The sequence below is a fragment of the Lutra lutra genome, chromosome 14, assembly GCF_902655055.1.
Source record: "Lutra lutra chromosome 14, mLutLut1.2, whole genome shotgun sequence".
Taxonomy (NCBI): Eukaryota; Metazoa; Chordata; class Mammalia; order Carnivora; family Mustelidae; genus Lutra; species Lutra lutra.
Genome location: NC_062291.1, coordinates 31,564,523 through 31,624,751, shown reverse-complemented (window position 1 = coordinate 31,624,751; position 60,229 = coordinate 31,564,523). Strand labels below are relative to the sequence as shown.

General features: G+C 39.0%; 2 protein-coding genes across 3 annotated transcripts in view; both read right to left on the bottom strand.

Moving 5' to 3' along the window:
• Positions 1 to 7,510: 7,510 nt before the first annotated feature.
• On the bottom strand, positions 7,511 to 39,642 carry VPS26A (VPS26 retromer complex component A). 2 transcript variants are annotated; one of them, XM_047702829.1, is made up of 9 exons: positions 39,487 to 39,642; positions 33,122 to 33,271; positions 22,507 to 22,582; positions 21,326 to 21,482; positions 20,582 to 20,746; positions 17,712 to 17,818; positions 14,918 to 14,986; positions 11,210 to 11,352; positions 7,511 to 9,327 (listed from the first exon to the last, which is right to left on the bottom strand). In XM_047702829.1, exons 1-9 carry the CDS (start codon positions 39,487 to 39,489, stop codon positions 9,214 to 9,216), a joined length of 984 nt encoding a protein of 327 aa, XP_047558785.1. In that variant the 5' UTR covers positions 39,490 to 39,642; the 3' UTR covers positions 7,511 to 9,213. The 2 variants fall into 2 exon arrangements, with proteins under 2 accessions (XP_047558785.1, XP_047558786.1); XM_047702830.1 differs by lacking the exon at positions 39,487 to 39,642 and adding an exon at positions 39,134 to 39,473.
• A 17,939-nt stretch (positions 39,643 to 57,581) lies between these two features.
• The window catches only part of SRGN (serglycin), a 12,459-nt gene continuing 9,811 nt past the window's right edge, over positions 57,582 to 60,229 (bottom strand). The window contains exon 3 of the mRNA XM_047702126.1: positions 57,582 to 58,473. Within this exon, the coding sequence (XP_047558082.1) occupies positions 58,233 to 58,473 (241 nt within the window). The 3' untranslated portion in view covers positions 57,582 to 58,232. The remainder of the gene's footprint in view (positions 58,474 to 60,229) is intronic.

Below are 60,229 nucleotides of genomic sequence, written 5' to 3'. Positions count from 1 at the left end.
GAAACTTCGCGGGAGAGTGCCTTTAATAAATCTTGCCTTGCACCTGCTTCGCCTGGCATCGTGTTTATCTCGCCTGTAAAACCTTACATTAGGCTAATGAGAGTTCAAAGAAAGGAGCAATTTCAGATCCTTAAGGAAGTTTCTGCCAGACTTAGGAGCAAACAAACAAGACAAATAGGAACGTTCTAAGGAAATTCCCGTCAGAGGAAAGGATGTAATCAGAGGCTTAACTATGGAAAAGGCATATTGAAATAATTTAAATACCAGAATTAAGACAGGCTTCTTTCTGTATTTGGCAAATAGTTTTTAAATTTTTGAGCAATAAATTAGTAAATGTCTAGGATAGACTGGAACAACCCCCATCAAAAAAAAAAAAAAAACAACGGAGGAAAACCAATTATAACTATAGCAAAATTTCTAGCTGAAAATGGTGAATTAGTGTGTCTGAATTGTGGACACCATGTGTATGGAATGGAGAGACTTAACAAATCCTTAGATAATTTAAAAATGACTGAAAATGCCATCAAACAGGAATGTCTCATCAGACTTGGAAACTGGAAGAATGAATGAGCCAAATATTGAATAGGCAATGAGGCTGAGGCTGATGGTCTTCCTTTTGTTAATATGCCTGACAAACGTTTATAATTATTGGGCCAGAATCAGCAGTTGTTAATCTTATGGATGTAGTAATGTACTCTAATATAGTTTTACAGGAAAAAAAATCTTTTTTTTTAAGATTTTATTTATTTATTTGACAGAGATCACAAGTCAGCAGAGAAAGAGAGAGAGAGAAGGAAGCAGACTCCCTGCCGAGCAGAGAGCCCGATGCGGGACTCTATTCCAAGGACCCTGGGATCATGACCCGAGCCAAAGGCAGAGGCTTTAACCCACTGAGCCACCCAGGAGCCCCAGGGGAAAAAAATATCTTAGAACAATTTTAACTGGCAACGTTGTCTGCACCTACTTGCAGGTAGAAATTGTGGTCTGAATTTTATGATAGTATATATAGGTTTTCATCTTCAGCCATTCATAGAATTCTATAAACATTGAAATGGGAATGTTCAACATAAAATTTTTGCTTCTATGGGATAGAGAGCTGTCATTCCCTTTGGGAGATATTTATCAGCACCTAGTACATTTTAGAGCATGCGCTCTCTCTCTCTCTCTCTCTCTCTCAAATAAATAAATAAATAAAATCTTAAAAAAAAAAAAAAAGTGAAAATAGGCAGCCCATGTTGGACCAGGGAAGACAAGGTACCTCCCCAAAACAAAGGGAGTTTTGGCACTTGTTGGGGAATATTCCTTAAAGTCCCTGTCCCAAGGTGAACCAACCAGATCATTGGTTCCAATTATCATAACCATTAACCTGGGAAACGAATGATGGAGAAAACCCACATACAAGAGTCAGACACTCATCCAGTCCTCTCAAGAGCATATTGCAGATCTGACACACAAAAGCAGCAGCAAAGAGGAGACTAGCGACTTAGGAAAAACAGGCAGGCATGCAAGGACCTTGACAGCACCCTGTTTACAAAAGAGCTGCGCATCTTGGTGGTTGGATTTATTTTATAGTCCAACAGCATGGGGTGCTTTTTCTTTAAATCCAAATTGACTCCAATATACTAGAAGACAGCCCAAGACAGAGTCCTTCAGGATTGAGAAAGCCGATCTCATAGTCCATTCCTATAAAACGAAGAGAGTACATTAACTACCCAAACTCCCCTTCGGCTTCTGAATAGCATCCCAACAGGAATATTGCCACAAGTTCCTGGGGTTCGGGGCGGCGGGAGGCTTCCATGTTCTCGACCACTCTGACACATTTGTACTACGTGAGAACTGATGTCGACCTCCCTTTCCTTCCCCATTGAATCCTAGACTACAACAGGGAGTGGTGAATGGGCTGAAACACCACAGAGACTGGGGCTGCCTCTTTCCATTTTGGGGGAGCCAATGTATTTGGAGACCAATAATAATACCCTTTGAAAGCCTCTGGATCTAGTATTAATGGATGGGGTAAAGGTCCTGGCCTTCGTTAGGAAGGAGAAGCTATTTTATATTATACTAAATGTGTTATATCTAAGCTAGAAGTACTTTCATTCTAAGAGCAGGACTGAGAATGCCAAACAGCCCATGGGTAAGGACGAATGAGAGACATGAAACAATGAAAGTGTGGAACTCCTGTCTAACCCAGGCAACCCTCTCATGAGCTTCATCCATGACCCAGTCCCAAGGGAGTGGTCCCCCATTGGGTGAATGCCCCAACTGGGCAGTAGCTCTGGTCCCTTTCAGGAAGCACACAGTCAGACATGTCTCAGGTGTTATGTTCATCAAGGGATCACACTGGGTTATTTAGGAAGAAACCTTACACAGGTGTCTTAAGATTGGTGGCCATCCTAATGGCATGTATGGCTGTCCCATGCCTGAGAAGAATGCAAGTATTAACAGGTAAAACAGGAAAAGCCTGATTTCTGAGCCCAACACCATTAGGGCCAAGGTACTGGTGTCCAGCCAGGTGGCAGGAGTTTGTCCCTCCCTGTGGTGTTGGCATGGGCAAGAGGTTCTCTCCCGAGCATTCCAGTAAGACTTGTTCCAAAGGGTTGTACTATCCAGGACATCTCTGAAAAGGAACAAATGAAAAAGCAAAGACCAGGGCTAAAGAAGGCTTACCAAGCTGCACCAGGGCTCTTGGAGTCATCCCATAATCCCTGTACAGGCCACCAAAATTGTGGGATCGTTGAGCTCAACAGTCGAGAAGTAATTCATGAGCCATTTTACCATGCAACTTAGTAAGTTTAAGTAGCACAGAGAGGACCCCTGGGCAGAAAGGGCTGCACTTTTGCTGTATGAAGTCGGTGATGGTTATATGCTTAGTGTTCAAGGGGGAGGGGATGTGCAGGGAGTCTATTAGATCATTAAGTGTTTTCTTCAAATTTCTTCTCATAAAACTACTTTCATAATATTTCTCCGCTGCTTATCATTCAGCTCAATATTAACTCAGTGAGATGTAGAGGCAGTCATGAGACTTTTTTAAGATTTATTTTTGGGAGCACCTGGGTGGCCCTCTCCCTCTACTGCTCCCCCTGCTTGTGCTCTCTCACTCTGTCAAATAAATAAATAAAATATTTTAAGAATATAAAAAAAAATTTTTTATCTGAGAGAGAGAGAAAAAGAGAGAGACAGAGTGTGAGCAGGAGGAGGGGCAGAGGGAGAAGCAGACTTCCTGCTGCGCAGGGAGTCCCAACACAGGGCTCAATCCCAGGACCCTGAGATCATGACCTAAGCCGAAATCCAGAGTCGGTTGCTTTATTGACTGAGCCACCCAGGTGCCCCGTCACAAGACCTTTTAAAAATATAGCAACCAGGGGCACCTGGGTGGCTCAGTGGGTTAAAGCCTCTGCCTTCAGCTCAGGTCATGATCCCAGGGTCCTGGTATTGAGCCCTACATTGGGCTCTCTGCCCAGCAGGAAGCCTGCTTCCCCCCACTCCGGCCTGCCTCTCTGCCTACTTGTGATCTTTGTCAAATAAATAAATAAAATCTTTAAAAAATAAAAATATAGCAACCAGTACATATCTGACCCTTATTGAAACTGTGCAGGCTATAGGTCAGCCTTCTGGGCTAATGGTGGACATTTTCTGTTTCTGTCCCTCATCAGACTTTTTTCTAAAGGAGGACACCTAATTTTATAATCACTAGGAAAATAAGGTTCACTCATTTATTCAGATACTCAGTGTATATTATGTCATAAGCACAAAGTACACTAAAACAAGACTGAACCAAGAGGCTTAAAATCCATAAAATTAGAAGTCTTTTATAAGTGTGGTAAGCGCAGTCCTGGAGGTAAGCACAGCACACGTTGGCAGCAAAACAGAAAACATCTAGCTTTTTGACTTAGAGATGGAAATGGTGTCTGTCAAGATTGGCCAGGAGTCTTACAAAAAGCTAGGTAGAGTGCAGGCAGGAGAGCAGGCATTCTCCAAGGAGTCTAGAATAACTGGAGGTCTTTTGTAGCACAGAGTTTAAGCCTTCTCCTGTCCTGGAGTGATATAAGAATTATGCTCATAGAAGGCCCCAAGCCTTAAAAATGATGTTAAAGGGTACACGATTTCCTCATTATGCCTTTGATTTGAAACTTAAAATATGTTATATTCCCATCCAAGCTAGTATAAGCCCCTGGAGAGTGCCTTTAGGTCTGTTCAACAGATTCTGTTGAATATAAAAGGCATGAAAAGAAGACATTACTGACTCACCTAAGTATTTAGAATTGAGTATTCCATTTGCTTGATTCCCAATGTTGAAGGGCTCTAGAATATGTCACTGTGGCATAACAATTTTGAGGAGCGGGCATTTGAGTTCCTGAAATCCTCTGCCTCAAAGCAAAAATTTATTGTCATAAACCCCCTCTCAGGGAGCAACCAGGGAAGATGACATTACCAGGTACAGTGAGAAGTTGGCACCATACCTAAACAGACAGTATTCTATCTACCATCAATTCTCCAAAGGGCCCATTTATCTTTCTTAAGTCATTTGTTTTCCCTTAAGTACCCTTTCTACCCCCAACTTCCCCTATTAAGAAGCCGTGTATAAATGTCCTTCACCCCCTTTCCCCTAACAAGATAAGGCCCCAAATTCTAACTATCCCTGTAAGTGGCCTCCCTCATACTCATTAAGTCAGTCTTTACCCTTGCTTGTCTTTCGTCAGTTTAACCAGCAGGCTCCCAAACACAGAATCTAAGATCTAAAAAAGGAGAAGAAAAGTTTTTCCTCCTCAACAACTCCAAACACACTGCCTGCCGACCACTTATTTCTAATTATGTACTTTCCCCCTTCTAGGATTTCAAAATAAAACTCCTTTGGGAGCTGTTTCTCAAATTTAAGAGCGCTCAAGGTAGAATCGGTTAAGTGTTCTAGTTTTTAATCTGATGATTGCATTTAAAAGGAATCGTGATTCCTTATTTCTGTAATTTGCCACTGTGGTTTCTTTAAAAGCCCAGGGTACTGGATTTACAGAGTGCTTTTTGTTTAGAATTAACAGCTTCTAAATGTTAACCTCCATGTTTATGTGTAACTTAAAAACCTTAAATATGACAAATTAATGCTTTTTGGTCTTTAGAATTGAGTACTGCAAGGTAAAGTAGAGAGGAAATGTGTGAGTAGGGAAAGTACATGATAATTTATCAATCATTCTTTTTTTTTTTTTAAGATTTTATTTATTTATTTGACAGAGAGAGATCACAAGCAGGCAGAGAGGCAGGCAGAGAGAGAGGAGGAAGCAGGCTCCCTGCTGAGCAGAGAGCCCGACTCGGGACTCGATCCCAGGACCCTGAGATCATGACCTGAGCCGAAGGCAGCAGCTTAACCCACTGAGCCACCCAGGCGCCCCTTTATCAATCATTCTTGAAAGAAAACTTATTAATATAAACTGAGCATGACCTGATTGGAAGGGTTAAGAATTGCAAAAATTCTAGTTTTTTAAAAAACTGATTTGATTGTTCATGGTTTGTGTTTTGTTTTGTTTAAGATTTTATTTTAGAGAGAAAGCACAAGTGGGGCAGAGGGAGGCAGGGGCAGAGGGAGAGGCAAACTCCCCACTGAGCAGGGAGCCCAACATGGGACTGGATCCCAGGACCCTAGGATCATGACCCGAACTGAAGGCAAATGCTTAACCAACTGAGCCACCCAGGTGCCTAGAAGATTTACTTTTAGAGAAGAGCATGGGGGAGGGGGTTACCGAGGGACAGAGAGAGATAGCACCCCCCCTTGACTGTTCATTTTATTTCATTAGATTCTTGCTATCAGATCCTGCTAACAGAAATTCAAAATGATTAAAGAGTGTCCCTCTTCTATTTTTCAGTTCTGCTTAAAAAAAATAAAAGTTCTTGGGGCGCCTGGGTGGCTCAGTGGGTTAATTAAGGCTCTGCCTTTGGCTCAGGTCATGGTCTCAGGGTCCTGGGATCAGGACCCCCATCAGGTTCTCTGCTCAGCAGGGAGCCTGCTTCCCCTTCTCTCTGCCTGCCTCACTGCCTACTTGTAATCTGTCAAATAATAAATAAAATCTTTTAAAAAATAAATAAGTTCAGGGGCCACCTGGGTGGCTCAGTTGGTTAAGTGTCTGACCCCTGATTCGGCTCAGGTCACGACCTCAGTATCGTGAGTCCCACATCCAACTCCCCACTCAGCATGGAGTCTCCTTGAGATTCTCTCCCTCACCCCCTCCCCCTGCTTGCATGTTCTCTAAAATAAATAATCTTAAAAAAAAATAAAAGTTCAAAACTACAAAAAAACAAAACAAAACCACAACTCTTCACTAATGATGGAAACAACCATTTATATGGCTTAGACAGTGGTTCCCAACCCTGGATTTTTCTTTTTAAAGACTGACAGAGAGAAAGGGAACACAAGCAGGAAGAATGGGAGAGGGAGAAGCAGGCGGGGATGCGAGACTCAATCCCAGGACACTGGAATCATGACCTGGGGCAAAGGCAGCCGCTTAACAACTTAGACAACCAGGTGCCCCGCCCTGGCTTTTTTTTTTTTTTTTTTTTTTAACACTGTGACCCTGGCCCCTGAAATTCTGATTTTACTGGTCTGGGTAGGACCTGACATGGTTATTTTAAAAAGCTAAAGTGATTTGAACATGCAGCCAGGGTTGAGAACCAATGGAAATTGTATTTTAAAAAATTAATGTAAGTAATCTCTTCAACCCAGGGCTTGAGCTCACGACCCTGAGATTGAGTCGCCATGTTCAGGGTGCCTGGGTGGTTCAGTCAGTTGGGCGGCTTACTCTTGATTTCGGTTCAGGTCATAATCTCAGGGTCCTGGGATCAAGCCCCATGTTGGGCTCCATGGGGAGTCTGAGAGTCTGCTGGAGGATTCTCTTCCCCGCCCTTTTCTCCTACTCTGCTCGCTCACTCTCTTAAATGAGTATTGAAAAAAAAAAAAAAAAGTCACACACTCTACCAACTAAGTCAGCCAGGAGCCCCTGCTCTTTTTATTAAAGACACAAATTTCGGGGCACCTGGGTGGCTCAGTGGGTTAAGCCGCTGCCTTCGGCTCAGGTCATGATCTCAGGGTCCTGGGATCAAGTCCTGCGTCGGGCTCTCTGCTCAGCAGGGATCCTGCTTCCCCCCCTACTCTCTCTCTGCCTGCCTCTCTGTCTACTTGTGATCTCTCTCTGTCAAATAAATAAAATCTTAAAAAAAAAAAAGACACAAATTTCTTTTTTGGTTCATTTCTAGTTTTTTACTCAATTCATCAAATATTAATTTCCAATTTTTATTCTTCAAATTGGTTATGCAACAAAGTCTGAAGCAGACTGATAAACATCTTATTTATGAGTGTTTTAAGCCACCTAATTAAAAGCATTATATAACTATTTGAAATTGAAACACATTTATAAAAATTTGTTACAAAAATAGCTTCCTAAATTTGAGCAATCCTGTCCTCAATGATAAATCTGACAGTGAGAATTGAGAATAGAACTATTTTAATCATTCAAATAGCAAGCTTGGCATCATTTCAAATCCTTTATTATACATCATGGTTGCACAATTTGAGGCTGGTTAAACACAATTGGTTTCCAAAATTTCTTCGAATAGTTCCTAGATTACTACATGCATGTGACCATGAAAATATTTGGCATTTTTAAATTTTGAAACTCTGAACAGGCACTTACACGAAGGAAAACATTACCATTCACAGATAGCCACATTTAAAATAGATGCTCCAGCACATGGTACATGGAACCTTTTGCAGGTAATGAAGTTGGTTACTGACCATTTTATCAAAGTGCCATAGTAGTAAACAGGTTTAAAGAAATGTAATTTGGGTTACTTAGCTTACTCATAAAGTAAGGTTAACGGACAAGACTTGCGCTAAAGTGTATAAAAAAATATTGGTACAAAAACCAGTGAACCCTTAGTGAAAGTAGTTTCACACGGCAGGCTTCATTTTAGTTCCTACACCCCACATTTAGTGTATCTGAGATCAGACCCCATGCATATGAACAGATGACTGAAACCTTCTTTTGGAACTTTGAATGAATGACTTGAATTTAGTGTTAGCAAAATTTAAACAGAGTGGGTGAAATTACATTTCAGTTTGAACTAGCCAAAGTTCCAGTTTAACAAACATGAAATTGTCCAGATCTAGATAACTATGTGCTTCACAGGTCCTCCTGAGTTCCCCATCCTCAAATTTTCTCCTGGAAAGGGAAGAGAGTATTTGTGAAGGCAAGAAAATTATATTTGTATGTATGTGGTAAAAAGATGCCTTAAATTAAAAAAAAATTTTAAGTAGTTATAGAAAAATTATATAGTTGTAACTAAAACACCAACATAGAGTCAACTCTACATTGCAGAAAACATACAGTGGTACCTGCTGGATAGTAGTAGCAAAATAGTTACTTAATATGGCAAAAAAAGAAAGAGAGAGAGAAAGGAAAGAAAGAATGAAAGAAAAAGAACAGAAAAGAGGAAGGGAGGGAGGGAGGAAGAGAGTATCAGGCAAGCAAGCAGGCCACTGTGACATGCCACATAATCTCAGGGAAAAATTTTAACATTCACACCACAGAACTTCAAAGAAGATACAATTCAGGAAGCCACGGAATGGTAGAATCGAAAGCACCTACAGTGAAACACTCCATATGTATTTCTCAAACACATATGTAGAAACATAAATGTATTTCTCAAAAATATTGAGATGCCATGTTTTAAATCTTTGCCAGATATAAGGCCCAGTCAATTTTTCTATTTCTATTTGAACACAAACTATTTAATTTTTTGCATGTAGAGAATAGAGGTAATTGTTAGCATGAAAAAGGAGAAAAGTATAATCAACATTACGAAGAAAAGCAAAATTACAAATACCAGCCTACTCACATGAAAATCTTTAATGTTTATGTTTATGCATATCTGGGTGCTTATCATCAGGTCAAAGTATGCAGTTAAAAAAAAAAAGGAAAGAAAAAAAAGAAAAAACGGCAGCTTAAGAAAGTTCCAGTGTTTCAAAGAAAGCGCTTTTTTTTTTAATGTATATACATGAAGAATATTTAGTTGTATCATAAAATAAATGCAGCACTGTAAGATAAAGGAAGACTATTATAAATGGAGTTTTGGCCTTTCCCCCCCCCACAAGCTGCAGCCATCTTTAACAAGCTGAACTTCATCTCAATGGACATAGGAGTTTTTTGCTTTTCTTTTTTTCTCCTATTCAGTTCACATTTCGGGCTGTTCAGCAGATGCCTGTGATTCTGGTGATTCAAATCGCTGGTGAAAGTTTGTTCTCTGTTTCCTCAACTTTTCAGGAGCTTTTCTCCATAAAATGATCTCCTAGTAAAACATGCAAGACATCAACAAATTAATATTCTCATATTACGCCTTAAATCTTCACCATGGAAATAATGCCACTTCAATTTTAACTAAAACAAAATTAAATTCTTCCCCCCCCAAAAAACCTGTTCTCTTTGCTGCGTGACTTACCTTCTTGCAATTCTCATCTCGGATCACCCCTTCTGCCAACCCTGCCACTCCCCTCTCATCAGCAGCAATGCACACCACCACCACCACCAATCCAATCTGTCACAAAATTCTAGCTATTAAATGCTTTAAAGAATTCCTAAAATCTGTCCTTGGTTTGCTATTTTGCCCTTATCCAAGTTCAAACCTTTATCACTTCAACCTTAGACACCAAAAGAGCTTCCTGGTAGATGCTTCTGCCTCCAGTGCCTGAGGCCCCTTTCTAACCCATCCTTCCAGTCACTACCAGAGTAGTCTAAAACACTGCTTGGATTGCACTTCAGTAGTTCTCGGCACCTCTAGGATAAATCTCAAACCAGGCATTTAAGATCCTTTATAACCTTTATCCATCACTCTGTTCCCCCACCAGCCAAACAGTTAACGCTCTCCTCCAATGTACTCCAAATAAACTTGCCCTGCAATTTCTCCTATATATTCTTCAAATACTTATTCCTCTGCCTATTCAAATCCTGTTCCAATCAATCAATCCTAAAATCTCTTTTAAATTCCTAAAATTAAAAAATCCCTAAATCTGCTTTATAAACTCATGACAGGCTGTTTAGATCGGTCATCAAACACCCAAATGAATGCTTGTGGGAAGCAATGTATTTATTCAATAGGGCTATAATATGTAACTGATTTGGAAACTATAAGGTTTACATAATCTATCTTTTTTTGCAGGGTGGAGGGCAGAAGAAGGAGAAAGAGAAAATCCCAAGCAGGCTCTCCACCAGAGCAGAGCCCAATGAGGGACTTGATCTCACAACCTCAAGATCATGACCATCATGACCTGAGCTAAAATCCACAGTCAGCCACTTAACTGACTGAGGCATGCAGACTCCCCTATTCTATCCTGAGTTACAAATTACCTATGTTTAATTTTATAACATTATGGCAGTATCAGCACAAAAGGTTTTCTCTCTTCTAAATTATTGTCAAACTGTAATTTTTCTGTTAATTAGCTTTTATAATTTTTCTCTTTCCATACATATGCAATGTGAGGACCTTGAGCACAAAGTATGTTTATAAAAGGTAGTTTTTATATTCTTCACAATACTCAGTGCAGAGCAATTTCTAATTTAGTTTTGAGTCCTCAACTGACATTCAAATATTTATTAATCTGATTCATAAAAGAGCACTCCAATCACAATCTTCACTGAAAAAAAAAGAGAAGTAGTTCTATCATAAATATTTCATATAAAAAATATTAGATTTGGGTCATCTCAGGTAAATTTACAACAGAATGGAAAGCCAGAATCCATCAAGTTAATGAAATCATTTAAAGTGATAACTGAAATCTACAAGACACTATTGAATCAAGAAGCGAATTAAAAAACAACACACATATGATCTAAATACACACATACAAGTTTGTCTGGAAACTAATCACAACGTGGTGGAATTTTTGTTGTCTTGTTCTTTACTGCCTAATTTTTTTTTAACAAACAGTAGGTATTGTTTTTATAAAAAAACAAAACTTTCAAAAGAAAAATGAAAGCTCTGCCAAATTACAGCCCATTCTGGAATCCTGTAGAATGACAGGAAGAGATCTATCACAACACTATTCCAGTCACACCTACTTCCTTATCACAGAACCTCCCACTTGCTCAGTACTGTAAAGCTGAGAAAGGTGAGAGCTTTCCAGGTGTTTTCAGAACTGCCACAGAACAAAACATCAGCCTACATGGCACCGTACCTGCTGCTTGAAGTACCTTCTGTCTTCCTCATCAACAAGGACTAGATTCAAAAAGTACCTTACTGAAAATTTTTTGTTCACATCTCGCATTGTAGGGGTTGGATCATATCCTGCTAAAAATAGTCTTATTGGGATTGATTCACCTGAAAGAAAAGCAATTTGCATTTAATTCTAAAGATGATTAAATATGGTCACATAACACCTAGAACTAAGCATTATAGAGAAGACACTAACACTTCATTTTTTCATGAGATGGCAGCCTAACAAAAGCTTTTTTTTTTTTTAATTTTTAAAAAAGATTTTATTTGTTAGAGAATTCGAGAGAGAGAGCACAAGCAAGGGAACAGCAGGCAGAGGCAGAAGTGGGTTCCTTGCTGAGCAGGGAGACCAATGTGGGACTCAATCTCGGGACCCTGGGATCATGAGCTGAGATGAAGGCAGACGCTTAACCCAATGAGCCGCGCAGGCATCTCAACGTAATAAAATCTTTAGACCAGGGACTCGCAGCAGTGGCACTGCCGCCATTTGGGGCCCAATAATTCTTCATTGTGGGTAACGTCCTATTAACTGCAGCATCCTTGGCCTCTGTTCACTAGATACCAGCAGCATTCCCCAAGTGCAGCAACCAAAAATAACTCCAGGCAACAGCAAATGTTCAGGGGGCGGTGGGTGGAACAAAACTGCCCCTAGATGAGAACCACTGCTCTAGAGTCAGAATACCTGGATTCAGATGCCAACTCTATAACTTACTTGCTGTGTGACCCTGCTCAAGTCACTTAACCATTCTGTTACAAGTTCCTTATCTATGAAATGGAGAATAGCAGTAATATCCCTCTTGTAGAGCTCTGTAAGGACTGCATGAGTTAATATATGTAAAATGCTCAGAATAGTGCCAGCAGGTAAGTGCTGTTCTAATAGTTTGGTTATTCTTTCATGAAGTTCACCATAATTTCTAACCATGTGAGTAAGTTTTTCAATACTTATTTAACTAATTCACCCAAAGCAACAAACATGTTCTAAATGAAGATTATTCCTTCGTTATCAAAAAGACTATTCAGATTCTCCCGGCTTCTTCCCTAAGGGTAGCTATTTGCATATTGTTTTGAATCTTTTATATGTAATAATTTTCTTTTTTTTTTTTTTTAAAGATTTATTTATTTATTTATTTGACAGAGAGAAATCACAAGTAGGCAGAGAGGCAGGCAGAGAGAGAGGAGGAAGCAGGCTCCCTGCTGAGCAGAAAGCCCGATGTGGGGCTCGAACCCAGGACCTGGGATCATGACCTGAGCCGAAGGCAGCGGCTTAACCCACTGAGCCACCCAGGCGCCCCATGTAATAATTTTCTTGTGCACATCCATTTCCTGAAAGATACATGACCCATCACCTTACATAAAACTGTGTGGTTTCTCTCTGCCTGCCTCTCTACCTACTTGTGATCTCTCTCTGTCAAATAAATAAATCTTAAAACAAAACAAAACAAAACAAAAAACTATGTGGTTGCCAAAATTTTACAAAGTAATCTTGCATAACAGGAGTATACATATACATACACACACGCGCGTGTGCGCACGCACACACATGCGGGTCTTGAAATTAGAAAGCCCTGGGCTCAAACACCAATTCTGCAATGATTAGTTATTAAAGGAAACCAGATTATGTCACCACAAAATCTGCCTCCTCTTTGACATAAAAATTATTTTGAGCTGAAGGCAATTAAAAAGTAGCAAAGAGCAGAAAAGGCTCCCTAATTTCTGCCTAAAGGCAGGCTATAAATTCTTTTAACAAAGACATATTCTCATTAGCCCAGAGATGGCTGATCAGGAATCAGCAAATAAACCTTACTCCATTTGTTTCCTCCCTTAGATTTATTTACCTTTGCACAGCTTGCCATACCCCTGGAAGCCTGCAACTACCTTCCCTTGTCCAGTTAGATCTCAAAATTTATTGTTCTTTTGAAGATGCTATATATGCTGAAATTCTAAGCCACTGTTTTGGTTATTTTTTGTTGAGGTTTTTCCTGCATGATGTGCATTGCATGCATTGATAAACGTTTTTTCCTTTATTCATCTGTCCTTCTGAGACAGTCCTAGCTGAAATACTAAGATGGGGAGAGGTAAAGGTCTGCCTCCCCTACACTTTAACAAGTTTTTTAACCTCTTTGTAACTCAGTTTAATCTGTAGAGTAAGAGATACCATCACCTAAGTCAAAGGAAACATCGGAGCACCACAGAGTACAATGCCTTACCTACAGTTGATACTCAATAAATGATAGCTACTTTTAAAAAAAAAAAATTTTTTTTAAAGATTTTATTTATTTATTTGACAGAGAGAGATCACAAGTAGGCAGAGAGGCAGGCGGAGTGAGAGGGGGGAAGCAGGCTCGCCACTGAGCAGAGAGCCTGATGTGGGGCTCGATCCCAGGACCCTGGGATCATGACCGGAGCTGAAGGCAAAGGCTTTAACCCACTGAGCCACCCAGGAGCCCCGATAGCTACTTTTTAAAAGAACTACTAACAGAGTGAGAAAAAGCCAAAGATACAAATGTAAAATGATAAATACTGGGGCACCTGCCTGGCTCAGTCAGTAGAGCATGTGACTTTATTATTTTTATTTTATTCATTCATTCATTCATTCATTCATTGGACAGAGAAAGAGAGCACAAGCAGTGAGAGCGACAGGCAGAGGGAGAGGAAGAAGCAGGATCCCCACTGAGCAGAACCCTGGGATCATGACCAAAGCCCGAGGCAGATGCTTGACCCACTGAGCCACCCAGGCACCCTGAGCATGTGACTATTGATATCATGGCTGTAAATTCAAGCCCCATGTTGGGTATAGTGATTACTAAAAAAAAAAAATTTAGAATCTTAAAAAAAGTAAAATTATAAATACTGGCTTTATTATCTTGGATACTGAAGATAATAATGAAAATGCTTGTTTTCTTGGGGGCTATAAGGACTACAGAACCCCATAGAAATTAATGCTCAGCTCTACAGCACCTTGTACTCAGCATGAATAAAAAAGACTTACCAAGATAAACTATTGTAACAGAAGACAAAGTATTATAAATTCAGAACTAGAGAAAAGATAATATATAAATGTCTTTTCTAAATACTAAATTTACATTTTCTTGCCTTTTTTTTTTTTTAAATAGGCTCCACGCCCAGTGTAGAGACCAGTGCCCAGCCTAGTGTCGGCCTTGAACTCACAACCCTGAGATCAAGACCTGAGCTGAGATCAAGAGAAAGAGGCTCAACTAACTGAGCTACCAGGAGTCTCTAAATACTAAAATTTAAACTGAGTAAAAAATTAAACCTTATTTCAGACTTGAAAGTACTATTACAGTCTGTTAGTATCTATACAAAGATGATTTTTAAAACATCATTATAAAAATCATTTAAGAATTCGCAAATACTGGGATGCCTGGGTGGCTCAGTTGGTTAAGCAGCAGACTTCGGCTCAGCGTACTGGGATCGAGTCCCACATCGGGCTCCTTGCTCGGCAGGCAGCCTGCTTCTCCCTCTGCCTCTGCCTGCCATTTTGTCTGCCTGTGCTCGCTCTCTCTGACAAATAAATAAAATCTTAAAGAAAAAAAAAAAAAAGAATTCACAAATACTTTTACACTGCATAAATACTTCCAAACGAAACTTCCATGAACACTGCTATGTGTACCACCTATCACACAAAAGAAGTAAATGGGAAGTCTGTTACCTTTTACTGGTGCGCCATCCATTATTTCATATTTAGCAATTGTTTCTGTTTCTGTGGTGGTACTGGGTCCTAGCACAATAATGTAAATGACATTAAAAAAAATAATGTAAATGACATGAAGTTAAATATTTCCAGAATACAATTTCCAACCTTATATTTTCCAATTACTTCAGTACTAACTTATCTTCCTATTTTGTGAAAATTATTCTTTTCTATTTCTTGATCTACACTTAACATACTTATCACTCGACTGAAGGTTTCACTCTCTTCTTACCAAATACATATAGTTCAGAATCTTCTCCATAGAGTTCCTTCTATCAAAACTAGCAATACACATAAGAAATAACCATTGTCATGCTAGTTTTCTCTGCAATACCCAAACTGTCTGCTTTCAGTCAGTTAACTCTAACATGGAGAAAACATCAAATTGAGAATCTGATTGACATAATTCTTTTAAATTCAGGTGTTCATCTTCTAGGAAATTATCTGACCCACACATCTGTAAAAAGTCTGTAAAAATGAAAAAAGTATACCAAAACATACATTAATGATTCCAATGTTGTAAAATATATAATATGCAGAGACAATTAAACTGTTTTGAATGATGAGTACAGATTATTTTTTATTTAAACTTTTCTAGAATCAGCACAATTTTTAACCAGAAAAAATGTTTAACTAATTTCTTTTTAAACAACAAAAAACCCCCCGACATTTGATTTTAGTATCTTTAAATCACCTCAACTTTTATTAGGTGAAAATAGAGATTAAGAAATCACAGATGTTTCTAATTATGATTCCAATTGTAAATTCTTAAAAAGCGTGGCCTAAAATTATTTTCAGCAAAAAATCCAACAAATGAGACAAATTCAATCTATACACTAATTAAAATTAAAAAGCAGTTACAAATAATTCTGGGGCAACTGGTTAGCCATCTGGAAAAAACTAAAGTTGAATCTGTATCAAGACAAATTCCAAAGAAATTAAAAATTTAAACAAAATCCCCAAACTACATTATTTTAGGAGAATCAAAGCACAGAAAATTACTTTTAGAACCTCTGTGTGAAAAAGGCCTTTCTGTGGCATAAAACCCAGAGTCCATAGAAGTAAAAACTAGTAAATCTAACAACACAAACAAAAAGAACTTCTACATGGCAAAAACCATCCTAAGCAAGACAAACTGGGGAAATTTTTGCTGCATTTTTTGTTTATGTATTCATTTATAAAGATTTTTAAATTTATTTGACAAAGAGAGTGAGCAAGAGAGCACAAGCTGGGAGAGCAGCAGAGGAAGAGGGAGAAGCAGGCTCCCCGCTGAGCAGGGAGCCAGATGCAGGGCTCAATCCCAGGGCCCTGGGATCATGACCTGAGCCAAAGGCAGATCCTTAATCAACTGTCACCCAGATGCCTCTTTTGCTGCTTTAATAGAGAAAAAGGAATTGATTTCCCTAATATATACAGAGTTTCTACATATCAGTAAAAAAGACTAATAATTCAATAGAGATGGCACACAGGATATAGGCAATATATACAGAAAAGAAATAAAAATAGCTTTTATACACATGAAAAGATGCTTACCCTCATTCAGAAGGAGAAAACTAAATTAAAACTACAATGAGGAACTTTCTTCCCCTACCCATCAGATCAGCTAAAAATTTTCTAATGTTGTATTGGTCAGAATAGGAGGAAAAGGGGCACCTGGGTGGCTCAGTCAGTTAAGCATCTGCCTTCAGCTCAGGTCATGACCCCAGCCAGGGTCCTCGTCAGGCTCCCTGCTCAGTGGGGAATCTGCTTCTCCCTCTCCCTCTGCCCTTCCCCCTGCTCATGCTCTCTCTCTCAAATAAATAAAATCATAGAAAAAAAAAAATAAGAAGAAAAAAGAAGCTTCTTCTACATTTCTTGCTGGTAATAATACAAATTGGTACAATCCCTAAAGAGGACAAACTGATATGTACCAAAACTACAAATGAATATACTCCTTGAAAGAACAATTCTACTTTTAAGATTTTTATCTCACACACACACCTGCATATATGCAAAATGACATTAAGTGAAGTGCTGTTTGGAGTAACAAGTGACTGGACACAACCTGCAGCAGACTGGTTAAATTCTAGTATACCCATGGAAAGGAGAACTATAAAACCGATGAGTAAGTACTCCACACATTGATATGGAAAGATCTCTAAGATATAGTAAGCAAAAAAGCAAAATATGTATCGTACATAAACATTTAACTTAAAAGCAGGAGGAAGGGTATAATATAGGGATAGTTACTGTATATGTATAAATATCAAGAAATATTTTAAAACTTATAAACATATGACCTATGAGTAGCTGGCATACACAAATAGGACACTTTTTACTATATAATCTTTTAAACTTTTTGAACCATGAGAATTTATAACCTATTCAAAAATTAATTTTTATTTTTATTTTTATTTATTTATTTTTAAAGATTTTATTTATTTATTCGACAGAGAGAGATCACAAGTAGACGGAGAGGCAGGCAGAGAGAGAGAGAGAGAGAGAGGGAAGCAGGCACCCTGCTGAGCAGAGAGCCCGATGCGGGACTCGATCCCAGGACCCTGAGATCATGACCTGAGCCGAAGGCAGCGGCTTAATCCACTGAGCCACCCAGGCGCCCCAAAAATTAATTTTTAAAAAAGCATACATATTAAGCAATATTAAGTCTCAAAGTTAGTATCGAATATGTATATTTATTGTATATCTAAACAATATTTTAAGATTTAAAAAATTCAAAACAGGAATTTTAATTCAAATACTCTTTTTGACTTACCAATTCCTGTGATCTCTTTTTTGATCAGTTGCAACTCCATATGTTGGATTTTTATTCTTACTAATAAAAAGTAAATTTTTCCAACAATCACATCCTTTAGATGATACCTTTGGGGAAAGAACATACCTCATTTACCAAATCAGTTTAAAAAACAATGAAAAGGAGCGCCTGAATGGTGTAGTCGGTAAGCATCAGACTCTTGGTTTCTACTCACGTTGCAGTCTCAGGGTTGGGAGACTGAGCCCATGTCAAGTTCTAGGCTCAGTGTGGAGTCTGCTTTGGATTCTCTTTCCCTCTCCCTCTCCCTCTGTCCCTTCCACTCTATCTCTAAAGTAAGTAAACAAACCTTAAAAAAAAAAAAAAAAAAGAGTAAAATATGTCCCAAAAGGCTTTAGTAGACATCTTTGTAACATTAACTATTTAAGAATACCATTCTGGGGTGGTTTCACATCTGCCTTCAGCCCAGGTTATGATCTCAGGGTCCTGGGATTGAGCCCTGCGTCCATTTCCCCATTCAGTGGGGAGTCTGCTTGTCCCTCTCCCTCTGTCCCCCCCACTCATGCTCTATCTCTCAAATATATAAAGTCTTTTTTTTTTTTTTTAAAATACCATTTTGACTATCCATATCATTTAATTTTTCTTTTTCCAAAAAATATTCACCATTTTACTATAAAAATAGGAATCAAGCTTTTACTTGCCCATCAACATATCTCAAAGAGAAGAATTTGCCTTATTAACTACGGGTCCTTTATTTAGAGGTTAGTTTCCAAAGAACTTAAGCACAGAAAATTAAGATTGTTATGCTTGCAATATTTATTTGGTGTATAAAGATGTTTCTGAACATTAAAACTCTACACAAGAATTTAGTGTCCTTCTTACTCTAAGTGCTAGAAGAGTGCAGCTAACAAAGCACTTGCCCATAGAGAGAGACACCACAGGTTGAGTCTGTTGCTATGACAGCTAGTCATCAAAGTCCTTTCTCATGTACTCTGAAATGACATGCTAATAAACCTGGAAATTGGGGCACCTGGGTAGCTCAGTGGGTTAAGCCTCTGCCTTCAGCTCAGGTCATGATCCCAGGGTCCTGGGATCAAGCCCCACATCTGGTTCTCTGCTCAGCAAGGAGCCTACCTCCGCCTGCCTCTCTGCCTACTTGTGATCTCTGTCAAATAAATAAATAAAAACTTTAAAAATAAATAAACCTGGAAATTACTACAATCCCCAGAGGGCTTTTTAACCTTCTCCCAGGTTTGAATTTCAAAATATCATCCCAGGATTTGATCAGTGTAATTATGCTGGCTTGAAGGGAGGCTTCCAGTGACAAGTTTTAGGTCCTAGACAATTTGATTAATTTTACTCACAATATAATTTAAGACTGAAGGCATGCTTATATCACATTTTTAGTGATATAAACTGGTGAGTGATAACTAAAAAAGTCATGTAACAGAAGAGTACACAGGAAGGTGATGAAAGAATATACATCTATTTCTTCAACAAATAAACTTTAGTGGAAAAAAAAATAGGAGGGAAACTTATAAATTAAATTGAAAGAAATTTAAGTGTCAAACAACCAAATGCCATGTGTCCGGATGCCCTGGATTTAAACAAATCTTGTCTGGATACTGATGTGAATAAAGCATGTGGGGGGAAAAAATGACATTTTATGAGACAATCAGTAAAACATGAACACTGACTAGATATATACAGATATTAAGAAATTATTAATATTTTTAGATATAACAATATTATGTTTAAAATGATACACAATTCTTATGGATGAAATTCTGTGTCTGGAGTTGGCTTCAATATAATCTATTGAGAGTGTGAGGGCTGGATCCAGATAAAACAGATCTGACAGTGTACTGAGTGGGAGCTGGGCACTGGGTACCTGAGGATTCACTGTACTGTTCATACACTTTGGTCTATGCTTGAATTTTTCCATAATAAAGTTTTAAAAAGGCATTAAACAATGAACAAAACAGGAGCCCATTTCTGTAAAAACACAACACATATAAACATAATACATACCTTTCCCTCTCTATGAAAAGATATGCAAGAGATCTTAATTGTGATTAAGTGGTAAAATTTATAAAAATAATAAAGTTAAATATGGGATCTTTCACAATGCCAAAATTTTTTTTCTTTCTTTTTAAAAGATTTCATTTTTTTATTTCAGAGAGAGAGAGAGAGACAGAGATAGCAAGAGAGAACACGAGAGGAGAGGGAGAAGCAGGCTCCCCACTGAGGGGAGTTGGACACAGGCTCCATCCCAGGACCCTGGGATCATGACCTGAGCCAGAGGTGGACACTTAACCCACTGAGCCACCCAGGTGCCACTAAATTGCCAAAAAAAAATTTTTTTTTAAGATTTCATTTATTCATATAACAGAGGAAGAGAGATCACAAGCAGGCAGAGAGGCAGGCAGAGAGAGGAGGGGGAGCAGGCTCCCCGCTGAGCAGAGAGCCCAATGCGGGGCTTGATCCCACGATCCTGAGATCATGACCTGAGCCGAAGGCAGAGGCTTTAACCCACTGAGTCACCCAGGTGCCCCTTGCCAAAATTTTCAATAATGAAAAGGTACTACTTATGCAGGCAGAAAAAAGTATTTTGTTTAAAAAGATGACTAGGATAAAGTTATACCAACACAGTAAGGAAAATTTTTACAGAGAGATTAGTTGCCTTCTGAGATAGTAAGATCCTCTACAAAAAATATGAAAGACTCCTGCACTGAGTCAAGAAGACAGTCTTTCCACTCCGAGATTTTTAGGCTGTTAACATCAAATTAATGTCAATTCTATCTTTACTTTGACCAATTTACAAAGCCCTGAAAAGCTTATTTCTTAAATTATCTGTTGTTAAAGATACTTACTTTGATTTATTATATTCAAATTCTATGTGTAGACAATCTTCAATGCCTACTTCCATCTTAATCGAGTTGTTAACATCAGGATATGTGGCAAGCTGGTGAACAATAAGATCATATTCTTTTATCAAGTCTGTCAGTCTTCTTACTATTGTCACTTTAAGAAAATACCTACAAAGTCAACCAAGAGGTAAGTTAAATCTCCTATGATAAATTTTAGTATTTTAAACAAACAGACATTAACTGCAACTCAGCTTTCTCCTTGCTGATCCTTTGGGATCAACTTACTTCACAAAAGAATTCTGATCTTTAAATGCTTCCACCCTTAAAAAAAAAATACAAAGTGCAATTTTAAGAAGAGTGTATGTGCTTTTTAAGATGCATCTGAAGTGCTATGGTCATGCCTACCTGAGGAAAACTATTACTTCCTACCATATACCAAATGAGATCTGCTGGGAAACTAATGGATTTTGAGGTAATTCTGTTTACAAGACAAAGGAAGTACCTAGGGGAAGATTCATACAAAGGAAGTATATAACTAAAACTTCTCATGATGGCGGTGTTTAAATCTACGAGAGAAGGCTCTTATTACCTCAGGTGAACATTAGGTAGACAAAATATGTGGCAGAATTCTTAAAAATCTGAAGTCTATCAGTCCAGAATTATAATTAAAGTTCTAATAAGACATTTGATAGTAGCCATTACTTTCTGGTTTTGACACCATCTACGGTTGTTAATACACATTCATACCTCAAGCGGACATTGGCACCGATGTAAGATTCATATGGCTTTTCAACTTGCATAAATTCAAAATCATAACTTCTGCTCTGAGTCAATTCTCCAGGCAAGGCTAGTTCTTTCACTAGGTTTACAAATTCATGAGTATTACTCTTGTCATTGAAAAGTTCTACAAAATTTTAAGCAAAAAAAGAGCAATTATACTTAATATCTATTTCATTAAAACCCAAACTTCTACCTCCAAAGCAAGTAATTTTTACCAAAAGAATTAGTTGGACTTGTCCCTAATATACTAGAGCTATAACATAAATTCCATCATCCTCATTATGGTCCACCTAGGCATAAAAAAATTCGAGCCACACAGCACAACGAAAATTTCTATTATAAAAGATGTATTCATTTAAAAAAAAAAATAAATAAATAAAAGATGTATTCATTCCTTTAATGTAGTTAGGGCTTGCCCAAAATGAAGCTGCTTTAACAGACACATTTCCAGCAATTATTTGAACTTCCTCCATTCAAGGCAAAAAGCATTCGTTGTTTTGCTTTAGTTAGGCAAATATATTATCTTGATACACTATGATATACAAAAGACTTATCAACTATCAGTGAATTACTATAACTTGCCCCTCAAGTATAATCTGATCTGGAATAGATATATAAACAAATATCTACTGATTATAGTCAAGAAAAGTCAAGTCAAGATTATAGTCAAGTCAAGAAAAAAATTACACCTTTCCTTTTCACATGCAATTTTCTGACAGGTGAGTCTGGCTACAGGCTCACATTAGGTTAGGAAGACAAATGGCATGGGTAATTAGAAAGTGAAGGATGAAGGTGACACTGGTAGTTGTAAAGCTGGTGAAAAATGTAGGCAGATGGAAATTTCAGTGAGTCAACTAATTTACTTGAATTATTTTTCAAGGCTGGTAACTTACCTAACTCCTTTCATTTTTAGTAATTAAGTTTAATAACAAATAAAGGCATGATGAGTCAAATATTACTTAATACAATTCAAAGAAATACGATTTAATGTTTATAAAATAAATCCTCTTTTACTAAAATCAATCCCTTCCTTCCATGAAACTAATCTCTAATTCAAAATTTAAGTGCCAAATCCAACTCAAATCCAACTTCAAACTCAGTTATCATTAAAAAAGAAAAAAAAAAAGTAATGCTATTTTAAAACTCACCAATTTGACCTACAAATTCAATTCTAATTCCTTGGTGCTCTAGCCTCTTTCCAGGTTGCTTAAAGGCTAGGTTTACCTGCCAAAACATGAAATTGTAAAAGATGTTAACAATCCTTTGAGTGGGCCTACTAACAGATTCCTTCCAGATGAATGCAACATGTAAGTATTTCAGGGATTCATTTCTGAAGTTTGAGACACCACCACATACCGAGATCATTATGACTTTACAGCACCAGAGAAGGTATAACTTTCTCATATACAATCACTTAAACATACGCTTAAAAGCACCTGATTTGTTAGGAAGGAATCCTTTATAAGTTGGAGAGCTATAAAGACTCAAAAAAAGGAAAAATCCGCAACCACTCAGATGTGTTTTCTGGTCAAAGAGTTAAACAATTCTACACAATAACATTTTAATGTAAGGTAATCACGAATTTCAAGAATTTACCTAAAGATCACTTTCAGCTCTTTGTAACCAAAAATATATTATTATAATTCCTAACCTTAAAAGCAACACTTATTCCCCTGAATCTGCTACTCACTCTAAAAATAGAACGTCTAAAGGTTGAAATTGTATGATTTATCTTACATATTTTTGAAGTGAAATATACAACCCTGAAATCCTAAATTCACATCTGCCAAATGGAAGCCTTAATTTTATAAATTTTGATTTTATAAACTTTTTAATTTGACAAAATATTTATAAAGTATATACATATTTTAAAAATTTCCAAATGTTTAAAGATTAACTAACATACAAAAAAGCACACTTCCAGATTTATTCTTTACTATAAAAAATATTGTTAACATGACTCTTAAAAGCTTTTTTAAATAATGCTTCTCAAAAGAAAATAGTAATCAAGGGCCAATAAAAACAAAGATCCAGTTACTTCTGTTTGTAAATCTATTAAATAAAATACTCAATTTTCTAAATCTTCCATATCTGTAACCAGAATGAGTTAGTTACTTGCCTTCCAAATTAATATCTCAGAGAAAGAACTAAATAGTTAATAAATTATGGTACATCATATGATGGAAAATTATTAAAGTTTAAAAACAATAAGATCAAAGAATTTTTAATGATGTGGGAAAATGTGCATGATATGTTACATGAAGGAAGCATGGTCAAATTGTACACAAGAATAATGCCAATTATATATTTTTTGATTACCCAAAAGAAATTACTATTAAAGCAGTTACTTCTGGAATATATGAGTAATTTTGTTTTCTTTGTAGTATTCAAGGTTTTTTTTTGTTTTTGTTTTTGTTTTTTACAACAGGCAACTAATACTTTCAAACTCAGAAAAATACTTATTTTAAAGAAGAAAGTATAGTTAGAGGCTTCACACACTAACAAGTTGAATTTTCGGTTTGAACCACAAATAATACAAGCCTAACTCGCAACTATTTCATAAGCCAGGCAGTAATTAGAACTATTCCCTAATTTACACTAATAAAGCACATAAATACACAATACTTTTATTAAATGTCTATCTGGCAAGAGATCTGGGGAATGCCTTCACTGAAACATGGCTGTGTCTAATATTTTTAAATTTACAGTTCTTCAAAAAACACTCTGACACCACGCTACTAAGGCAGAAATTCAAAGTCATTCCATTTTTCTACCAAATTGTCTAAACTCTGAAATTGTCCTTAGTCTCCCACTGATGTCAAAACACAGTTGCTTTTAAGCCTAATGCAAGATATTATGGAATCCGAAGGATCCCAGAGCTGGTATGCATAATCAAGCATTTTTATTTAAAAGCTGTTCTGCAATGGAGCATAGAAACATAAATGAAACTAAGATTGTGAACTGAGTTAAAGAACATTAATACTAACTGTTACACTTCCGTAACTTCTATTGTAATTTCAAACATAAAATAGTGCCAAGAATAGTACAAGGAAATCCCACATAACCTGTACACAGATTCACCATGTTTGTATTTTGTCACATATGACGAAATATAATTTTATTATATTTATATATATTATATATATAAATTATACAAAATTTATAAATTATTCTCTCTATATATAGACGTGCATGCATACATATACAACTTTTTTTTTAATCAGTTGAGAATAATTAGAAGATATCATGCTCCTCTACCCATAAATACTTCATGTATACCTAAGAAAATAATCTCTTAATTACGGTGCAATTTTCAAAATCAGGAAACTTATAACTCCACAGTTTATATTCAAATTCCAACAACTGTCCCAATAATGTACTTTACACTCTTTTTTCTCCTGCCCAGGCTCCAATCCAGAATCACATTATATATAGTTATGTCTCTTTAGTCTCCTTTAATCTCAAACATTTCTCAGTCATTGACTGACTTTCTTTCTTTTTTAAGAGCACGTGCACATGTAGGTGGGGAGGGGCCGAGGGAGAGAATCTTAAGCAGGCTCTACGCTCAGCACTGAGCCCAACACAGGACTGAATCCTGAATCTCAGCCCCAGAGAACATGACCTAGGCCACAATCAAGAATCAGATGCTTAATCAACTAAGCTACCCAGGCACCCCAGTCATTGCCTTTCTTGACCTTGATGTTTTTTTTAAGAACTACAGGTCACTTATTTTGTAGAACAGCCCTCAATTTGGGTTTGTGGTTTTATCACAGACTCAGCTTATGCATTTTTGGCAAGAATACCACAGAAAGAAGTTGTGTCCTTCTCAGTGTATCTTATTAGGAAGTACATGATGCCAAGTGGTTATTTTAACTTTGATCACTTAGTGAAGGTGATCTACCAATTTAAAGTTACTATTTTTTCCCTTTGCTATTAGTAATTTGAGAAAGGTTTAAGACAATGTATACCTGTTTAAAAAAGGCCATGAAAACAAAACATAGGGAAAGTATATAAAACATATTTACTGTTCTAACAAGCCAATCTCAAAGCTCATTCTTCTGCATCTTTAGCAGCTAATATTCTGTAGATGTCTCCGATAATGCTGTCTTCAGGAGCTATGTAAGGAGTAAAATTCATCTGCATTGTGTTTAAGACAAACACACCTATCAATGTACTACACACCATTTATAGCTTCATTTACAGTAAATTACTGAGGTATCTGCATTTTACTGTTGCTGAATACTGTAGTTATCCAAAATTCATTTCCCACTGCTGCCAGAACATGGTCCATATTCACGTTGATGAAAGATACTGACATAATATTCTTTGTTTAAAGAATTAAACTATAAAGCCCTACAATCTCGGAATAAACATGTCATTGTTCACTTTTGTAATAAATGAATACAGAGTTCATTATAGGTGACATGGCACTGGCAATACCTCTTTAAGACAATTTACTCATCACTGACCAATCTAAAGGAATCTTAAGGAATTATAACTTATGAACCCACCAGAAATATACCCACATTATTACCAAATTTTTCACAATTATTGTGCCTCAATAGTTAATTAGGCAATCTAGTAAGACTCTCTCAAAATTATTCAGAAGGTAAAAAGTGATACAAGCTTTATTTCAAAAAGAGGATACCTAGGTCAAATACATTCTTAAAGCATAAAAAATTCAGGATACACTACAACTGTTCTAGCCTTAAGGAAGAACTGTCACTTGAACATGAACGAAGCAGTAAATATTCTACCTAAGAATTAAAAAAATAATCCAAGTAAGTACCTTTCAAGAATTTCTCTATTTATCTTGTAATAATATACACAGTCCCACTTGTCTTAAGAAATGCTTCAAAAACAGGGCACCTGGGTGGGTCAGTTGGTTAGATGTCTGCCTGTGGCTCAGGTCATGATCCCAAGGTCCTGAGATCGAGCTCTCCATTGGACTCCCTGCTCAGGGGGGAGTCTGCTTCTCTCTCTCCCTCTGCCCCTCCTCCTGCTCATGCTCACTCCCTCTCTCTCTCTCAAATGAATAAAATCTTTGAAAAAAAAAAAATGCTTCAAAAAAAACTCCAAAAAACTTTTGACAGCAATTAATTTTAGCTTTAAAAAGTTTATGCTACAAGAGTCCCCAAAGAGTCCCCAAACAATTCAGTGGGGAATGAATATTCTTTTTAACAATATTGCTGGAACAACTGAATATCAACGTACAAAAGAATGAAGTTGGATCTCTACCTCATGACTTGAAATGGATCAAAAACCTATGTAAGACAATTACAAAACTCTCAGAAGAAAACAGCGGTATAAATCTTCACTACTTTGGATGGACAATGGTTTCTCAAATAACACCAATGCATGAGCAACCAAACAAAAAAACAGATAAATTGGAACTTCATAAAAATTTAAAACTTTAGTGCCTCAAAGACACCATCAAGAAAGTGAAGACAAAAAAAAAAAAAGAAGAAGAAAGAAAGAAAGAAAGGAAGGAAGAAATAAAAGAAAGAAAAGTGAAGACAATTCAGAAAACAGGAGAAAATATTTGTGAAATATAACTGATAATGGACTTGTATCCAGCATATATAAAGAATTCCTACAACTCACAATAAAAAGGCAACCAAATAAAAAAGGTCAAAGAATACAAAAAGACTTTTCTCCAAAGATTTCACCAGCAATAAGCACGTGAAAAGATGCTCAGTATTAGTTATTAGGGAAACGCAAACCAAAAGCATAACGAGATCCCACTTCATACCCACTAAAATGGTCATAATAAAAAACGCAGACAATATTGAGTGCTGCCAAGAAACTAAAGAAACTGGAGCCCATATACATCATTGAAAAGAATGCAAAATAATGCAGCTGCTTTTCGAAAGACTGGCAACTCCTCTAAAAGTTAAACACAAAGTTAACACATGACCCAGCAATTCCACTCCTACATATACATCCAAGAGAAATGAAAACATATATTCACACAAAAACTTGTCCACAAATGTACAGCATTATTAGTAATAGTCAAAAAGTAGAAACCCAACTGTCTGCAACTGATGAGCTCATAAAGGAGATGTGGTATATTCATATTCCACATGGATATATACTGGAATACTCGTTAATCATTTAAAAAAAAAGGGGTCTGATACATACTACATGAATGAAGCTTGAAAACATTATGCTAAAGGAAATAAGTCAGACACAAAAGGATAAATCTTATATGACCACTTTTTTTTTTAAGAATTTTATTTATTCGACAGAGAGAGATCACAAGTAGGCAGAAAGGCAGGCAGAGAGGGAGGCGGAGGCAGGCTCCCCGCGGCACAGAGAGCCCGATGTGGGGCTCCATCCCAGGACCCTGAGATCATGACCTGAGCCGAAGGCAGAGGCCCAACCCACTGAGCCACCCAGGCGCCCTTATATGACCACCTTTAAGAAATAACTAGAACAGTCAAATTTACAGAAAAACAAAGTGGACCAGAGGTACCCAGGGACTGGGAGAAAAAGGAAATGGGTAGTTGTTGTTTAACAGGTACCAAGTTTCTATGTGGGGTGATGAACAAACTTTGGAAATAGTGGTGATGGTTGTACAACCTTGTCAATGTAATTAATGCCACTGAATTGTATACTTTAAAATGGTTAAAATGGCAAATTTTATAATATGTATATGTTTACCAGTTTTTTTTTTAAATGAACCTTTAAAGCATCACGCTAAGTGAAAGGAGCTAGACAGAAAAGGCTATATATTGCATGATTCCATTTATATAAAATGTCCAGAATAGGCCAGTCCATAGAGAAAGAAATCAGATTTGTAGATTAGTGGTTGCTAGGTGTCTCAGTTCATTCGGGTTGCTGTCATAAAATACTGTAGACAAGGGCGGCTTATAAACAACAGAAATTTACTGTTCACAGTTCAAGAGGCTGGGAAGTTGAAGATCAATGTGCCAGCAGATTTGGAGAGAGCTCTTTTTCTGGTTGAAGGATGGCTGTCTTTTCACTGTGTTCTTACATGGCTGAAAGTATAAGGGATATAAGAGCACTAACCCCATTCATGAGGGCCCTGTCCTCATGACAGATCATGTCCCAAGGCTTCAACACATAAATGAGGGCACAAATACTCAATGTACTCACTAAGGAAGTGAATGCTAATGATATGGTATTTCTTTTGGGGTGATGAAAATGTTATGGAATTAGTGGTGATGGCTGCACAATTCTGCAAATATAGTAAAAACACTGACTTGTACATCCTAATAGAGTGAATTTCTTGGTATGTTATTATACTCAACAGGCTATTTTTTTTTTTTTTTTAAAGAAAAGAAAGTAAATGTTGCAAATAGACCAATGGAACAGAACAGAGAGGTTGAAAAAGAATCACACAACCTCTGCTATAACAAAGGTGATATTGCAGTGCAGTGAAGGAAAGGATAAATGTTCTGGATTCATGAGATACCCATACAGGAGAGTAAAAAAAAAAAAAGTGGGGAGGAAACTAGCCTTAATTCCCAGGTTGCAAAGACAAAAGCAACTCCAAGCAAACTGAAGATCTAAATATGAAGTGTAAAATTAAAAAAAAAAATTGTAGGAGAAAGATAACAGGAGAATATCTTTATGCCCCTAAGGTAGGCAAAGATTTCTTTAAAAGGATACAAAACACACCAACAAAAAGGAAACATAACATTTATCACCTATTAAAGTTAAGAACTATTCATCAAAAGACACCAGTAAGATAATGAAAAGTCACACCAGAAACTGAGAAAATATTTACAACACATATACAAAAGACCCTACACTAAGAAGCATAAAAGCCTTGTACCAAGAACGCACACACAAAAATATTACTCATCAATAAGAAAAAAAGTCAACTGAGTAGAAAATCAAGCTCTCCTCACCCCCTAAAAACTAGAATAGGCACTTCATAAAAGATAACAAATGGCCAGTAAGTCTATGAAAGGTTGGTCAACTTCAATGGATGTCAGGGAAATCAAAATTAATACCATGTAACAACCAAGAGAGTGAGACCATGAGAGGAAAAGCCATAGACTGAGAAAAAATATTTGCAGAAGACAGATCTGGGAAAGGACGGTTATCCAAAACATACATAGAACTCTTAAAACAAGAAAACAAACAATCCAATTAAAAAGTAGGCAGGGGGGTGCCTGGGGCTCAGTGGGTTAAAGCCTCTGCCTTTGGCTCAGGTCATGATCCCAGGGTCCTGGGATCGAGCCCCACATTGGGCTCTCTGCTCCGCAGGGTGCCTGCTTCCTCCTCTCTCTCTCTGCTTCTCTGCCTACTTATGATCTCTGTCAAATAAATAAATAAAAATCTTAAAAAAAAAAAAAAGTAGGCAGATGATCTGAACAGGCACCTCACTAAAGAAGACAGACACTTGGCCAAGAGACATAGAAAAGATGTTCAACATCATATTACTCACTACACACCTATTAAAATGGGACCAAATCCAGAACACTGACAACACCAAATGCTGACAGGGATGTGGAGCAACAGGAACTCTCATTCAAGGAATGAAAAATAGTAGCACTACACTGAAAGACAGTTTGGCAGTGTCTTATAGCACTAAAGATAAGCTTGCCGTACAATCCAGCAAGCACACTCCTGGGTGTTCATCCAAAGGGGTTGAAAACTTATGCCTATACAAAAACCTGCATACAAATGTTTATATAAGCTTCATTCATAACTGCCAAAGCTTGGAAACAAGCAAGATATTGTTCAGTAGGTGAATGGATGGGTAAAACTGTGGTACATCCTGATAACAGACTATTATTCAACACTAAAGATAAATGAGCTATAAAGCTGTGAAGACACAGAGGAACCTTAAACGTGTATTACTAAGTGAAAGAAGACAGTATGAAGCATGTCAACTACATGACATTCTGCAAAAAGCAAAACTACGGACACAATATAAAGGTCAGTGGTTTGGCAGGCTAGACAGAGGAGAGATGAATAGGCAGAACAAAGAGGACTTTTAGGGCAATGAAAATACTCCATATGATATTATAATGATGAACATATGTCATTATACATTTGTCTAAACCCACAGAATAACAACACGCAGAGTGAACCCTCAGGTAAACTATGGACTGGGTGATTATGATGTGTCAATGTAGGATCATCCTTGGTAAAAATTGTGCCATTCTGGCAAGTGACATCAATAATGGGAGATGCTATGCATGTGTAGGGGCAGCAGGCATATAGGAAATACCCGTACTTCCCTCTCAATTTTGTTATAAACCTAAAACTGCTCTAAAAAAAAAAAATTCTTGAAAAAAAAAAAGATCTGGGAAAAAAAGCATGCAGACAGAAATTCACATGTCAAGAATATCATAAAAGGATTTTATTCTTGCTTTGGTTGGGATGTCAGACTCTCAGAACTTCAAAATTACATCTAAGGTATGAGGAATTGTTATGCAGAGACACTTTAATGCAAAACCAAGTTTAGAAACCAGTTATTCAGCCCAACTTTCTTAATTTTATTGTGAGATACAGAAAGTTAAATGAGAGTTACCTACCAAGACAGTGGTAAAGTCAAGACTAGACCTTCCAACTCTAAGCCGATGATCTTTTTATTATACTCAGATATTTCAGAAAACGTAGACTTGTTCTTAGTGAACATGCTGGGTCACAGGTAACCAATGCTTGTTTTCTTCTCTTTCTTATCAGAGCACTCATAAGTCACCTATTTAATAACCTATTCTAAAGGTATGCCAGGAATCAATCAATATTAACAGCAGTTACAACACTTGTAAAAAAAAAAAAAGAGAGAGAGAAAACCAAACATCATGTACTCTTGATTTAAAAAAAAAAAAAAAAAAAAACACACCACCACATATACTCTTGCCAAAAGAATTGAACTTGACTCGGATCAAGCTTCTAGATCCAGCTACCAATTTACAGGCAACAACTGTATCGTGAGTATGCAATCACAGAGAACTCTATAGTTCAAGTGTCCCCAGTTCTTCAAAGTATAAGAAAAGAAAGGCACGAAGAGGGAATCTGAGATTAAAAGAGATTTTAAAAGCATCTTTTTAAGGGAGCAAAACTAAACAATTAAGAAACACAAGGAACTATATTATAAAAATCAGCAGAGTGGTTTCTTTTGAGAGGAAGAGGCTATGTTTGGGTAGCTGGCAAAGTTCTCCTTCTGGACTTGAATGGTAATTACAAGAAAACATGCCTTATGATTATTTATTTGTTTTGTGGTTTTCAATATCTGTTTTATTTTACAATAAAAGGTTAAAAATGATAAACATCTCAGGTCAGTAAATAATCAGACTCCAGATATAGTATCTTCTGAGCAACAGATTATTTTTTAAAATGCAATCTACGGTTATTGATTAGGACTACTACATATGACATCTAGCAATTCCAAAAATATAACCTGAAGGCACACTACTTTCTATAAATCACACTGAAGAAGATTTCATTCCCCTTATTTTCCCATCTTCCTTTATTTGTCCTATGAACATTAGCCACGAACTCCTAACAAACCCAGATGACATAAGATCACTTTAAACCAGACAATGATTATTCCCTACTAGACTTAAAAACAAACAAAAAGGGGTGCCTGGATGGCTCAGTCAGTAGAGCACGTGACTTTTTTTTTTTTTTTAAGATTTTATTTATTTGACAGAGAGAGATCACAAGTAGAGAGAGAGAGAGAGGAGGAAGCAGGCTCACTGCCTAGCAGAGAGCCCGATGTGGGACTTGATCCCAGGACCCTGAGATCATGACCTGAGCTAAAGGCAGAGGCTTAACCCACTGAGCCGCCCAGGCAGCCCACTTTTTTTTTTTTTTAAGTGGACTCTACACCTGGCCCAATGCTGGACGTGAACTCACCACCTCTAGCTCAAGACCTGAGCTGGGATCAAGAGTCAGACACCCAAACCACTGAGCCACCCAAGCACGCTTAGAGCATTGGACTCTTAATCTCAGTTAGGGTCTGAGTTCAAGTCCTACATTTGGCTTGTAGCCTACCTAAAAAAATTATGATTAACGAGTATTAATCATATTCGCTAAGGCATAAGACTACTTTTATGCATCACTTGATAAGGAAAAGGGGGAAAAGTGAAACCTTACAGAAGAGATCACAGATGCACCTGATCCTACAGAGATATATTACAAATGTACATTAAGTCCTCTACAGAGATCAACAGACACAACGGTGGCAGTGCAGAGAGATAAGCTGTAAAGAATGAGAAAAAAACATTTAAAGGTCTACTAAAGAGTTATCCCCAATCTCTGTAATCCAACTTAATGTAAAAGGAGAAACAAACTTTGAGTGGATCACAGCCCTTTGGAAAAGTGAAACAAAACAGATGCATAGTCATAAACACAAAATTCTGCTTGCAATTTTAGACTCTGCTCCTGTAACCCCTCCACTTTAAGACTTTTTCCTGTAAATGCGCTAATGAATCAAGGATTTTAGCTGACCTTCTAAAAAAACTTTCCACCTTGGGGCACCTGAGTGGCTCAGTGGGTTAAGCCTCTGCCTTCAGCTCAGGTTATGATCTCAGGGTCCTGGGATCAAGCCCCGTATCGGGCTCTTTGCTCAGCGGGGAGCCTGTTTCTCCCTCTCACTCTCTGCTTGCCTCTCCGCCTACTTGTGATCTCTGTCAAATAAATAAATAAAATCTTAAAAAAAAAAAAAAACTTTCCACCTCTAACAAAATCATTCAAATTTAGAAACAGTACAGACAACTTTGATGATTAATTCTAATTATCTTACATCTAGGTACTTCTCACAAACAAAAGATTTACCTTTCCTGAAACGGATTCTCCGTCATAGAAAAGATAGTGTTTTTCTACTTTGCCATCTTCAGTTTTCATTTCAGCCATTTTCCTGGTCTCCCCATCATTAAGGACAACATCGATCTCACAAATGGGTCCAAAAAAGCCTCCAAGAAAACTCTGAAATAAAAAGGGAAAATAAAAGGAAATACAAAAGGAAAATGCTCATAATTATGTTTTGTCAGTCACTACATTTTATAATACAAATCTAAGTATCTCTTACCTACAGTTAAACAGACTGCGAATCTGTAAGTACAACATGGAAGTAAGAATTTACATCAAATTCGACCTCAAAACTAAACAAATTTAGTTATAACAATGTATATACAGCTAATACTGTACTGTACATTAAAATATGTTAAGAGAACAAATTCATATTGCATGTTTTTTACCACGGTTTTTTAAAAGACAAAAAGAAAACTAAAATTTAAACATGCTATACTTTCAATCATTTCCACAGGTAACCACTATAAATAATTAATTACTACTATACCAGAAATCTAAAAAATTAATTCTTAACATTTGGACTTGAAAAGTTATCTTTAGTTATACTTCTATGCTGTTATTTCATATGCAGCACTCATACAATCCAAATTATGCAGTACTCATACAAATCCAAATGAATTATTACAATGTACTATTTACTATAAAATGTACTGCTACATAGGTCTAACCAGGATGTGTTAAATTGTAAAAACCCTTGAAATAAAACTGGCTCTAATGGAGAAGACTAATTTTTTGTGAATTTTTCCAAAGAAAATGTATAAGCCTTGTTACGGAAATCCTGAATATGACAGAAATATAAAGGACAAAAATCAACAGCTTATGAATGCCAAAACACATTAGTTGATAATAATATGGACTCCATTAGTAATTCCGATATCAGATACAGTTGTGGATCATTTTTGTTACTAAAGAAAGCTGGTATTCTAGTCTTTTTTTTTTTTTTTAAGATTTATTTATTTATTTATTTGACAGACAGAGATCACAAATAGGCAGGGGGTGGGGGGAAGCAGGCTCCCTGCTGAGCAGAGCGCCCCATGCGGGGCTCCATCCTAGGACCCTAAGACCATGACCTGAGCAGAAGGCAGAGGCTTAACCCACTGAGCCATCCAGGTGCCCCTAGTCTTTTTTTTTTTTTTTTTTAATTTATACCAACAGTCCTCTATCCTGTCATCCTATATCCCTTCTTAGTCTGCCCTACACAACCACAATAATATCTTAAAAACATAAACCTCATCATTTTCTGTTTAAAATCCTTCAGTGGGCTGGTAAGAATATAAATTGGAACTACTTTAGCAAATAGTTGGTATTTGGGGCACCTGGGTGGCTCAGTGGGTTAAAGCCTCCGCCTTCGGCTCAGGTCACCATCTCCGGGTCCTAGGATGGAGCCCTACATCCGGCTCTCTGCTCAGCAAGGAGCCTGCCTCCCCCCCTCTCTCTGCCTGCCTCTCTGCCTACTTGTGATCTCTGTCTGTCAAATAAATAAAATCTTAAAAAAAAAAAAAATTGTTGGTATTACCTGGTAAAGCTAAAGATATACATATCCCATGACTCAGAAAATACACCCTTAGATATATACCCTAAAGAGAAACTCTTACATACATGAACCAGGAAACAAATATAAGAATGTTAATAATATCTTGGTTCATAAAGCCCCAAATAGGAAACAATCCAAATATCCATCAACAAGAGAATGGATATATAAATTTTATTCTATATTCATACAGTAGGCAAAGGGATGAGACACGATTATACACAATAATAACTTTCACACATACTATAGAATTACATTTATTATAAAGTCAAAAACATGTAGCGCACACTATAGCATCAGAAGTCAGGAAGTGGTTAGAAGAGAGCATAAAGATGGGACGCCTGGGTGGCTCAGTGGTTGAGGCCTCTGCCTTGGGCTCAGGTCATGATCTCAGGGTCCTGGGATCGAGTCCCACATCGGGCTCTCTGCTCAGCAGGGAGCCTGCCTCTCTGCCTACTTGTGATCTATCTGTCAAATTAAAAAAAAAAAAAAACCCTTAAAAAAAAAAGAGCATAGAGGGAGTTTCTGGGGTGCTAATTACGCTGTTTGCTTTTATCTGAGCACTTCACACACAGGTTTGATCACTTTGTACACTTATCTGTGCACTCTTGTGTACTTCAATGAAATGTTATTTTAAATATGTGCACACGTGAGTGCACAAGTGCATGAGCATGTGTGCGCGTGAACGCGCGTGCGCGCACACACACACACACACTATATTCCCTGACATGGCCTGCACATATCTAGTCTATCATCTCTCCAGTCACACCAGCCTCAAATTATTCAAGTTAATCAAATCTGCCAGGTTCCTTCTTGTCCTAGACCAAGTATCCTTAACCTAGCTAACTCAGCCTCTGAATCTCAGTCTGACTCATTTCCATAAAGAGGCCTCCCATACGTTCCTAAATTGAAACTAGAGTCTCCAAATTTAGGCCTCACAACACCATGTAGTTTTATTACTTCATCATCTCTTACAGTGTGTGCTTATTCAATACCTGAATCCCTGACTGAACTCCAGGAGGACAGACACTTTATCCTTTGCTCACCACTGAAGACATAGTAGCTAGGAGTAGTGTGGCATTTAGTAGAAAGCATTCAAATACCTACTGAGTGTTAATTTTAAATAAAATACATACTCTCCTGATAATAAAAAAAATAAATGGATATGCAAAAGAAATGAATTAAACCCAGAATATCTGGAAAGATGGGAGCTCCCCCAAAGGAAGTTAGCTTTGGTGCAGTAGCTACGTCTAGAGGAAGGAACTTTCTTCAAGCCTCAGTTCTGTCCTCAGGTGGCAGAGTAACAGCAAGCAAGCTAATGATCCTCTCAAAACTGCAGGTCACAGGGCGATACTATGATCAAAGGAGACAATGCTTTCCTAAATTCTGAGTTTGCTTTTTTGTTATTATTAATCCTATATAAACAAAAAGATTATAATTTCAAGAAATCAACTCAAAGAATTGGCAGATTTATACTTCTGACATACTACAAAGACACAAACAGCATTTTTTTCCTTTCAACGTTTTAATCCTTCCTGGCAACTTTACAAATAACAAAGTCAATTTTAACCAAAAAATTAATTTTAATCAGAAAAGCATTCTGAACTTAGAATGAAAAACATCCATGATAGGTCACATGCAATGCCCCTTTCCAGTTAGCTTTCATACTACAAGTTTTATACTCAAAACTTGCTTAAATGTGTTATTTTTTCCTAAGGGCTACAGGTAAGAGAATGTATAGCAGCTCAAAAGCAGGTTGCTGATATTTACGAATTCTCTACTACGTGGAAACTACAGAGCCAGCCAGGGTGGGGGGAAGCTGCTATGGGAAGAGCAATTCTGAAAGGGTAGACGACAACAGCCTCATTTAAGATATAAAATCGCAGCAGAAAAATAAAATTTAATTTTCTCATTCCCCTTAATACATCCCAGAGCTGCTTCTGGGAAAAATGAGATTTAAAAACTATAAAAATTATTTTACGGATAAAAAGAATTATTATGGTAACTTTTTCCACATATGGATACTTAACACATAGAGCTGAACTTGGGATTTGAAAGCTGATATTAAAAGATCAATTAATCAAAAATAATGAAATCAAAATTTCCGCTAAATAAAGTGGTGTAAAAAAGACTGAAGTCTTATGAAACTTCACAATTAACCAATAACATAATTATAATTAAAAAGTCTTATTTTGACACCAAAGGTATAGGCATTAAAAATCTGAGAAAGCTATGTAGTATCTTCTATTACTTACTGTATGCAGAAGAGTATTGCATAACTAAAAATTTAAAAAGCAGACTTACTTTTCAACACAGTCAAAACACTAATATGGGGAGAGAGCAGAAGGTATTTTTAAAAGCCTAGTTACAGCACATGCATAATAGGCTGAGTAAAAAGCTATAGTACCTTAACAATGTGAACCGAAACTTTAGCACCAGGATAACATCCAGTTTTCCACACAAGGACACATCAAAAATGAAAGAGTTTTACTGAAAGCCTCCAGAAAAGTGTTGATGTCTTACATTTAGCAAGCAGGCAACAAAGAGAAAAAAAAAAAAAAAAAAAAAAAAACCTGAGAAAAAAGGTTTGTATTTTCTGTTTTCCTTCTAAAAGAAGTTGAAAGAGAAATATTTCTCTACCCAAAGTCTTGCTTTTAAAGTCTTTATTGCAAGATGTGCATCTTCTGTCTTTTCAAAGGAAAATTCATGAAATTAAAAGTTTTAAAACTCCTCACAAATTTTAATTCTTCTGATACGTAAAGAGGAAACAAAATATGTAATTGGCAGGATGGTGAAGACTCCAACAGTGGAAAGGGAATGAAAACTGTAAAGGTTAGAATACATTAACAGAGACTTTTGCTGCAATTACAGATGAGACATTTTAAAGCGAAAGACTACTCAGTTCTGGCGAAGATATCTTCAAGTGAGCATTCAGAATATGTGATTTTCAGGACAGTATTAGACAGTATTAGACAAGTATACATAAGTCAAAACTCAGGTAGCCTTTAAATAACTAGACTCCAATATATATGACTATTAAAAGATCATACCATTGTTTTTACAGTTTTCTACTTGTGGCTTAACCCTCCTGTCACCTTTAGGTTAATTTAAGATTTTTCATATAATTCATAAACCCATACTGAGCATTACCATCCTGCAAAATTGCATGTGGATATGTTAAAAGCCAACAAACTTTCTAGCGCTCACTGAAGAAACTTCACTCCTTCCAAGTAATGTAAAGAAGTGCAACTCAAGGTGAGTGGAAAGGGAGACTCTCAAAATTTACACAAGCAATGAAACAGCAAATTTTCATGCACGGATTACATTTATGCCCAGTTAAGTGTTCTAAAGCTTTAACAATTTATGTTTGACCAGTAAGTTGAAAATAAATTGCTCTTAAACTAATTCAAAAGCTTATTAAAAGTAATAATTCTTAAAATAAGCAAAAGATTTTAAGTCTTCTTGGCAAAGTATATTCAATGAAAGAACACTTCCTAACTCCCTGACTAGGCAAGGTCTTCAAATCCTTCCTTGTTAAATTTATCACAACTGTTATTTCCACGTTAAACAAATAATTATACAAAGAGATGTTTACCTCCCTCTAGACTGTAAGCTACAAGAGAGCAAGGGCTGGTTCACTTTTGCTAGTGGCCCTTGGGTACGCCTAAATAATTATCAGCTGCGTGAAAAAAAAGGCCCCAAGTTTAAGAATGAATATACCTGTCTTCACTCTTCTGGATTTTAATCAAATCAACACAACTTGAGTTTAAAATGTATTTATTCAAAACAACTTTTTTTTTCTTTTTTAAAATAAACCTAGCTTCGTCTTCAGCCAAAAGTCTCAAGCAGTGTACAGAACCGGTGAGTTCTGGGAAAGCTGATAATATCAGGCGAGCACACAGTAGGCGCTCAACATATGCTTGCTAAATGAAATGAATACCCTAAGTGAGCCAAATGAGACCCAATCTAGAGGAGATGGCCAACACACACACAGTTAAACGCATCGTGCCCACGCCTGAGCTTCCCACTAACTGGTGAGAGTATTCTTGACTTTCCTCCCTCCTCTGCTCCCTAGGCCATTTCAACATCCCAAAGCGTTAAGTTTCCAGAAAATGGCTTGGGGAAGGAAATGACCGCCAGAGCTTAAACTAGCAGGCACTAAACCAGTCTTCTGAATTAAAAACGTTCCCACTTCAGTGTCCTTTTCTTTCTCTCTCCCGTTCTACAAGTGTCAACATCAAGGCTGAACTGGGGCCAAGATATCGCCGAATGTGACCACATCGAGATAAAACCAAAACAAAACCCCGGAGTTTATCAATCTCGTGACCACTGGAAGAGGGACCCCAGTCCCTCCCCCTCACCCCAGCCCGGAACTGGGGGACTGCCGGGTCACTCCACCTGAAGGGAAGCGAGGCTGTCCGGAAGGAGCGGAGGGACTTGGCTACCTTGGAAGGGGAGGCGGCGCTGAGCCCCCGCACAGGCGGAGTCCGAGGACTCAGCCAGGGCCCCCACAGCCGGTCGAGGAAGGCGGGCAGAGCCTCCGACATGGCCAGGAGAGCGCGCCGCCGCCCGCAGGTGCTCAGGCCTCTGGGAGACCGGGAAGAGGCGGCGCCGCCGCCGGCCCTTCCCCGATCCCGCGGCGACCAGACAGGCCTAACCCGGCTCCCCGCCCTGCTCGCTGCCCGCCTCCTGCCGTTGCCCTCCGCCCCACCCGCGACACGGAGCCCGCCGTTGGCAGTCCCGCCGCGCGCTCTAAGGCCAGAGCCGGAGTAGAGCGCGCGGCCCGCCGCGCACTCACCATTGTCAGCGCCGCCGCCGCGTCCCCACCACTTCACTCGCTTCCCTCAGGAGAACTCCCAGTCCAGATTCCCTCCGCCCAAGCGCCCGTCACGTGACCTCGAGCCGCTGGCCGCACGTGACCCCTCCTTTCCTCTCCTCTCCTCCCCCTGCTCCAGTCCCCTCCCGGCCTCTTGCCCCGCCCCACTGGCCAGCCTGGCCCTCCAAGAGAGGCAATTTGGAGGCGGGGCCTCGTGCTCCACCCTGGGGCTGGGGGGGCGGGGCCACCGAGATGCCGTAAAGTAGGAGGGGCCTGAGTGGACGCAGGCTCCTCTGGGCGTCCTCGCCCTCTCTTCGGTCACGTGGGGGACGGTTTGCCGACGGGCTTCTTTGCCACGCCCAATTCCCCTTCCTTAGGAAGTTTGAGTTACTGAAAAGGGAGAAGGAAGGAAGGATTGATCTGCCAGGCGCTCTAATCGGGTGGGTTACGGGACCGCCAAGGCAAAGGGGAGCTGTCACCCGAGGCGCTGCTTTCTTAGGCCTCGCAAGGTACAACTTCTCTTAATCCACGGAGAAGGCATTCTTCTTTTATCTTTCTGGAACTCTACCCGGCTCCCTCTCCCACTGGGAGCTGCTGGGTTTTGAGAACTAGTTAGCTTTGTAGCATACCCTGAAGAGCCGGCCAGTGGGAAAAACTTGAGAGTAGTACATCTGTTGCTTTGTAAAGTACACGGATAACTTGCGACCTAGCCACCTAAGCTGTGCTGTCTTGCCAGTACGTGAGGGGCTTGGGGGACTTCGTAAAACAGGCGGTGCAGCTAGCCGGTACTCTGGCTTTGACCTCATCCCGACACTGTGGTCTAAGCCTAGAGGCAGGCCCTCCGGATGAATGGGATGCTGTTTTAGTTTTTTAAAAGCAGTGTTGAACCACCGCAGTGTATACGTGACCAAAGCAGAAAAATGATCATCTGAACGCACCATCAGTATCCCATCATAACAAAACAAAATCAGGTTTGTGAAGTAGGGCCATAAAGCAAGTATAAAATTGTATAAGGCTTGAAATTAGAGCATGGTCTCTAACCACACTAAAATTCAACTAGAGATAACAAAAAGAGAAAATCCGCAAATATATGGTAACCAAGCAACATAATTCTAAACCTCTATGTCAAAGAAGGCAGTGGAAACTTAAAAATAGTTTGAACTAAAAGAAAATTATAATAGAATTCATGCGATACAGCTGAAGCATTTATAGGGAGATCTGTGGCTTTAAGTGCATGTATTTAAAAAGAGTTTTGAAATCAGCAGTGTAAGTTCACATCAGGAAATAAAATCATACTAGCATGTGGAGGGGAGCAGGGTGTATATGGGAACTGTACTTCCCACTCAGCTTTGCTGTGAACTTAAAACTTCTCTAAAATAATTTAAAAAACAGTAAAAGCCCTCATGTGGGTAGTTACATTATCTTCAACAAAGGTGTCATGACAAATCAATGGGGGAAAGGACAGTTTAACAAATGATGTTGGGAAAACCAAATATCCACTCGCAAAAGAATGGAGTTGGACCCTTATCTTACACCGTATACAAAAATTCACTCAAAGTGGTTTTAAGACCTAAAGCTATAAAACTGGTAGGAAAAACATAGGGGAAAATCTTCTTTGGACTTGACAATAATTTCAACAAAAATGACAGGCATAGCACAGGCAGCAAAAGCGAAGATAGACAAATGAAACTGAATCAAACTTAAAAACGTTAGTGCTTCAAAGGACACAACAGAGTGGAAGGGAAACCTATGGAATAGGAGAAAATATTTGCAAATCCTATATCTGATAAGATATCCAGAATACATGTTACTCCTACAACTTAACATACATTCTTCACATCTAGAATAAATGAAGAATGACCACAACTGAATAGCAAAAAATCAAATAACCCAGTTAAACAGTGGGCAAAGGCCTCAAACATTTCTCCAAAGATGTTATACAAATGTCCAATAAGCATATGAAAAGATACTCAACATTCAGATAAATGCAAATCAAAACCACAAGGCAGCACCTCACACCTATTAAGATGGTTACTATCAAAAGCAAAAATAACAAGTATGGTAGGAACATGGGGAAATTGGAACGTTTGAGCACTGTTGGTGGGACTGTAAGATGGTGAGCCCCCTATGGAAAACAGTATGGAGGTTCTTCAAAAAATTGAGAATAGAACTGTCATGACCCAAAAATCTCACTTCTGGCTCTATATCCCCAAAGAATTGAAAGTAGAGTCTCAGAAATACTTGCATATTCATGCTCATAGCACATATGAACACTCATATTCATTCAAAATAGCCAAGAGGTAGAACGAACCCGAATGTCCATGGATGGATAAATGGAATATTATTAATCCATCTTCAAAAGGAAGGAAATCCTGTCACACACTACAACATAAATAAACCTAGAGGATGCTGTGCTAAGTGAAATAGGCCAGTCGCAGAAAGAGAATTACCATATGATTCCACTTATATGAAGTATCTAAGTCCAATTCATAGACACATAATAGAATGATAGTTACCAGAACCTGGAGGAAGGGGGAAAGAAGAGTTACTATTTAATGAAGATAGAGTTTCAGATTTGCCAGATGGAAATGTTCCGGAGATCTTTTTCACAGCGATATGAATATACTTAACCGCTAACAAACTGTACACTTAAAAATGGTTAAGATGATAAATTTTATGTGTTCTTTACCACAATAAAAAAAAATTAAACTCAGAGCAGAAAGAAGGAAGACAAAGAACAGAAGTCAGTGGAATAGAAATAGGCAAGCAATAGAGAAGATCAAGGAATGCAATAGTTGGTTCTTTGAAAAGATTAATAATGTTGATAAGCCCCCTGGGAATACTAATCAAGAAAATATGACAAAATGTAAATTAACAGTATTAGGAATGGAAAAGAAGACATCACTTCAAATCCTACAGACATCAAAAGGATAATAGGGAAATACATGAACAACTTTTATGCCAATAAGTTTGGTAAGTTAGGGTAAATGGACACCTTCCATTAAAACAACTTTCTGAGGGGCAGCTGGGTGAGTCAGTTGGTTAAGTGTGTCTGCCTTCAGCTCAGGTAGTGACCTCATGGGTTGTGGGATCGATCCCCACATAGGGCCCCACACTCAGCAGGGAGTCTGCTTGAAGAGTCTCTCCTCTGCCCCTCCCCCACTTGAGTGCATTCTCTTTCTCTCAAATAAATGGATCTTTTAAAAAAAAATTTTTTTTTATTTGAGAGAGAGAGACAGTGAGAGAGAGCATGAGAGGCGAGAAGGTCAGAGGGAGAAGCAGACTTCCCGTGGAGATGGGAGCCCCATGTGGGACTCGATCCCAGGACTCCGGGATCGTGACCTGAGCTGAAGGCAGTTGCTTAACAAACTGAGCCACCCAGGCGCCCTCAAATAAATGGAGCTTTTAAAAAAATATTCTGGATAAATAAATTTAAATTAATTTAAATAAAGATAAATATTCTGAAATAAACAAAAGACGATATACAAAATCTGAACAGTCTTCCATCAGTGAGATTAAACAGAAAATTTTAAATCTTCCCACCCCAAAACTCTAAGCTACAGAATTCACTTGTGGGTTCTACCAAGATGTAAGGAAGAAATAATATACCAAGCTATCGACACAAACTTTTTAAGAGAATATAGGAGGAGAGAATACTTGCCAACTCCTTTTCTGAGCCAGCGTGACCCTGCTACCAAAATCTGACAAGGACATTACAGGAAAGAAAACTGCATATCAATATCCTTCATTAAATACTTAGCTGCAAAAATCCTAAACCAAGTTCATAAAGCAGAAATTTCTGTAAATATCATGATCTGTGGGTTGGCCCCACACTGGTTAAATGTGTTCCTTTTTGTACCTATAGAATTCCTAGTTAGTGGAATGGGACAACATCTTTATACATGTTTTAAAGTTCTTCTCAGGGGGCACCTGGGTGGCTCAGTTGGTTAAGTGTCTGCCTTCAGCTCAGGTAGTGATCCCAGGGTCCTGGGATCGAGCACCATATTGGGCTCCCTGCTCAACAGAGACCCTTCTCCCTCTCCCTCTCCCTCTCATTCTGCCACAATCCCTGATTGCGCTTTCTCTCTCTCTGTCAAATACATAAAATCTTTAAAAAAATAAAGTTCATCTCTGTTATTGTTGATGTTCAAATCAGCATTAAAATATAAAGTGAAATGAAACGAAAACAAAGAAACTATTAGTCTATGGTTGCAAAGAAAGCAAGGATAAATCTAAGGAGAAGGAATGTGTTTTATGTTTTCCCCTTCCAGGTGGTATGTCTATACAGAGATATATAGAGATATATATTTGGTAGATATCCAATAACTGAGAGTATTTCCTGGAGCTGATATTTGGATTCTAGGATCCAAACAGGGATCCAAATATTTGTTGGTTAAACATATACTTAATGAGTTCTCACTAAATGGCAGATGTTGTTTTAGGCTGTGGAGATAAAGTCAGAAAAGAAGAAGAGGAAGAGGAGGAGGAAAAAGAGGAAGAGGAGGAAAAGGAGAGAGGAGGAGGAGTAAGTTGTTCTTGTCCCCAAGGAGCTTATACTGTAGTGTAGGAAATGGTCAATAAGCAAGTAATTAAATATAATATTTTCAATTAGAAGAAACCACTAAGAAGAAATAAACATGGTGACATGAGTAGAAAAGAGCTATTTTTAGATAGGGTGGTAGGAAAGTGACATTTAAACTGAAATCTGAAAGGAGGAGTCACCTACTAGGAGAACTGAAGGAAGAGGTCCATCCCAGGCAGAACAGCGGATGCTAAGGTCCTGAGCTAGAAAAAAAGCTTAGTTCTTTCCAGGAATGGCAAGACAGTGTAGCCGAAGCCTAGTGAATGAATGATAGGGACAGTAATACAGGATGAAAAGCAGTTAGAGAACAGTCCAGTATAGTAAGATCTATAGATTTTGTTCTCCTCTCCAGATCCAAGGAGGATTGTAGGGTCAGAATTTTAAAGCAGCATTTTGCGATTTAGCCTGTGTACCTTCACAGCTCTGAGGAGAACTGTGTCCTTCCATCTTCAGTCCACCAGAGGACTCTACTTACTCCCTTCGAATAGTCTCTCTTCCCTACCAGATTTAGCGAAGGAACCAAAAGCTACAGATTCACCCCATACCTCTGACCAACAGCAATATCTAAAATCCACTAAATCCACAATAAATATTTTGACTTAATGTTTTCAATTTTTTTAAAAAAATATTTTATTGGGGCGCCTGGGTGGCTCAGTGGGTTGGGCCGCTGCCTTCCGCTCGGGTCATGGTCTCGGGGTCCTGGGATCGAGCCCCGCATCGGGCTCTCTGCTCTCTCGGGGAGCCTGCTTCCTCCTCTCTCTCTGCCTGCTGCTCTGCCTGCTTGTGATCTCTCTGTCAAATTAAAAAAAAAAGATAAAAAAATATTTTATTTATTTACCTGACCCAGAGAGAGAGAGAGATCACAAGTAGGCAGAGCAGCAGGCAGAGAGAGAGGAGGAAGCAGGCTCCCCGAGAGAGCAGAGAGCCCGATGCGGGGCTCGATCCCAGGACCCCGAGACCATGACCCGAGCCGAAGGCAGCGGCCCAACCCACTGAGCCACCCAGGCGCCCCAATGTTTTCAATTTTTTAAAAAGATTTTATTTATTTTGTTTGATAAAGATCAGTAGACAGAGGGAGAGGGAGAAACAGGCTCTCTGCTGAGCTGGGAACCCCACACAGGACTCCATCCCAGGCCCCCTGGATCATAACCTGAGCTGAAGGCAAACGCTTACCCGACTGAGCCACCCAGGGGCCCCTGACTTAATTTTTAATTAGAGCTGTACATCTACTTGGAGATTGACTAGTGCAACTCTTTTATTAGGATCAAGACTATACAACTGAGTAATGGAGAACACCTGATGTCTTGACTCCCACTCCAGTTCTTTTTAATTTCTAGACTCCCCACTTGACACTCGTAGATGACAGTATAGTCAAAGTACATTTAATAAGTGAGATAGAACCTGGATGGGGTCCAGTGATTTCTAAATTTCTAAAAGCTATTTTAAAGCCGTATTAGATATTAATTAGTATGTTATTCATAACTGTACTGACACTGGTATTGTCATTTGAGCTGTGAGAAGAAAATCATTATAGCAATGCAAGTCTTCATGAAATAAGACATTATTCATGAAAGAGGAAGGGGTTCCTGGGTGGCTCAGTGGGTTAAGCCTCTGCCTTCGGCTCAGGTCATGATCTCCCTGGGATCGAGCCCCACATCCGGCTCTTTGCTCAGCGAGGAGCCTGCTTCCCTCTTCTCTCACTCCTGCTTCTCTGCCTACTTGTGATCCCCCTCTCTTTCTGTTAAATTAAAAAAAAAAATCTTTAATGAAAGAGGAAAATGACTTTTTTTTAACTTAAATTCCCCAGTTATCTTGACTGCTATTCTGGTTCCCACCTACTTTTGTCTGGGAGCCTAAATATCAACACATCAAAGAGAATAAATGAAAGAAAAGTAGCAGCAGCAAAGAAATACCAGTGAAGTCAAGTATAGATAAGAGCTGGCAAAAAAAAAAAAAAAAAAAAAAAAAAAAGCTGGCAAAGAAGGTCACAACAGTGGCCAGTTTATACTAATGCCTTTTTCTACTCATCAAAACCCAGTAACTGTGCTATTGCAATTAATGCAAGGAGCAACAGAACTGTTGAGCATGTTTTTTATTTATCCATCTAACTCCCTATCTATTTGGCAAGCCAGGATGTTAAAGCTAGACAGTAAGAAGTGCATTGTTTTGCTAGGTGAGGACTGCGACGTCACTAAATTTGTCCTTTGCAAAAAAAAAAAAAAAAAAAAACCAGGGGAAAATGTAATTAACTTACAAGCATTGACTTTCATAAACAAAAGTACCAGGTTTAGGTAAAAAAATTATTAGGTAAGAAGATAATTTGAGTTTTATATACTTACCAGGACCCACTTAGGAGAAAAATAGTACTTTATTGAAATTTATGAAAACTAAAAAGTCATGTTAATAACTGTGACAGTGTAAAGCAGCAACTATTTGCAGAGTTGACAGCCAAAACTAAGAGAATCAAGTATAAATACACCAAAAGAATGAAAAAGTTAAAATCTAATTTAAATTATGCTAAGTATAAAAAACACCTTTTTCTCAACTTAGAATATAGGTATATATTCTATCCAGAATTCTATTCTAAACTCCATTTAGAATATATATGTAAATATATTTATAGGATCTATATGTAGTAGGAAATACATGTAAAATACATGAATATATTCTCCTTAACTTCAGCCAGTACAGCTATAATCATGCTAAATACTCTTTTTGTCCTTTTTTGAGTTGCCATTGTCAATGACAAGTGTTTCTCTCAAAATATATAGTTCTTTTCTTTATGTACTCGTACTTAATGTTTTATCTCACTGTTCCCTTTTCTTTTTTATTGAGATATGATTTATATACAGTGAAATGTGCAAGTCTTAAGTATACAGTCTGATCGGTTTTGACAAATGCAAACGTTTGTTTTACCTACACCTCTATCAAGGTATAGAATGCTGCCATCAAGCCCAGAAAACTTCTTATATCCTCTCAACCCATTGCATCTCCAGGAAGCAAACAGTATTTTGATTTTTTTCAATATTGGTTAACGTTGAGTGTTTTGTAATGTCACAGCAATGGAATCATGCAATAAGTACTCTTTAAAAAAATATTTTATTTATTTTGAGAGAGAGAGCAAGCACAATTGGGGAGAGGGACAGAAGCAGAGAAAGAGAGAAAATTTCAAGCAGACTCTATGTTGAGCGTAGAGCCTGATCTGAGACTTGATCTCACAACTCTGACATCATGACCTGGGCCAAAATCAAGAGTTGGTTGCTTAACTGACTGAGCCACCCAGGAACCCCTAATAAGTATTCCTTTGCAAGGTGGCTGGGTGGCTCAGTTGGTTAAGTGTCTGCCTTCAGCTCAGGTCATGATCCCAGGGTCCTGGGATCGAGCCCCACATCGGGCTTCTTGCTCAGCAGGGAGCCTGCCTCTCCCTCTCTCACTCCTCCTGCTTGTGTTCCCTGTCTTGCTGTGTTTCTCTCTGCCCAATAAATAAGTAAAATCTTAAAAAAGAAAAGAAAAGAAAAAATAAAGACGGGCACCTGGGTGGCTCAGTCAGTTAAGTGTCTGCCTTTGACTCAAGTCATGATTCCAGATTCATGGGATCAAGCCCTATGTAGGGCTCCCTGCTCAGTGGGGAGTCTGCTTCTCCCTCTTCCACTCCTTCTGCATCCCTCCACCCCCAGCTCCTGCTGTCTCATACTTTTTCTTTCCTATTTTCCACCTTTCTGGTTTTGTTGTTGTTGTTGTTCTCTTTTCTAGGGGATTTCTCCCAATTTTATGTTCCAACACTTAAAATTTTTTTTGCTTCTGTGTTATGGTAGCCAGCTTCCAAGATGGCCCCCAAAGTTCCTGACCTCTATGTAGTCCCTTCTCAAATTCTTCAAGGTCGTTCTGTACGCCCAACACAAATAAGGTGGAAGTGGTAGTGTGTGACTTGCAGGGCTGCTCTGACTTGTTCTCTCTTGGATCATTCACTCTGAGAAAAGTCAGTAGCCATGTCATGTCATGTGGACTTCCAGTAGGGAAGTCCACAGAGTGAGGGACTGCGGACCTGTGGACAGCTAGCACAAACTTTCCAGCCATGTGAGTGAACCATCTTGGAAAGCTGGTCCTCCACTCCAGCCAAGTCTTCAGAGGACTGTCACCCAAGCTAACATCCTAACTGCAATCTTAGGAGAAGAATTCCACCTTGCGGTTTAGACCAGAGCCACCTGGGTAATCCACTCCGAGATTTCTAATCCACAAAAACTATGAAATAATTAAAGTTTATTGTTATTTTAAACCAATACTTTTTTTTTTAAGATCTTATCTATTTATTTGACAGAGTGAGAGACAGAGAGAGAGGGAACACAAGCAGGGAGAGTGGGAGAGGGAGAAGCAGGCTTCCTGCTGAGCGGGGAGCCCACTGTGGGGCTCGATTCCAGGGCCCCGGGATCATGACCTGAGCCAAAGGCAGATGCCTAATGACTGGGCCACCCAGGTGCCCCTTAAACCAATAAGTTTTGAGGTAACTTATTAACAGCAATACATCACTAAAAGATACTACTTTATTTTTAATTCCCAAGAGCTCTTTCTTATTCTCTGAACACGTCATTTTATTAGCCTTTTGTTCTTGCAAAGATAAAGACATAAAACATCCAGAAATCAACATATAAACATTTAAAATGTAGATTTGTCCATAAATCACTGAAATAATTTCCCCTGTAACAAATCACATATCAACTAGCAACGTGATGGTGATAGATAAGTTCCAAGTTTCTATGGACTGATAATAAATGATAAATCATACTATACCATTACAAGCTGGAAACATAACTGATAAGACTTAAGTCCAAAAATAATCACTGATTTAGTGCAGTGGATATCAAGAAGAGCGGGTATTTCTCCCTAATGGCATTTGCCAATATCTGGAGACATTTTTGATTGTCTGGTCTGTAGGAGAGCTACTGAGATCAGAAATGCTGCTAAACCTCTTACAAGCACAGGGCAGCCCCCTACAACAAAGAAGCATCCTGTCCGAAATGTCAATAATGCTGAAGCTGAGAAACCCTGGTTTAGTATAAACTCAGAAGACAAATAGAGTTCTGAAAGATCAATTGTATTAATATTTTAAGCAGTGACTCAAATGATGAAACAGACTACTTGCTGAGGGAATGGAGACAAAAGCTTTTGCAAAATCCATCAGTCTCTTTGCTACCTTAGCTTTTTGTTTATAATTATTATAGATTTGAAAAAATATCTACAATGTAAAGTGAATTATAGCTATTTATATGTTTCCCCATTTACATTGTGAGTACTCTTTTTTTTTTAAGATTTTATTTATTTATTTGACAGACAGAGATCACAAGTAGGCAAAGAGGCAGAGAGAGAGGGAGGAAGCAGGCTCCCCTCTGAGCAGAGAGCCCGATGCAGGGCTCTATCCCAGGACCCCAGAATCATAACCGGAGCTGAAGGTAGAGGCTTAAACCCACTGAGCCACCCAGGTGCCCCGTGAGTACTCTTTTTGATAAGATTTTATTTAGTTGAAAAAAAAAAAGATTTTATTTGTTTGTTTGTTTGGAGAGTGGGGCAAGTTGGGGCAGAGAAGAAGAGAGAGAATTCAAGCAGACTCCACACTGAGCACAGAGCCTGACAAGGGGCCCAATCTCATGACCCTGAGATCACGACCTGAGCCGAAAACATGAGTCAGATCCTTAACCAACTGAACCACCGAGGCCCCCATTTTGAGTACTCTTAACTACTCTTAACTCTTAACTCTGGGTATTCTTTTTTTTTTTTTAAAGGTTTTATTTATTTACTTGACAGAGATCACAAGTAGGCAGAGAGGCAGGTACAGAGAGAGGAGGAAGCAGACTCCCTGCTGAGCAGAGAGCCCAATGTGGGGCTTGATCCCAGGACCCTGAGATCATGACCTGAGCCGAGGGCAGAGGCCCACTGAGCCACCCAGGCACCCCAACTCTGAGTATTCTTAACTGTTTAACTGGATCTTTTGTGGGTTCTGATTGATTGTGTAATACTTGAGAAAAGGTGACCAGGAATTAATAACTCAAAAGTACTAATTAGAACCCTAAGGCCTCCCCTTCCAGAAAGCCCCGTAATTCTAGCAAATTACTGACAAACAGAACCCAAAAGGTAAAAGAGTGAGAATTAGGAGGAAAAAAAACCTACAAGGTTCCTACTACCCTTATGTGCCTGAGAATATTTCCTTCCACCTGTCTACCTTCCTTTGTGCCAGACAAGACTAACACATCCTTTCTCACTCAATCTCTGTGAGACTCTAAACTCAAGGACAAAGGCTATCTTGTATGTCTTTGTTTCCCTTTGTGTCTCCAACCCCAGCACCTTATCTGCACATAGATGGAATTTTGAATCTTATGAAGCAGCTGTAACACACGTTTCCATGATTATAATTGTCTCTGGGGCTAACTATGTGCCAGGAGCTGAGCTAATCGTATCTCATATCTTGCCTCATTTGATCTTTACCACAACCTATGGGCAAATATTGTTAACCTATAGGATAGATAATGATAATAACCCATGTTTATTGATCACTTGCTCAATGACGCTTCACATACATTAATTTATTTAATCTTCTCAATAATGCTGGAAGGTAGGCACTATCGTTATCTTCATTCTAAAGAAGAAACTGAGGTACAGGGAGGTTAAGTAATTCATCTAAGCTTGCCTGGCTGGTAAGTGACAGAGTTGTAATTCCAGGTAATCTGTCCTCAGAGGCCACACAGTTAACTCCTTCACTACAGTGTCCTCCCTGGACAAGCTTAGCAGAAGGAACTTGTCTTGATTAAAAGCTAATGAAAACTGGGGCACCTGGGTGGCTCAGTGGGTTAAGCCTCTGCCTTTGGCTCAGGTCATGGTCTTAGGGTCCTGGGATTGAGGCCCACATCGGGTTCTCTGCTCAGCGGGGAGCCTGCTTCCCCTCCGCCCCTGCCTGCCTACTTATGATCTCTCTCTCTCTCTCTCTCTCTCTCTCTCTCTGTGTCAAATAAATAAAAAGTTTTTTTTAAAAAGCTAATAAAGACTGAAATTAGTATTTAAGCCAAGACTTTGCAGTTCTAAAGCTCATACTTTTTCATGCAGTCTAATTACCTCTCTAAAGATAGAAATAATCCATATTTCCTTTGGGGCAAGTTGAAGATTTTTCTCAATAAAAGTGTCATTTTTTAAAATAAAAATCAGCCTGGGGATGGGTTAAATGGGTGATGGGTGTGAGGGAGGGCACGTGTTGTGATGAGCACTGGGTGTTGTATGGAAGTGATGAATCACTGAATTCTGTTCCTGAAACCAATATTACACTCTATGTTAAGTAACTGGAATTTATAACTTTTTTTAAGATTTCACTTATTTTAGTTATCAGAGAGAGATTGAGAAAAGACAAGGAGCCCCGGGGAGCAGCAGGCAGAGAGAGAAGCAGTCTCCCTGCTGATCAAGGAGCCAAATGTAGGACTCCCTCCCAGGTCCCTGCAATCATGGCCTGAGCCAAAGTCAGACGCTTAACTGACTGAGCCACCCAGGCCTGCCAAGTAGCTAGAATTTTTTTTAAAACTTGAAACTACCAAAAAAAAAAAAAAAAAAAAAAAACCAACCTACACTATATTCTTTCTTCAGATGTGTAAAGCGTAACACTTAAATAGAAAACACAAAGCAATATGTATATTTTCTAACACATGCCTTTCCCCCTCTGCTATACTAGTTATGGGAGCCAAAAAATAGGTCTCATGACAGTAACACCCTACTGAGCAAAAAAACCTCACAAATTTCCTGTTAAATAATCACTGGTAGATTTAGTAATGGAAAGATCAAGGTATAACGTAACAACTGTCACCAAAAGTAAATTGCTATAAAGATAATTTCTGTGAGTTGGGTTCTATGAGAAGCAAAGTTGTAGAGCAAACTTACCAACGGGTATTCTTAGGATCAACAACGGCGATTGGAATTGGAAGTTACCCGAATGTTGACAGCCGTAGCTTGAAGTTCAATAGGATTCTTATTAAGTCCCCTGGTGAAGAAGTTTCCCCTAAAGAACTATAACATCTAAATCTGCAGAACACAGAATTACAGGGATAGGAAGCACAAATTCCCCACAGTGGGTTTGATGTTAACTACGTCCTATCCTACTTCCACTTCTTGGTTCCTGGAACCATGTATTCTACATAGTATGGACCCAGCATGATATAAAGCTTATTGATTTAACATGTGTACTGCATCCTGGAAGTTGGCATCCCAGCTTCAGTGTATTATATCAACGCTGGTATCTTGGCTGTTACCTTCAACAGCAATCATTCCATTGTGTGGGTGGCATCTAGGAGATGTGATGGAACCCGTGGATCTCATGGTCATGTACCTCTGCGGAAGTCTTTGCTGTGAAGTGGCTCCTTTGGTTGGATGCAATCATGTTTGTGGGTCAAACATTCTAAGGATCAATAACCCTTAGATACTGGTGTTGTTGGAGGCCCTGCAGGTAAGAAAGGCAAATCCATACCTAGAGTACATGTCTGTTCCTATTAGAACAAATCCCTGGCCCCTCCAGGATGGAAAGGGCCTGATACAGTCAACTTGTCACAGAGGTCTCCTTGAAAAATGGCGCCATACCAGTGGCTCAGCAATGAGCTCAGACATGTCGTTCTCACCAGCATATCTTTATTGCTTGGGCCTTCCTGCAGAACAAAGCCCTCTGGTGGGTTTTCAAGGCTTACAGTCTGTTCATTTAACATACTCACTTCCTTAAACCTTTTCACCCCTTCTTCCATTGCTCGCCATGGCGGCTATAGCATTTCCAATCCACTTGAGAAGGGTGGTCACTTCCTTCAAGCTTCTGAGAGCCATTTTAGGGATGCATCAACACCTTCTCCTGGAGTTCTCGCCAGGGTGTTAAAACGTGTATCCCACAATAGTACTTCTAGGTTGGTAAACGCTGCTTGATCCTACTTTACATTTTACTTTTATCCCTTAATCTAGTGCTCTTAGAATTAAGTCCCACAGATACTCAGCTGCTGAGATACATGACGGCTGGGTCCTGCAGAATCTTGAGACTATATTACCTTTCTTTCTTAGCAGAATCTTGAGACTATATTACCTTTCTTTCCCTGTTCGTTTTTATTGTAACTGTAGTCATTGACCTCAGGGCTAGGAGGGAAGATGGGGCTAGACCTTGAGGAAGCGTCCATGTGATGTCGAAGGGCACACACCTCTTAATAATTTTCAAGCCAAGCATTTGTTCTTAAGGAAGGGGCCTCTTCTTAAGTTCAGAGGGCTTGAGGGAATCCAGGGCATCAAGATCTGAATGTATCAACCTAGATGTCCTCTCTCAGGGCCACACTTTTTCCTAATCAGGGCCCTGACTTTACATAACAGACTTCTAGGTTGACAAGTTAACATTTGTGAACCCCGTTAGTCTTCAGATTACATCACAGGCCTGGTCCTCAGCTGCTTCTACACTTCTACTGTGGAAGACAGCTTCTTAATACAAGCATAACCATCTGATGGTGCTTCACGTTCTTGTGATTCGCAGGTATTGTGTTTTTTAGAAATTGGTTTCTGGCAACATGTCTCTCGGCACCATTTTTTCACCAGCATTTGCTCACTTTCTGTGTCATATTGTAGTAATTCTCACAACATTTCTAACTTTTTCATTATTATTGTATTTGTCAGGGTGATCTGTGATCAGTGATCTTCGATGTTACCATTGTAATTGTCTTGGTGTATCATAAATTGCACATATAAAAGATGGCAAACTTAATCAATGAATGTTGTATGTGCTCTGACTGCTCCACTCATCAGGCAATTCCCCGTGTGTGTCTCTCTCTCCTCCAGCCTCCCTATACCGAGACACAACAATATTGAAATTAGGCCAGTTAATAACACTACAATGGTCTCGTAGTGTTCAAGTGAAAGGAAGAGGTGCACGTGTCTCACTTTAGATCAAAAGCTGGAAATGACTAAGCTTAGTGAGGAAGGCAGGTTGAAAATCTGGATCGGCTGAAAGTGAGGCCTCTTGCACCCAACAGTTAGCCAAGTTGTGAATACAAGGGAAAAGTTCTTGACGGAAATGAAAAGTGGTACTCTAGTGAACCCACGAATGATAAGAAAGCAAAATAGCCTTACGCTGATATGGAGAAAGTTTGAGTGGTTGGATAGATCAAACCAGCTACATCATTCCCCTAAGCCAAAACGTAATGCAGAGCAAGGCCTTAACTCTCTTCAATTCTGTGAAGGCTGAGAGAGGGGAGGAAGCTGCAAAAGAAAAGTCTGAAGCTAGCAGAGTTTGCTTCTTGAGGTTTAAGGAAAGAAGCAGTCTCCATAACATAGAAATGCAAGGGGAGGGGGTGCCTGTATGGCTCGGTCAGTTAAGTGTCCCACTCTTGATTTCAACTCAAGTCATGATCACGGGTCAGGAGATTGAGCCCTGCATGGGCTCACACACTGGGCGTGGAGCCTGCTTAAGACTCTCTCTCTCTCAAAGGAAAAAAAATGTATAAGGTGAGGTAGCAACTGCTGATGTCAAAGCTGCAGCAACTTATCCAGAAGATCAAGCCGAGATCGTTCACGAAGGCGCTGCACTCTATAAATAAAAGTGGGGCACCTGGTGGCTCAGTGGGTTGAGCCTCTGCCTTCGGCTCAGGTCATGATCTCAGGGTCCTGGGATCGAGCCCCGCATCAGGCTCTCTGCTCGGCAGGGAGCCTGCTTCCCCCTCTCTCTCTGCCTGCCTCTCTGTCTACTTGTGATTTCTCTCTCTGTCAAATAAATAAATAAAATCTTTAAAAAAAAATAAAACAGCCTTCTGCTGGCAGAAGATGCCATCTAGAACTTCCATAGCAAGATCAAAGTCAATGTCTGGCTTTAAAGCTGCACAGCACCGACTGATTCTCTTGCAAGGGGCTAATGCAGCTGGTGACTTTAACTTGAAGCCAGTGCTCATTTACCATTCCAAAAGTCCTAGGGCCCTTAAGAATTCTGTTAAACCTACTCTGCCTGTGATCTATAAATGGGGCAAAGCTTAGATGATAGCACATCTGTTTACAACATAGTTTACTACCTGCTTGCTTAGAAAAAATATTTCAAAATGTTACTGGTCATTGACAATGTCACCAAGTCACCCAAGAGCTCTGATGGAGATGTACAAAGAGGTTAATGTTATTGTCACGCATCACACAGCATCCATCCTACAGACTGGATCAAGGAGACCTGGAACAAGACTTGAAAGTCTTATTATTTAAACAAATATATTTCTTAAGGCTATAACTGCCATGGATAGTGATCCTCTGATGAGTCTGCACAAAGTAAATGGAAAACCTTCTGGAAAGGATTCACCATTCTAGATGCCATTAAGAACATTCGTGATTCGTGGGAAGTGGTCAAAATACAACATGAATAAGGGTGTGGAAGAGGTTAATTCTGACCTTCCTGGATGACTTTCAAGGGTTGGAGACTTCCGTGGAGGTAGTAGCTGCAGATGTGGTGGAAACAGCAAGAGAACTAGAACTAGAACTAGAACTGGAACTAGAATCGGAACTGGAACCAGAACTGGAACTGGAACTAGAACTAGAACCAGAACCGGAACCGGAACTGGAACCAGAACTAGAACTGGAACTAGAACTAGAACCAGAACTAGAACTGGAACTAGAAGGGGAGCCTGGAGCTGGGGCTTCATGGCTACAAACTCATGACCAAACCTGAACAGCTAGGGAGTTGCTTCCTCTGGATCAGCAGAGAAGGTGGTTTCTGGGGACAGGAACTAGTCTTGGTGAAGACACCGTGAAGGCGGCTGAAATGACAACTAAGGACTTAGAATATCACATCCACGGTTAGAGCAGGGGCAGGGCTTGAGAGAACAGACCCCAATTTTGAAAGAAGTTCTACTGTGGACAAAATGCTATCCAACAGCATCCCACGCAACAGAGACATCATCCATGAAGGGAGAGTTGATCAATGTGGCTAAAATTGTCTGATTTTAAGAAATTGCTGCAGGCACCCCAAACTTGAGCAACCGTCACCCTGATCAGCCAGCAGACATCAACATCAAGACAAGACACTTCACTAGCAAAAAGATTATGATTCACTAAAAGAGGATGGTTAACATTTTTTAGCCATAACGTATTTTTAAATTAAGGTACGTACATTGTTTTTGTAGACACAATGCTATAGCATCCTTAATAGACTATGGTATAGTGAAACATAGCTCTTACGCGGAATGGGAGACTACAATTCATTTGACTCACTTATTGCACTGTTCACTCTATGGTGGTGATCTGGAACGGAACTTGCAGGGTCTCTGAGGCCTGCCTGAAAACTTGCGGGGAGGGGGGAATCTCATTTGTTTTCACAGCTAGCCTTTAATTCATTATCCTTGATTTTTCATTCTCTCTTTTAAAACTCTTCATTGCTTCCAGCAATAGACATCCAATACTATTGTCTTTATAATTACTACTGTCTCCTGTTTCTCAGTGCCTCGTACTCCACACCGGGGTGCCCTCCCTCACACTGGTGTGCCAACCCAGTCCATCATCTGAAAATGTTAACAATTGTAACCCTGTCTTGGGACTGTGCTGCATCTACGGCCAGGGATGGGGTCTTCATTGTCAGCCGGGCAGCAAGGGATCTAGCTCCGCATTTATCTGAGAGAGAAAGAGAGAGTACACACACGAGCTCGTGGCTGGAGTGGGTGGGGGGAGGAGTGCATGGCAGAGGGAGAGGAAGAAGCAGACTCCCCACTGAGCATGGAGCACAATGCAGGGCTCCATCCCAGGACCCCAAGATCATGACCTGCGCCAAGGGCTGATGCTTAACTGAGCCACCCAGGTGCCCCCCAAGTCCCATTATCGCATCTGCCTTCCACTCCTCCTGGCACCAACTATCACAGGTTGGATTCTCCATGGAGCCAGGCAGAGAATTTCTAAGAGAGCTCTCTCAGGATACCTGGAAGGAGACTGGAAAGAAGCAAGACTAAGCAAAGAAAGAAACTGCACCGCAAAGCTGGCCCAACAAGGTGTTGACGATCCTGTCAGGGAGCTCAAATCTGCAATTGCCCTTCTGAGTTACCCGAAGTTCAGGCGAAGCGCCTGGCATTCATATGTTCCCACCAACCAGTCATTAGATGCCGGCTGCCCTGGGAAAAGGTGGAGCCTTGGACAAGGTGGCTCTTTTCAGCAGAGACTGATTTGCGTAAGTCCTCGGTGCTGACGAGGAGATCTGGACCGTGCAGAACAGGATTCATGAAAACGATGCTTACAAGCTTTTCAGAACTCAGGGGAACCAGGATGGGAAAAGCCTTCAAGAAGAGGAAGTGTTTGGACAAGAACAAGCTTCTTGTTCTCCCATAACTGTTTGCTTGATTTGCTAGTGAATAGGATTGGATTCTAGTTCCAAAATTTGCTCTGTAAAATAATCTCACAGATTACTTTGTTGATAAGACTTCTAGAAACATCTGAACAAAAATAATTACTTCCTGAGTTTAGAACAAGAGACCCCAGACAGCTTAACATGTTGATTATAGTTCTGCTTTAATAGGATAAGGTTTGAAAATACATAGATATCCACGGAGAAAAGTAAAGCAGTATGAATTATTGAGAACATACTGTGCTTTACTTTGGGTGTTCCATTTCTAATTGTAACAGCAATCATACTTCTCAATGAACAATGTCCACCAGCTCTGCAAACACATCCAGTGGTAACATTAAAGTAATACACTTTACACTGGACTTGTCAAACGGCCTATAAATTCATCATGTGTTGCATCTGGGTTTTTCATAAGAAAAGAGGCATATCTATAATTCACAACCAGAGTCAGGTTTCTGAAGACTTTGATATGAAATATTGCCTGTCAACTCGCTTCTCAAACTGAACTTTTAAAATAAGTATAATTTATTCTTTAAGGCAATTTTATAGACAAGAATGGTCCAGTTAATATCATAATGACGTTGGTTAAGTATGATACAAAGGAAATACAGGTATTTTCCAGGACAATAGGATAAAGGAAGCTTTAAGAATTCATGAGGGAAAAAAGGTAATAAAACCTAAACTTCTTTTTCAGATGTTTTAAAGTTTCCATAAGACCTTTTGTTGCAAAAGTAATCATTTAACTATGATACATAAAATATATTGAATGCACTGCCTGACATCAAGATGGAAACTCTTTTACATAATAAAATTCTCTTCTGGTCCATCTTGGACCAAGTCCTGGTTGTCTGATGGTGGATTTCTCTTCAGAGGCCGAAAGTTGTAATAAAATGCATTGTTTTCATCTACTGGTTGGTATTCTTCTTCAATTTCAGTTAAGCCACTTCCAGATCCTGATCCAGAGCCAGAGCCAGAGCCAGACACAAAATAGTCCTCAGAAAGAGAGAAGACATTATTCAAGTTCTGGGGTCTTGTCATTCTGAAGTAAGAAAAAAATGAAAGGGGGAAAAAAAGTAAAGTTTGAGACTTAAGGAATATAATCATAATAAATTTTTTAAGACAGAAAATTAATGCAGCCAGCTGGTTGCTCAAATTAAAAGTTAAAAGTTTCCCAGTTATTCAATGTTTTAAAACAAAAAACAAAGCAGACCTTTCTACATGTTTGCCTATACTTGTACTTAACTCATTCTATTTATCAGTCAACATCTATGCATTGCAGACTCATAATAAACAATGCTACTTTTCTTACCACTAGCATAGTAATTCTGTACTTGGTAAATTTAAGGAGTCATTTATTAAAGAAAAAAAAAAGAAGAAGAAGCCTTTCCCATTTTCTTCCATTAAAGAAAGGACAAACAAGTGTAAGTTAGCTTAGATAGATGACATTTTTTTCTAACATAAAATTCCTACAAAACTTCTAATAATTCACAAAATATCAACAAAACTCATTCTTAAGAAATTCTCTAACTAGTTAAACATTATGTTTACCACCAATTAACTAATTTCCTCTCAAAAAGTAAGTGTATTCATTCAGCTGGGCTCAGTTTGGTGGTTAGAAGTCCACTCAGCACCAAAGACCAGAGGAATGGTGTTACCCCTCAGTGGTAGAACAAGGCAACTAAGCATCTGAGACAAAAATTAATATTATAGTCTATGGGTCATGTTTTCCATGAAAATAACAACCCACAGGCCATATAACAGATTAGAGCTTCATTCATGCATGCATTCAGTAAATATTGAACATCCGATCCCTGTTCTAAGTGCCTAGTTAAGAATGGGGACTGACAGATGAGGTCCCTGCTCAAGAAATTTAGAACTTGTTGGGGAAGACAGACAATAAAAATATGAATAAATCAGGAAAACACGAGGCGGTGCTAAATGCCTTGCGGAGAAGTGAAATAGACTAATGTACTAGAGGGTGACCAGCGGGTTAGTTACACTGTGAGGTCAGGGAAAAGGGATCAGAGCTGGAAACACAGATCCATAGTGCTGTATGCACGCCCGCACATGCGCACATGCGCACGCACAGTGGAAGCCATAGAAGAGGATGAGGTCACCTAAACAAAATTGCAGATCGAGAAAGGGCCTTGGACAGAGTCAGGGCCACACCAACAACTTATTAAATACTGAACGGAGGAGAAAGTACAATCAGGGAAGCAGAAGAAAACTCAAGATAAGGTGGGGCCATGGAAGCCCAGAGAAGAACAAATTTTGAAGGGAGGAAAGAAGGGTTGGGGGAGGGGGCGGTCAACTGTTTTTGAAGGTAATTAAGAAGCTGAGTAAGGAGAGGAGTAGAGAAGTAAACAGTGGATGTGTTAAGCAGGAGTAACCGCGACCTTAACAAGGACTCTTGAGTGGAAGGTGGGAACAAAAGTTCAAACAGAAGGGGTAGAGGAGCGGGGAGATAGGAAGCATCCCTTTCGGTAAGTTTTCCTGTGCAGAGGAGCAGATGGCTGGCAGGGATGCAGAGTCAAAGAAGAGAGTTCACCCGACTGTACGAGATGCTAGAGAATGTCTGCACACCGACAGCAAGAAGATACTGGGCTCAGAGGAGTAACGGCAGAGCTGACGTCCTAGATAAGTGAAGCCAGCTAGCGGATAGCGAGGAAACTCAGAGATGGGCTACAGTAAGGAAATACCTCGCTTTCTGGGCTAGAGGGGCAATGGAAGAAGGTGGTATTATCTGATCCCAGCATCTGGCAGGAGAGAAGCCATGGATAAGACAGAGGTAGGGC

What these genes read in the sequence shown, in the direction of transcription:
- VPS26A (XM_047702830.1), bottom strand. Translation starts at nt 39,235, where the DNA reads ATGTCGGAGGCTCTGCCCGCCTTCCTCGACCGGCTGTGGGGGCCCTGG. An exon ending in TGAATTTGTAGGTCAAATTG is followed by an intron (nt 21,483 to 22,506) that starts GTGAGTTTTAAA and finishes AAAATTTTGTAG; the next exon opens with AACTTTTCAATGACAAGAGT. An exon ending in AAAAGAGATCACAGGAATTG is followed by an intron (nt 14,987 to 17,711) that starts GTAAGTCAAAAA and finishes TTATTGTGCTAG; the next exon opens with GACCCAGTACCACCACAGAA.